At 38.1% G+C, this 72,089-nt stretch overlaps 1 protein-coding gene, 1 long non-coding RNA gene and 1 other non-coding gene across 5 annotated transcripts; 2 read left to right on the top strand and 1 right to left on the bottom strand.

Annotated features, from left to right (window-relative positions):
* The first annotated feature begins 9,143 nt into the window (after positions 1-9,143).
* On the top strand, positions 9,144-12,467 carry LOC145162918 (uncharacterized). Of its 3 annotated transcripts, none has more exons than XR_013739433.1 (8): positions 9,144-9,588; positions 9,690-9,940; positions 10,107-10,163; positions 10,854-10,972; positions 11,176-11,317; positions 11,411-11,516; positions 11,631-11,874; positions 12,030-12,467. It is a non-coding gene; the product is annotated as an uncharacterized LOC145162918 (long non-coding RNA). The 3 variants fall into 3 exon arrangements; XR_013739432.1 differs by having other exon boundaries at positions 9,663-9,940; XR_013739434.1 differs by lacking the exons at positions 9,144-9,588; positions 9,690-9,940; positions 10,107-10,163 and adding an exon at positions 10,320-10,770 and having other exon boundaries at positions 12,030-12,465.
* Positions 12,468-40,288: 27,821 nt separating this feature from the next.
* On the bottom strand, positions 40,289-40,777 carry LOC145164541 (uncharacterized). Its single transcript, XM_079083253.1, has one exon. It carries the CDS (start codon positions 40,775-40,777, stop codon positions 40,289-40,291), a length of 489 nt encoding a protein of 162 aa, XP_078939379.1.
* Positions 40,778-41,897: 1,120 nt separating this feature from the next.
* On the top strand, positions 41,898-42,003 carry LOC145168086 (small nucleolar RNA R71). Its single transcript, XR_013741676.1, has one exon. It is a non-coding gene; the product is annotated as a small nucleolar RNA R71 (small nucleolar RNA).
* The last annotated feature ends 30,086 nt before the right edge of the window (positions 42,004-72,089 follow it).

The raw sequence follows: 72,089 nt of genomic DNA, 5'->3' as shown, positions 1-72,089 counted from the left end.
GTGGCCTAACATGAAGGCAGAAATTGCCACTTACATTAGCAAGTGCCTCACTTGCGCTAAAGTGAAGGTAGAATATCAAAAGCCCTCGGGTCTATTGCAACAGCCTGAAATACCCGAGTGGAAATGGGAAAGGATTACCATGGATTTTGTGACTAAATTACCCAAGACAGCGGACGGGCTAGATGCTATATGGGTAATCATCGATAGATTGACAAAATCCGCCCATTTCCTGCCAATAAAGGAATCTTACAAGATGGAGAAATTGACCATAACCTACATCAAGGAGATCGTGAGACTCCATGGAGTGCCAATATCTATCATATCAGATCGAGATAGTAGATTCACTTCACGTTTTTGGCAATCACTTCAAAAAGCTATGGGAACACAACTCGACATGAGCACTGCTTACCACCCACAGACGGATGGTCAAAGTGAGCGAACCATTCAAACGCTTGAAGATATGCTTCGAGCATGTGTGATAGACTTCGGAAGGTCATGGGATACCCACTTGCCTTTGATTGAATTCTCCTACAACAACAGCTATCACACGAGCATCAAGGTTGCTCCCTTCGAAGCGTTATACGGTCGTAAATGTAGATCACGTTGTGCTGGGTTGAGGTGGATGATACTCAGCTAGCAAAAGGGCAAGCTCCGAACAGTGCTTTAACAGGGCCAGAAATCAAACGCGAAACGATAGAGAAGATAGTTCAAATCATAGCTCGACTTCAAGCATCACGAGACCGACATAAGAGCTATGCTGATAAACGACGAAAGCCCTTGGAATTCCAAGTCGGGGATCGGGTGTTATTAAAAGTCTCTCCCTGGAAGGGGGTGATTCGTTTCGGGAAACGGGGGAAACTAAACCCACGTTACATTGGGCCATTCGAGATTCTTGCCCGAATCGGTCCAGTGGCCTATAGGCTGCAGCTACCTGTTGAGCTCAGCAGCGTACACCCCGTGTTCCATGTTTCCAATCTGAAAAAGTGCTTGTCCGACGAAACTCTTGTCATCCCATTGGAAGAAATCGAAATGAACGAGAATCTCCTGTTCGTGGAAGAACCAGTTGAAATCATGGACAGGGAAGTGAAGCGTACTAAGCAAAGTCGCATCCCGATTGTGAAGGTTCGATGGAACGCAAAGCGTGGACCGGAATTCGCATAGGAACGCGAAGACCAAATGAAACAAAAGTACCCTCACTTATTCTCGCCTTCTCAAATCTAGTTTCAAAAAGAAATTTGGGACGAAATTCCCTCTAACGGGGGGATGATGTCACAACTAGGAAATTCCATGCTTTTGTAACAACAATGAGGATAACACTTGTAAACAAATTTGGAAAGCATGCATGATGTTTATTCAATGACAACAAAATTCCATCAAACTCTATATAAACACTTTAAATGGTCAACTAAAGATTGGAAACCCTAAAAATCCCGGTTTAAGTCGAATATGGACTAGGATTTCCTTATTGGGCCTAATAGACCAATAAGCTTCCAATTTGACTATTTTGGGCTTAGAACTCTTAAATGGGCTCTAATTGGACCCCCCTTTCATGAAACTTAACATTTTGGGCCATAATGGATCTAAAATGAATTAGTTTATCTTTAATGGGCCTTGTTGGGCCATAACAAATCTAATTAACCCTAATGGCCATAAACCCATTCTTTTATACCATAATGGGTCGTGAACCACCTTAGGAGCCCAATGGCCCGGAAATACTAAGCTGGGCCTTTTAAACTTCGAACTAAGACAACTAATGGCCCAACACTATGCAACTTTTTCTCCTAGCCCAAGCTTTCGGCCCAACAACAAAAAAAAAGAGATTAATGAGGATTATTAAGCCATGACACATCATTTTTGTTTAATGGATAATTAGACAATTACTCACCATGTAACCAAGTATTCTCATGTTCCCATGCATCTATTACCTCAGGACTCTCTTCTCTTTCTTTCCCTTTAACTCTCGGCCGAGAGCATCAACACACCCACACACAAATCATTTTTCAAACACTTCCAAATTCTCTCAAGAACACCTTCTTTCTTTCATCAAAATCTCGAAATTTGCTTGTTCTCAAGGATCTTCACAAGTTTTTCCAACCTTTGGTAAGTTGTTATTAAACACAAACATCTATTTTCCATCTTAATGTTAAGAACTCCTTCTTACATGGCTTTACTTCATGATCTAACTCTTAGAAACCTTGTAAGTCCGAAAATCACCCAAGAAAGCTTGCTAGGACCAAGATCTCTTCATCTCTTCTCCAAAACTGAAACCACAAACCCAAGGTGAGTTCATACCCCCTTGTTTTTGGTTTTTACTTGCTTTGGGGGGAGAATGCAAGTGCTATGTGTTGATCTATGTGTGTATGCTTGTTATATGTGATTTCTTTGGTTTTGTGTTGTGAAAATATGATATTATTTGCTATATCTCGAAATCTATGGCTAAAGTGTGAAAGATACTGTAACAACGTAAATTTTCAAAACAATTTTTCATTTTCAAATCATACTTTCAACCACATGCCAATCACAAAATCACAATGTATCACTGTATCATAACAAAAACATGTCCCAAGATCTCATGTACATAAATCCTCTCAGTGTGTACGAATCATGCCGGCGCCTTCCCGCGATCCTCACTAGTACCTGAAACACATCACACAACAACTGTAAGCATAAAAGCTTAGTGAGTTCCCCAAAATACCACATGCAACACATATGCCACTCGAGGCTACAATACGACCCTCTGGTCTGATGTGTCTCAGCGGGACCCTCTAGTCCCGTAGCTCGTTGGACCCTCTGGTCCTGTCATAGCTCGTTGGACCCTTCGGTCCGGTCTGTATCGTTGGACCCTTCGGTCCGGTCTATATCGTTGGACACTCCGGTCCGGTCTATACAACACATAGCATACATATAACACAATGCACATAATCTCATACATACACATAGCATACAAGACCCTCTGGTCTACACATAAATACCACTCTAGGTAATGTATAGTGAGAAGACTCACCTCGGGTATCTCGGATGATCTCGCACACGAATCTACTGATCTAGCCTCCGCCTAATCACATACACAATATCCTCAAATAAATAACGGCTCTCAAAGGCTAGATTAAATCCCCTTCTACGATCCCTCTGAAGGGTAAAAGACCATTTTACCCCTCCTTGACTCAAAAGTCCAACTGTTGACCGAAACCCTAAAAGTCAACGAAAGTCAACGGCCACAGCTGACCCTACTCGCCGAGTGCACTAGGGTGACTCGGCGAGTACACGCCTGCCCTCTCCACCCCTGGTCCTCTCTTGACTCACTGAGTCAACCCTATGCTCCATGGGTCGTCACAGATCGCGAGTCGCGGGGCAACCCGACTCAACTCGTCGAGTCCACTTATGGACTCGGCGAGTTGCCTCCATGATCATACTCAAATGACCTTCTAAGGTCAGATCTGCTTCACCAAACAGTAGATCCATCCTTCTAACACTCATAAGTCACGTAAAGGTGCAACCTTTACGTGCATGCAACCCATATCAAGCCTCAAATGGAGAAATATCCCTAAAAATGGCAACCTAGTCTCCAATCCTCCATGAACAAGCATAAAGCAGAAAGGGAAAGGTCCTCTGGACCTCTATGGGTCCAGATCTGATGTCATAATCTCAAAGTGGACCTCATACTCCCTAGATCTTCCATAACATGAGGGTAAAAACCCTAAAAGCAAGGAATCCATCAAAGTAACACGAAATGGGAAAGGTTTATACCTCCAAAGATGATACCACAAGATGATTAGCTCAGATCCAGCCCCCTTCACGTTCTAGATGTGTGCTCCTATCTTCCTTCAAGCCAAATCACACAAAAAGATGAAGAAATAGCCTCCTTTTGCTCTCAACTCTCTTACTCTCTCTCTAGGGTTCCTCTAGGGTGCAATGGCCGCAAATGGAGGCCATAAAGGCCTTTAAATAGGGCTCAGGCCCCGAGGATTAGGGTTTCATTAAACAGCATGGACTCGCCGAGTCCACAAATGGAATCACCGAGTCCGCCACTAAATCAGTCCAACCATGCGCGATCCTACTCGGCGAGTCTGTGCGCCTACTCGCCGAGTCCCTCTCCAAAACTCAATATAATTACATAAAATAAGATACCTGGGAATCCGGGTGTTACAGATACACAAACAAAAAAACCTAATAAACAACATACTTCAAAGATCCAAAAGTTTTTATGTTTAAGAAGTAAAAACAAAGACAAAAATCCTTAAAAGTGTCATTTTTGCAAAAATAACAAAGATTTGGGTAAAATATGCTATTTTCGGTTTTTCAAGGATAAAATAGTATATTTACATAAAAAAATCTGACTTTTATGAAAATAACACTTTTCTAGGGGTCAAAAACATAAATTATAGTTTATTGGGCCTACATTTAGGCCTCACGGTTTTTGGGCCCAAAGTTGCGAAAATAGAGATTTTCGAGGACTGAAGTTGTAAATTCATCAAAATATGGGTCTAAAACATAAATAAACTATTTCAGGGGCTGAAAACGATTTTTGTGCAAATTTGGACTAAAAATGCAAACTTTTTGGAAATTGGGCCAAAAATGTAAAACTTACGGAATTTGAGCCAAAAATGTAAACTTTTTACAATTAAAGGCTGAAAATGTTCAATATTACATTTTTGGGCTGAAATCACAATTTATATAATGTTTTGGGCCGAAAATGCCAAGAAAAATAAGAAGGACCAAAAATGCCAATTTTCATCAAAAGGGACCAAAAATGTCATTTTTATTAAGAAAGGGGTTGAAGATGTAATTTATATGAAAATGGGCTGAAATGGTCAAATAAATATTTTGGGGTCAAATATGTTAATATTAAAACAATTGGGCCAAAGATATTAAGTTTATAGCGTATGGGTTTAAGTATATATATATATATATATATATATATATATATATATATATATATATATATATATATATATATATATATATATATATATATGAAGGTATATGTTTATAATCAAAGTGTCGTTATAAATCCAACGTCAAGTGTTTTACCATTGAAAGTAAATACTAAGCGTAAACGAATTCTATACTACAAACATATCGAAGAACGGAGAAACGATACAATGATTGGGCCCCAATGTTTCCTATTCGTGCATATTGGGCCCTCGTGGCCCAATCACACGATTATTGGACCCAATCTAATCAATACATGTTTATTGGGCTTCTGGTGATCCAATTACATGCCTATTGGACCCTCACTAGCTTTTACATGCTATTGGGCCTTAGTGGCCCATTTGCATTGCTAGTATGGTCCAAATCCATCATATGCTTGATGGGCTAACGAGTCCGTAAGTATACTCGACGGCCTAGAAATAACATGCATGATTAGTGGGCCACAGTTGTCCTTTTTCGTGTTTGTTAGGCTTTATTCATATTCATGTGAACATCAAACAGGTTGTAAACAATGTTATTCAAATTCATGGAGTAATAATTGGGATTTAGTGAGAATTATCGGTTGGCACCAACGAGTGTCGGTCGTAGCCTGTAGTTATAATCAGAGTCTCCTGGAGGGAGAGCGAGAGTTTGTGTATAGATCTATACGGGGGTGACTCCCCCACACCTGAACTGTTCGCTACAGTTGGACTCGGCCAGTCTAGGGTGACAAAATCTTGATCAAAACCGACGTTTGGAAAAATGCCAAGACAGACGAAATAGTCATTATTATGCATGGTTATAACGACTCACATAGAGATCCATTACCATATCATCATTCATAAGTAATCATATTCATACACTGTGACGATGCAAAGTGATTCATACAATAATACGATACTATCATACTATTTGAATTGGAAAACATCGGGTTTTCCGGGGAACGACATTATTCACTTTTTACATACAACAACTACAATACAAAGAACAATTATGGTGAACATTCACTTTTACATGTTTTGAAATCACATACATATATACTTATGGGATCATCACATCTTTTTCGTAAACAGTTTTTGTTTCAGAAAATATCGGATTTTCTGGGTTTTACAAACGATACAAAACATCTTTACATCAAACTTGCTTATGAACTCACCAACATTATATATGTTGACCGTTTTCAAAATAACTTGTGTTCTCAGGTAATCGTTAGAATGAAGAATTACCAAGCGTGTTTCTGAACGTCTTTTGTGTGATGTTAATCGATAAACAATTTATGTTTTGGATTATGTAATGTAAACAATGTACTTGATGTGAACAATGACGGTTGTAATGTATTAATGCATGGTGATGTTTATGTTATGTTTCATGTATATTCATTGTGATGATATTTCAATTTAAGTCACACGAGCCCTCGGACGGTTCTGCCGTCTGGTTCGGGGGTGTGACAAAAGGAAGAACCTAATTCCTAATCCATGTATGCGAAACCTATGGTAGGGTAAGCCAACATCCATTTTGGGCTTGAAACTTTAGTCATGTTTCTGGATAAATCAACATCCATTTTCACCATCATAACTGAGGTAATACAATATTAAGAGTATGTTTTTCCCTTTAATAGGAATCCAAAACTTAATAATACTCTCTGATTATCAGATTAACAGAAGTATTCTTTCCTTTTGTTAGAGTTTTGATGCATTAAATTAATGTGTTTCTTGCTACATTATCATGTTGTGTTTTGTTTCATATGCTCTTATTTATTGGAAATGAAGCGACAATCCGGTAGCTTATCTTGTATTTTCTTATGGAGATAAAGAAGAAAAAAAATCTTTGTCGAGAAATTGCCATAAGATTTTAATAACAGGTCAACACCTTCATGGAGTAATGTATTTTTTTCTGGTTATTGGTAGTGGTACTTGTAGTTTTACTAAAAGTCAAAAATTTCCAGGACTTGTAGTTTTACTAAAAGGTTAGCATCTTCATCGAGTAATATATATGTTAATGTGATACTTACACGGTTTTCAATATTTATTATGTATTTATGATGGTACAAAATATATTTTACATGAATTCTGTAACAAGGTGAACCGTGTAAAACGCAAAAGAGTTTCATTAAGGATTAAATGATATTTGGTGGTTATTGGCAGTGAGTGCTCTAGGGTTTTTGGTACTCTTGATGATTAATATACATTGGCCAATATATTTAAGTAGAAGTGATGTTACTTTATGGGAAGTGATATTTCCACTTGTACATCTCCAGGTACCATAGTGGAAAGCATTGCACCTGAAATTATGATTTATGATTTCTACATATGTTCTCTAAACTGGATTGATTGTGATCAGGTTTACATCTGCTTAACTGAAACAAAAATAATAACAGTTTCATTACATTTTACTTGCATTGATTTTGATCAAGATTGTGATTTATTTAGTACATTTTACTTGATGATAGTAGGTTGCTATTTTTTGAATTTAGCGCAATGAAAAGTAATAAAATATAATATTGTAACTACCGAGTTATACAATTACGTGTTCTCTTGGAGCTTGAACTAAGGGTTAGTGTAGGAATTCTTACAAACTACCTATTAGATCATATTTGCATATTTTTAATGTCCAGGTAACCAAGTATATCATTGCACTTTCAAATTTTTTTATTTTTTATTTTTTGAAAAAGTAACAATTATAGCATTACACTTACATTTTTTTTTTGAAAAACCATCCATTTATAGCACCAGACTTTCTGTTGGACTTGGAATGAAAGAACAATGTACCAAAGCATATAAAACAATCCAATTATATTATGTAACACTTCTTTTTTATAATCTGAGAATTTATTTATAAAAGATAATTTGTTGTAAAAATGTCAATTTATATCGGAATTGGGCCAAATACAAGACTGCTTCAACTAATTTTCAGAGGTGAAGCATTCAACCCAATATGGTTCCATACGCTTGGGCTAATTAAGGGTAATGGAAATTGATGGTTCAAAATTTGATAATTTGTTTATGAAAAGGTTTTATGTTAATCTTTAATTCTTTTGATAAAAATTATGTCATTGTTTCTTTTTAATAATGTCCAGGTTCACACAAAAGAACAATGGATATATTGGTATTTTTTTCACAATGAAATTGGAAAAAATAGTTCAGCTGGACTGCTGGAGTGGTGCTACTAAATATGTGGAGTTGAAGCTTGTGTCCGAGAAGATCCTCAATAGCATATTGGTAGATTTGTAGAGTTGAAGTAGGAGGCAATTTTGTAGTTATTATTATTTTTTTTCAAAAGTGTTTGATGTTTAAACTCATTATACGGTTGTTTTGAAAGTTGTTTTTTTATAGTTTTATGTAGCAATTGTGATTTACCAAAACACATAATAATAGGAATCTAGAAAGACAGATGGATGTACTATGTACTAAAACAATAGGCTATACACAATGTGGCAAACCTAATAATTAACTATTTATTTCCGTTTGTTGTTAAAAACCCATAGAAATAAAATTAAATAATAAAAAAAACAGAAATAATGAGAAGACAATCATTAAAATAAAGACACAAATGAAAATGAAGCCCGAATTCGATCCGGACACTTATGATCCTATCCACATAAAAAATGTGAATATGAGCACTAAACCTGTTGTATGTGTTTTTAAAGTATTAACTATGAAGGTCTATTAGAATTCACCAAACATTTTCATAATACTAATTTAATTATTTTATTCAATGTATAATCAACTAATTTTGGTGTTTGCACTGAAATGATATTTTTAACATTTAATAATTATTTATGATAAATTTATAAACAACATAAGTATATGTCATTATAAAAGTTGGACATAAGAATAAATTTATACTAATTGGTTGTACTTTGATCGATGATATACTTCATATATATTTATTGTGAGTTATCAGATTTGATGTCGGCATATTTTAACCGAAAATACACTAATTTAGTATAAAAGAAAAAAATAATAAATTATAAAAACGTAAATAGTGTAAAAAACCATCATATACAAAAACGTTTATTTTTTAGAGAGAAAAACAATCTCATACTATTATCTATTAACCAATTTTCAACATATTATATATACATACTAATTCTAAAGTGCCACTTGAACAGTACTTGCCTGTCATTGGCTGGAATTTTCTTTTTGGATTTTCATGTTCTCTTCCTTTGTTGTCTTCTTTGGCTTAATAAATATTTTATATTAGAAGTGAAAGTGGATTACACACCTCTTCATTTCTCAAACTCTGGATTACACATGTCTTCGTTTCTCAAACTCCTTTCTACGTGTTTGTTTTCCTGCTCCTTCTTTTTTGCCATATCTAATTTTTCCACCGCTTACCTTCTACGTCTCTGTTCTCTTTTGCTCTTCCAGTTTCCTCTACCCTCCATACGCTCCTTCCAAACCACCGCCCTACACTTCCCTCTTCCACCGTACGTCTTCAACCACTGCACCCCCATGGTAAATGGTAATGTTGTTCGACCTAAGGAGTATTTGGACTATGATCTCACCGACGACGACAACGACGTCGGCCAGACCTCCACCGTCAGGGCGCATCCACTACCTCTCCCTGACTTTGCGGTTCTGCTCAAACGCGATTCCTTCACTGTCTTCTACTTTCGTTCCGGTTTTGCATCGGCTGGACGGGTTGGAGCCGACCTCAACTGCTCCACAAACCCAGGTAAATCCAACCCACAATTATTCATTAGCTTTTAAAACAAACAAAACTCAGTTTTTCTTTCAATTTGGAATCAGATCCAATTGTGTGCTCTGCGATTTCAGTTTTGGGGTTAATTGATTCAAAGCAAAGTTTGAGTCGGATACACCGATTCCGGCGACAGCAGACGTTGGCGAGTCTGCCTCCGTTCACGGAGGAACCACCATGACGAACCTAAACTCATGACTTCATCTCGCATTCCCCACTGCTCTTAGAGGAAATACACCACCGGTACACCATCGATTCTTCCTTATGGCCATAGCGACGCCGGCGACACCGATTCCGCCGACCTTCCACCGTCGTCTTCAACACCGAGGTAAAAAACACATAATGTATGCTTTTAATTTGAAGTGTATATGTAATTCCAGTTTTCCTGCCTATGAGTTAGTTTATTCTGATGAATTTTGTTTATATTGATATACGGTTACTGCTCTATGTAAGAATTATTTACCTGTCAAGCTAAATTTTGATTTTTTTTTCAGAGTACATCGACTATATCTACAATTCTAAACATCAGTATGGGGATATGCTTCTCTTCGGTTAGTTTGCTTTAGTCATTGCCAACTAACCTAATAACGAATCAAAGCACTTCACGTGTTTTTCAACAAAAAGGATATATTCATGTGTCATGAATTATGATGCCCTGCTTTTACCCTAACTTTATGATATCTCTGGATCACAATAGATGAGATGGATGTTGCCATGAAGAATATAATTCAATTTTGTTATATTATATATTGTTAACCTGAATCTGCTGCTTTGAGTTGTGATAGAAAAGGTTAGATTTTGGGGTATGTTCATGAATAAAGATAAAGTGACCCCTGAAAATCATAGAAGATTCTGTGTTTTCCGTTGTGTTTTCCATTTTTGATAATAACCAAAACCTCAAATGATTCTTCTTGAACTATTTCTGATTTTCTAATTTGCAATTTAGAGATGGGGTTTGTTTTCGTTCATTTATTAATTGACAGGGTTCTTTTATATGTTCTTTTTCATCTTTTAGCATCCATACAAGTCAATTTAGTCATGTATAGTTCTAAATAAACTATGGATTTTAGTTTTACATAAAAGTGTATTGGCTATGTCTCTCTTCTACTTGAGCACATGAATGATCCAATAAAGACATCGCCAAAAGCAAGGCATAAGGTGTTGGATTTTGAAAATGGCATTCTTTCTTATGTTTTCTAATTGAAGCCCACTAAATCTGCCTTGAATACCATGTCCACCAGGTGCTCGATGTAATGTCACTCTCAAGAATCACTCTACAAATGTTTTTTCTGAAGTTTCATGATACATGAAAGGAAATAACTGGTGTCTTTTGGTCTTTGCAAGAAAACCAAGCAAAAAGGTAAACATAATAGCGTATGTTATCTTTAAATTGATCAGATTGTGAATGTTCATGAGATGAATAATACTTGGGAAGGACCTGTAGCTACCCTTACAGGCTGTCCTTTTTATCATAAGATCTAATGAGGTTCTGAATATTGATATATGGATGTGTTAGGCAGAAATGAATCAAAGACCAGTATAAATGTACATATTCTTTTGTAGGTATTTGCCATTAAGTCCCTTGGCCTGGTTGTGGAGAAAACCAGAACCAGAAGTCAAACTTGTAGGACCTTGCAGCTTTGAAAAGGAATGGCTATGAACAAGAGTGTTAATCTTAGCCTTCGTGAAGAAAGAGAAAATGCAGGTTCTTTTGTGTTTCATGCATCATCTTTTGTTTTGTCATTTGTGTTAACATGTTAACCCTTAAAATGTTTTTTGTTATGTGCATATGCTGCAGATGAGCTATGCATGGCAATAAAATAGGTGTTATGTGATAATGAGAAAGAAAGACATAAGTATGAAGAAGCATTGATTGCTATCACTGTTGAAGAAACCTTAAAACGGTTAGAGATTTCAACCTTTTACTAGACATAGGGTGATTCTGATTAGTTTTTTTTTAATAACTAAATTCACGTTTTGTAATTTGTTAATAATTTAATTTAGTTTATGCTTTGTAGTTACTGTCAACGCATTGGACGACCAGATTTTTGGGGAGGGGAGTCGGAAATTTTGTTTAGTTTGTAGGAAGAAAAACAAGATTCTGAAAATTGAAATTAATAATGGTTGTGATGAAAACAGGTGGAAGTGAAGGTGAAAGAGAATTGGAGACAAGATGAAGGGCTTTTCAGGTATTATGGGTATTTAGAAAAAATACAGCTGCTGTTGAAGATGTTGAAAGGCACTGGGGTACCACTTTACCTGGTAAAGTATATATGGGTGTTTTTTTTTTTTTTTTTTTTTACAGTAAAAAGTTGGGTAATATTATGATAATAGTCATTTCAAATAATTGTTTTTTTTTGGCTAAATCGATAAAATAATGGAAGTATTTCTTTATTTTTGCCCTTTTTCAATACCAGGTAATTAGAGCCATCCGGTCAGCCTACTGCAATGGGGCAAAAGAAGTTGTTCCTGAGCTTATTTGCCCGGAAAATAGAAAGTTTTTGGGCAAAGGGTATAAAGGTCAAAACAAGGGATTGTTTGATTATATAATTATGATAGTTTTGTGTGTATAGCGAAAGGTGCAAGTGAGGAATCGTATACAACGACTTTTGAAGTTCCTGATGTTAAAATGCGCTAGCATGTGTAATGTATGATCAGTTACATTTTTTTAACTTCTTTTTGGTTAGTCAAGGAATTTGTGAGTGTAATTTATAGGTTGGATTTCTTGCTGGTCAATTGTGGTCAATGTAAGGTAAAAAACATTTCGATTTTGATCTATTTGTGTAGTATCGTGAGTTTTTGAATGGTTGTATACATATGAAACTCAAAGGAATGGTTGGTAGCTTAATTTTCAATAAATGACAATTTTACCCCTGTGTTGGGAACTTTAATTCTGATTCATAGAATTGAAATCTAAGCACAATCATATTAATTTCGATGAATTACATAAGCGGTGAACATGAGTGCGTTTGTGCTACAGCAATACCTTCCAACCCCCGCAACTCCAACATCCGCAACGCGGGATTCTTCCCTAGTTATTTGCTCAAAATCAATGAATCGGTAAATATTCATTTACACTAATTCAGAAAAGTTATTTGGTCCAAAAAATAAACGGTCATTGCATATGGTAAAATCTAAACCTTGGACCCGATACCCTAAAGGAAACAATTTGTTACATAATATCCACCTTGAACACACAACCTACCCTACGACCACAATACTAACACTTATGCTCTGAATCCACTTTAGGGTGTTGTGTGCATTTATATAGTTAATATGACTTAAAATAAATATTAACTATCCATTTGAGGATGACATGTTCTTATTCAAGTTGAAAAGAAAATAAATTTCTATTCGACTATGTTTTGCGATGACAACCAATTAAGCTCATAGACAAACAATTTCAAATATAGGTATATATCTACCCGGGTATTCTTGCATTATCAATTTTTCGTTGCATTGTCGAGAGGGACATCACATGACAATACGAATATATTAGTGAAGCCTAAAAAAAGTTCAATGATGATGAAGCCTATATTTCAAAGAGTCAAATGTGGTGTATAAAGAAGTGTTGGCGATTAATATTGTACATATAACATTAGTAAATACATATACATTATTTAAAGTTTTTTTTTAGTTATTATAATTTGATGATTAAAATTTCACAAACTTGTTATGGAAAATCTTAATAAGTTTTGGACAAAATTACATAAATGGTCCCCATGGTTTCCCAAATTTTTGGTTTTCGTCCCGAACTTTTTTTTTGTTAAATAGATGGTTCAGGTGGTTTTTGTCCCGAAAAGAAACTAATTACCGAAAAAAAGTATTCGCCGCCCGCCGCTTTGCGCGGGTATACTACTAGTATATATATATATATATATATATATATATATATATATATATATATATATATATATATATATATATATATATATATATATATATATATATATATATATATATATATATATATATATGGTGAGGTTCAATAGAGAACCATAATTAATCAAGGAACCAAAGAACCAATTTTTTTTTCAACTTTAAAAACTTATTTTTTATCAAAAAAAAAAAAACTAAAAATACAGAAATTCATAATTTTTTATCCTTTTTCCAATAATGTCAAATTCGATAAAAAATTTTTTTTTTCGTCAAATTCACAATGTGAATATTTGAATAGTCACAATGTGAATCTAAATTCACACGGTGAATCCGAAAAATATATTTAACATTCACAATGTTAAGTTATGAATTTAGAAATTTTTAATTTTTTTTCGATAAAGAATAAACTCTAGAACTTGAAAAAAAAAATTTGGTTCCTTGGAGAACCAATAATTATGGTTCTCTATTGATCTTTTGCCTATATATATATATATATATATATATATATATATATATATATATATATATATATATATATATATATATATATATATATATATATATATATATATATATAGGGTCAGGATTTTGTGTGAATTCATATTTTCCCGTGAATTCCGTAAATTTTTTTGTGTGAAATGTTTTAGAAATAAGTGACTTAAGGCATTAAGTCGGTCATATAGAAGTGCTTTCCTAAAATAATTTGGAAAAAAATATGCACATATGAAAGTTACTTTTGACAAACATAAGCACTTCTGAAGTTAATGCTTATATACACTTTTCATGTGTGCATATTTTTTTTGAGATTTATTTTTGCGAATGCACTTCTATACGACCGACTTAATGTCTTAAGTCATTTTAAAAAAAAATTCACGTGAAAAAGTTCGTGGAGTGTGTGGGAGAATATGGGTTCGTAAAAGATCCATACCCCATATATATATATATATATATATATATATATATATATATATATATATATATATATATATATATATATATATATATATATATATGGTTTACTTTTTGTCTTTTGTTCCTTGTAATTTAGAACAGCGGCCCAACAATCAATCACACTGTGGTATATAACATGTGCAAATCGTATGCTCACAAAATTCTGTGTGTGCATAATCTCTCCCGTAGTTGTTTCAAAAAGTACCTCCCTTAATATTAAACATGATTAAAAAATATTTCATCAACATTAGAAGAAATATCCATATGTATTATACTTAAACAATAATCCAAAAAAATAATGCATTTTTGATTGAAATAACAAGAGTGATATGTAATTTATATCATAGTTTACACCAAGTAATTTAACTAACTATTACGTCTAAGTTAATGTACCCAATCGAAAATAGAATAACACAAATAGTTAGATATTTAACACATGGAACGAATTCAGTATACTAAAATAATTACTAAAAATTAATCTAAATCAAACAGTAATTAAAAGGGGGATTTTATCTAATTTTGCAAGTTCAAATTAACTTAAAACTAACAAACAGCTAACTAAAAACGAATGTTATCAAGATATTAAAAACGCTTTCACTTATTTCGAATCCACCTTTTTCCTATGGCTAGTTCTTATTTATGGATTAATGAAGTTGGTTACCAATTTATATGTAAATAGCAATCTTGATCCGGTCTACTAATATTTTCACCTATTTATGAACAACTATGTACTGATCTTACAAAAGCAAACACATAATTGTTTATTAATGATGATTGTGCTATGTAAGATATGTCTAAAATAATCATCTATGATCAAGACAAATAATTAAACACAATTAAGATCAATTTATGTTCTCCAACACAGCTAAAGTTATTACATTTATCACTTAATCTAAAATGTGGTTAATCCTAGCTCTCGCAATTGAATGGTCATAAACTACTTGGTAAACAAGTTCATGCAATTCAAATGGTCAATAATCTACACTTAACTTGAATCAAAGCAACAAAGATGAAAACTTTAACATGCTAGGTAATGATAATCAAACACATGCATAAACCAAATTCATATAATCCCTAAATGTCACACCCCCGAACCAAGGATGGCGGAAACATCCAGGGGTGGAGAACTTCATGTATAGTATCACAACAACGAGTATAATAGTGCTCATAGTAAATAGAACCATCATAAATATAATTGAAAAAAGTTACACCATAGTATGAGTTTACATGTTTGAAAATCAATTACATTATGATGACAAAAATGTATAATTTGACGTCTTGCGTCCCATCCTCAAAAGCAGTTGGTTACCTGTTTCACTGGTTTCCTAAGAATACAAGTAGTTTTGAAAGAGTGTCAACAATTAAGTTGGTGAGTTCATAATCTTTTGGATGAAATGTTGGAAAAACCTTTGTTTGTAAATGTAAATGAATACTCAAGAAAACTCCAATATTTTCCTTATACAAAGTCGTGTAGTCTTAAATCCCAAGACTGAGAGTATGCAGTTTTAGATAGATAAAACCCCTTTTTGCTTAAGTAGAATTTCCCGTAAACTTTAAGTGATGTTAACTCCCTATGTGAGTCGCTATAACCATACTACAACCGGATGACCTGTTACAACGTTTTTTTTCAGACGTTAAAATTTGTTATGACTTTTGTCACCCATAGACCTACAGGTCCTGCTGTAGCTAGCAACAAGGTGTGGGGTGTCAATCCCAATATAGATCTATACACAATTATCACGCTCCCCCTACAAGAGATTCTGGTTATAACTTACAGGAATTTTTAACTCATACTCTAAGAGTACAAGTGAAGAATTGTCTCACAACTTACGTTAACGAGTTTACGTGTAGTGTTCGAGTAAAACCTTTTCTGTGGTGGAAGTGATATCTCCATTCGTGTACTAAATTAGTGATGTGAAATTCATGAACTATACCTATTATAGTCTATCATGTAGTAATTAAAAGACCATTTGTACCATGATAAGACCCTTCATGCGTATGTAATAGTTTAACAAATACATAACTATACTTATTATGTTTCATCTTGCAATATTTGTAATTACAAATGATTCTTATATTTCAGAGGTTATTTTCTGTTATATAAATATATCACAACAGAGGACACATGCAAAATATGAAGTCATCAAAGATTACACTTTGCTCAACATGTTACAAAGTGTCACGAACATTATAAGCTGTTAGCTCGTTTTTCACTTTTCTACACTGTTTTAGAGAAATCATAGAAAAATCATACGAAGTCGAAAACTGAATCCGTAAACTCTGAGAGTTTAGAAAACGTATCTAGTTTATTCATAAATTTTATTATGATTTTTAGAAGTCTCTAACGTGTGTGAAAATGTTCATATTCACAGGCTGGTCCGAATTCGTTTCATAAATGATAGGCAGTTTTGTAAAAATCACCATAAATTGTAGAAAAATCGTATGGAGATGTGCAAGTAGGCATTTTAAAGGTATGAACCTGAACTATTTGTATATTAAACTCAACTTTTCTGATGAGAGCTTTTGTTTGAATCTAGTTAAGTTTTTGGTGTATTAACTTGTATTCCCACCTAAAACTTGAAGAAAACATGAAAATGTAGGGGTATGAACTCACCTCGAGTGATTTCCTTAGATGTATGCTGAAGAGAAAGGGTTTCCCAGTCAAGAACACTTGATAGGAGCTTGGAGAGTCGAAGATCTAAGAACAATTATGGTGACATTTGTTATGAGAGATTCATAATCTGAGTGAAGGAGTGAAGAATGTTCAATGTAGGATGAGAATACTTACTGAATGAGGGTGAGAAGCTCAAAGGTAGCCTTGGAGTCTCAAGTTCTTTGAGAGGGAAATGAGAGAGAAGTGTTTGTTTCTTAGTGAGAGAGTGAGTAAAGTGGAAGGAGAGATGGGGGTTTCCAACTTTTGATCAAGATACCAGCTGGAGGAGAGGTGTGAGAGGACAAATAGTTGACTATGTATGCATGAATAGTGACTGAGGGTTGTCCTATGTGGGTATAGGGGTTAACTTGAGTCATAGTTCATGGAAATATCAACACTCTATCTCAATATCTCACCCACTAGATATTGTCCTTAAGTTGAGATTTCCCCCAAAATGTGATTAAAATATGAATATATATGGTCTTATATGTCAAAATATAAGTTTGGGTGAAAATCCCACGCGAGAATCATAAAAAACGAGCTTAAAACGCAAAAGTGGTCGAAAACCGGGAGAAGGATGCGAACCGACAAGGGTTCCGGAGTGAGTACAAGGGGGTTCCGGAGGTACTAGGTGAGTTCCGAAGTCAAATCCTAACTTCCGGAGTGGTTTCAAGAGATTCCGGAGCAGGTACTTGTCCGGAGCCACTCCTTCCGAAGACGCGAAGGTTCCATGGCGCCAAGGCTTCCGGTCTTGGAGGCGCGACGCTGTTCGGTTCAGCTTGGAGCTTCGAATCACCCCCCATAATCCAGAGTCAGGAGATAGTTCCAAAGCAGGAGGGAAGTCCGGACTAAGGAAGATCCAAAGCGAGATTGTCCGGAGCATGTTAAAATCCGAAGTGAGAACCTTCTTGGTTCCTTAGAAGGTATCCGGACCAAGAGGTTTAGGGTTCCTTATCAAGAGGTTCAGGGTTCCTCATAAGGCATTCCGGACTAAGAAGGTTTCCGGACAAGAGGTTCAGGGTTCCTTATCAAGAGGTTCATGGTTCCTCATAAGGCATTCCGAACTAAGAAGGTTTCCGGACAAGCGGTTCAGGGTTCCTTATCAAGAGGTTCAGGGTTCCTTATCAAGAGGTTCAGGGTTCCTCATAAGGCATTCTGGACTAAGAAGGTTTCCGGAGAGATTTGGGAGAGATTTCACATACTTGGAGAGATTTGGGAGAGATTTCACATACTTGGAGAGATTTGGGAGAGATTTCATATACTTGGAGAGATTTGGGAGAGATTTCACATACTTACTTCTTTTAGAAATTTAGGTTTTTTGAATATTGTAAAACTCAAAGTGATACTTTATATTAAGATAGCGAGTTGTACAAAGTAAGCATAATGTAAATCCTAACGTACGAAAGGTTAATTGAGTTGACCGGTTTGGCTTGTTGACTTTCTTTGACTCTGACTCGACTAGAAAGTGACGGTTGTCACATCATCCCCCCGTTAGAAGGAATTTCGTCCCGAAATTAGCATTTTGACTGGGACTTCAGGCGGTGGGGAAGAGGTGCATGTATTTTTGTTTCATCTGATCTTCGCGTTCCCAGGTGAACTCGGGTCCTCGTTTAGCGTTCCAACGGACCTTTACTATATGGATGAGACTCTATTTTGTTCTCTTGATCTCTCGATCCATGATTTCTACCGGTTCTTCTACGAAGTGGAGACTCTCGTTGACCTCGATTTCCTCGAGTGGGATCACAAGAGTCTCGTCAGACAGACACTTCTTTAAATTTGACACGTGGAAGGTCGGGTGTACTTTGTTAAGTTCTTAGGGTAGCCGAAGTTTGTATGCCACCGGGCCAATCCTGGCAAGGATTTCAAATTGCCAGATATACCTTGGCTTTAGCTTACCACGTTTACCAAAACGTATCGTTCCTTTCCAGGGTGAGACCTTTAGTAGCACCCGGTCCCCAACCTGGAATTCCAAGGGTCTACGTCGCTTATCGGCGTAGCTCTTCTGTCGATCTCGAGATGCTTTCAGTCTTTCTCGAATTTGAACTATCTTTTCCGTAGTTTCCCTTATGATTTCAGGGCCAGTGAGGGTGCTGTTAGGGACTCGCTCTTTTGCTAACTGTGTATCTCCCACTTCAGCCCAACACAGTGGTGATCTGCACTTGCGGCCATAAAGATCTTCAAATGGCGCGACCTTGATGCTAGTATGATAGTTGTTGTTGTATGAGAATTCAATAAGTGGTAAATGGGTATCCCAAGCTTTACCGAAGTCTATCACACACGCTCTTTGCATATCTTCCAGGGTTTGGATATTTCTTTCGCTCTGCCCGTCAGTTTAAGGATGGTAGGCCGTACTCATGTCAAGCCTGGTCCCTAGGGCTCTCTGTAAGGACTGCTAGAACCGTGAAGTGAATCTAATATCTCTGTCAGAGATAATGGATATCGTCACACCATGTAGTCGTACAACCTCTTTGATGTACGTCCTAGTCAACTTTTCCATCTTGTCGGTCTCCTTTATTGGCAGGAAGTGCGCGGATTTGGTCAATCTATCGACGATTACCCAAATGGTATCAAGACCACCCGTTGTCTTAGGCAGTTTGGTTATGAAATCCATGGTTATTCATTTCCACTTCCATTCAGGTATCGCAGGTTGTTGTAGTAAGCCCGAAGGCTTTTGGTACTCTACCTTAACCTTGGCGCAAGTCAGACACTTGCTCACGAAGGTAGCGATCTCAGCTTTCATGTTCGGCCACCAGTAGAGTTTCTTTAGGTCCAGGTTCATCTTGTCTGAACCGGGATGTACGGAGTATCGAGTTTTGTGTGCTTCATTCAGGACGACGTCTCTGAACCCGCCGAATTTCGGTGTCCAAATTCGGTTCATGAGATAACGAGCTCCGTCGTCCTTGACTTCTAGATTCTTATCCATTCCTCTTAATGCCTCACTCGTCACATTCTCAGGCTTCAAAGCTTCCAGGTGGGCCTCTTTGATTTGCATGGACAGGTGCTAATGGATTGTCATGGTTAATGATTTTACTCGGCGACCCGAGTATTCTTTTCGACTTAAGGCGTCAGCTACCACGTTGGCCTTACCTGGGTGATAACAAATCTCACACTCGTAATCATTCAGTAATTCTACCCATCGTCTCTGCCTCATGTTGAGCTCTTTTTGATTGAGGATGTGCTGAAGGCTTTTGTGATTGGTAAATATGGTACACTTTGTTCCGTAAAGGTAGTGCCTCCAGATCTTTAAGGTGAATACTACTGCTCCCAATTCGAGGTCATGCGTGGCATAGTTGACCTCGTGCGTTTTTAATTGCCTCGATGCATAGGCAATGACCTTTCCTCGTTGCATTAACACACACCCCAGACCCTGGTTTGATGCGTCGCAGTAGACCACAAAGTCTTCGGTTCCCTCGGGTAGGGACAAAATCGGGGTGCTGCACAGGGCCTGCTTTAATGTTTGGAAAGCGGTTTCTTGTTTCTCTCCCCAGCTGAAAGTCACACTCTTTTGGGTTAGGGTGGTAAGTGGTTTGGCAATCTTGGAGAAGTTTTGGATGAACCTCCGGTAGTAGTCGGCTAGGCCTAAGAATTGGCGGATTTCTGTAGGCGTCCTTAGTGCTGGCCAGTTCTCAATCGCCTTGATTTTGGAGGGATCCACATGTATCCCTTTCTCGCTAACCACATGACCGAGGAAGTCCACTTCTCGGATCCAAACTTCACACTTCGAAAATTTTGCATACAATTTTTCCGCCCTTAGAGTCTCTAATACCTGTCGTAGATGTTGGCTATGCTCTTCCTTACTCCTGGAGTAGACGAGGATGTCGTCTATGAAGACAATCACGAACTTGTCTAGGTAAGGCCGGCACACCCGATTCATTAGATCCATGAACACTGCGGGTGCGTTTGTTAATCCGAAGGGCATTACTACAAACTCGTAGTGACCGTACCGAGTTCTGAACGCCGTCTTGGGAACCTCCTCCTCCTGCACCCGTAGCTGGTGGTAGCCCGATCTCAGATCGATATTTGAGAAGTAAGATGCTCCTTGGAGTTGGTCAAATAGGTCGTCGATTCGGGGTAAAGGGTATCGGTTTTTGATGGTAAGCTTAATTAACTCGCAATAGTCGATGCATATGCGAAACAATCCATCCTTCTTTTTCACAAACAGAACTGGTGCTCCCCAAGGCGAGAAGCTGGGTCTAATGAACCCTTTGCTCAGCAGTTCGTTTAGCTAGCTGGATAATTCTTGCATCTCAGCTGGCGCTAGACGGTAGGGCGCTTTAGCCACGGGGTAGCTCCGGGGATTAGGTCGATTGGAATTCGACTTGACGTACGGGTGGAACTCCAGGAAGGTCTTCTGGGAATACGTCAGGGAATTTACAGACCTCCGGAATGTCCTTGATGTTTTTCACCTCTTGTTTCTTATCCACTGCGTAGGCTAAGAAGGCATGGTATTCCATGCGGAAATACTTTTGGGCCTTGGCGCAAGAGATGATTTACAGGTTTGCAATAGGTTTGTCGCCATAGACAACTAGAGTTTCACCACTCGGCAGATTAAGGCGAACGGCCCTTTTCTAGCACAGAATGTCAGCACGATTTGAACTTAACCAATCCATGCAAATGATGATGTCGAAGCTTTTTATTGAAACCGGCAATAGATTGATTTTGAATGAGTGATTGTCTAGAGTGAGGGTACACCCTGAGTATATGTCATTAGTGGTTTCTGTTTTTTCATTAGCCATTTCTACGACGTATGTATCTTTTAGTGATTGGGGATTTTGTTTTAATAAGTGTTTGAATTTGTGGCTAACGAAACTCCTCTCCGCTCCACTATTGAATAATATGCATGCATATGAGTTATTGAGGAGAAACGTACCGGTAACCACCGTGGGATCATCCCTCGCTTCCCCCTGCCCTAAGGCCAAGATCCTTCCGACACCGCCGATGTTTGCGTTTTTAGCTTTTGGGCAGCGCTTCTTGTAGTGCCCAGTCTCCCCGCAACCGTAACAGGCTCGGCTTGCTCCGGCGTTGGCGGCCGTGTTGGCTTGTTGGGTAGACGCCCTACAAAAACGGGCGGTATGCCCCTTCTTGTTACAGCGGTTGCAATGCATTTCACGACAAGGACCATTGTGGTGAAAGTTGCACTTGGGGAGGGTTCCAGCATATTGTCTCAGTGGTGCTGGAGTGGAAGGAGTAGTGGCAGCATGGATGGCAACAGTTTGCTGCTTCTTTGCGGGGGCCTGCTCCGGTTGCTTCTTTTTATTATCCCAGAACTTCCTCTTGTTGTTCCCTCCCCGTGCTTGATTGGAGGTGTTTGTCACATTGACATGGCTGGCCCGATGATCGATGAGTTGTTGAGCCAACTCCTTGGCACTGTCAAAGGTGGTTGGCTTTGAGGCCAACACGCTATCTTGAATCTGGGATGATAGTCCCCAGAGATATCGTTCCACCTTCTTGTTTTCCGGAGTGACCATCGTCGGACAGAGGAGTGCTAGATCATTGAATCGAGCAGTGTAGGTTGCAAGGTCAGAGCCCGTCATCTTGAGGCTCCACAGTTCTTGTTCTAATTTTTGCACTTCACCCCTTGGGCAATACTCCTTTAGCATCATGGTTTTCAAATCTTCCCAGCTTATCGAATTAGCCACGACGAGAGTTAGAGATTTCACGTGGCCGTTCCACCAAGTGAGGGCCCTACTGGTGAAAGTGCGAGCTGCGAATTTGACTTTGTTCGCTTCGGGGCACATACAGATCTCGAAGACAGATTCGGTCTTCTCGAACCACTGCATCAAATCGATGACTCCCCCGCTACCATTGAATGAATCGGGTTTGCCATTTGTGAAGTCCTTAAAGGAACATTCTCTCGAACGCCCTTGGCTATCTCCTTGAGTGGAGTTATTAGTACCGCTCCCTGTCCTCCTGGCACCATCAGTGCTGATGTGGGACATAGCAGCTGCCACTGCGGCCGTGACCGCAGCATGGAACATAACAGGGTCATACTGGGGAGGCGGCGGTGGTGGATTTTTTTGTGTTCCGCCAGTGCGCCTAGCTGATCTACGAGGCGGCATCTTTCTGTTATAGAATTTCAAAGACGAAATGAGTATAAGTCTTTTAGTAATTGTTATTAGTTTTTAAATATAGTATCCCCCGTCTTCCAAATGTTTGCAAACAATTCATAGTAGGAGTCTATTCAAATAAACCTATGAATTTAGTAGAAATGACTTCAAATGAAATCTTGTAATCTTTGTTCCATGCCTGATCCACTCATGAGACTACATGATGTATACTAGTTGTGTGTAACTAAAGTTCAATAGACCGTCGAACTTAATGAGTCTGCCCTGAGCCCATAACCAAACAAGGAATAGGATCCAAGGCGGACTCACCATTTCTAAGTCGATTGCCTCTTAATTATATATAACCTCGAGGTATATATTTAATAATCTTAGAGTTACCATAAGGAAATAAGCAAATCAGTTGTAATGTTATGTTTTGCAATCCGAGATGAACTCCCAAGAAAATAAAATGCATGACAATTTTCATTGATACAATTTAGTACATGTTCTTAGGAAAATTTGACCTTATAGAAGGTCTACATTGCATCAACATAACGGAAAATTTTGACAACACATAGACCCTTCGGCTAGTGTAATCACTTAGACGCAGCGTCAAAACTATTTGCATGAAGGAGTAGTCCCAACACATACTCGAAAACCTAATTTATAACAAAACGTGAGTAGTAGCAAGCACTACTCAAGGCGGGTGGTATCAGGTGGTCCTTTGCGGCCTTGAGACGAGGTCGAGGCTCCCTGCAGCTCCGCAATTCGGCGTTCGGCCGCGATCACTCTCTCCTCGAGAGCCGCATGCCTTATCTGGTACTCCCTTACCTCCGCCTGAGCGGTGGTAAGGTCCTCGATGAATTGGTCCATTGGATAAAAGTCTCTTTCCAAGTCTATGGTACGAGCATCTGAGGCTTCTACAACAGCGTTGAGATCCCGAACTTGATTTGCATTTCCCGATTCTGGTCCCCAAGGTTTGTGATCTGCTGGATTACGACTGGGAGGGCTCTGTCGGCCAGTCCCCCATGACTGAGGTCGTAGTAACCCCGTTGATCGCCAAATGGTGATCGTTGTGGTTGTTGACGGCTCCATCTCTCGATAACTGTTGCCCAACGGGGCTCAGGCCTGTTGTAGCCAAAACGGTTCGCAGGCATCCTGGCGATGTAAGGAGGGTTGATGACTTCCTCCTCCGACTCCTCTTCTTCTTCGTCCTCTTCGGGGTCCTCTTCGGGCTCCTATTCGAATACTTCCTCGGGATCCTCTTCCGGTTCTGCTTCTAACCAACCACCGTTCCCCTAGTTCGGAAAGTAGGGGTCTCCGGGTAAATGAAATCCTGCCATGTCGTCTGTACGAGAATAGGGGTGTAAGAGGCACATAATGAATCGAGAATTATTGTGCTTAAGCATCAGAACATACTCCTATAGTATTTTAACGGTTGGGTTTGATTCTTAACGTGTTTCTTGCGTGGGTGTTGGTAAGTTGATAGACTTGTTGTCCACTATGACTATCCCCCGACATATACTAGTCACTTCTCGGACGAATATAGTTGATCAGGCTATATTCCTCACAGACTTGATTGCATATCCCAAGGCATATTCACAGTGCACAACTCCTCTATTTTTAACTTTTGCGTTTTCCTTAGACGTGACACTATACTGGTATGCATGTATGTACTTATACTTTTTCATAAAAATAACGATTTTATTATTTTTAAAAGTATATCTGTAGGGAAAACCTTTAGATCAGAGAATCCTAGTCCCTTTGTGTTTATAGTTTGTATATCTTATGTGGTTGGATATACTATGTTCACTATAAACAATGCTCTGATACCAATTTGTCACACCCCCGAACCAAGGATGGCAGAAACATCGGGGGGTGGAGGACTTCATGTATAGTATCACAACAACGAGTATAATAGTGCTCACAGTAAATACAACCATCATAAATATAATTGAAAATGTTACACCATAGTATGAGTTTACATGTTTCAAAATCAATTACATTATGATGACAAAAATGTATAATTTGATGTCTTGCGTCCCATCCTCAAAAGCAGTTGGTTACCTGTTTCACTGGTTTCCTGAGAATACAAGTAGTTTTGAAAGAGTGTCAACAATTAAGTTGGTGAGTTCATAAGCTTTTGGATGAAATGTTGGAAAACCTTTGTTTGTAAATGTAAATGAATACTCAAGAAAAATCCAATATTTTCCTTATACAAAGTCATGTAGTCTTAAATCCCAAGACTGAGAATATGTAGTTTTAGATAGATAAAACCCCTTTTTTCTTAAGTAGAATTTTCCGTAAACTTTAAGTGATGTTAACTCCCTATGTGAGTCGCTATAACCATACTACAATCAGATGACCTGTTACAACGTTTTTCAGACGTTAAAATTTGTTATGACTTTTGTCACCCATAGACCTGCAGGTCCTGCTGTAGCTAGCAGCAAGGTGTGGGGTGTCAATCCCAATATAGATCTATACACAATTATCACGCTCCCCCTAAAAGAGATTCTGGTTATAACTTACATGAATTTTTAACCCGTACTCTAAGAGTACAAATGAAGAATTGTCTCACAACTTACGTTAACGTGTTTACGTGTAGTGTTCGAGTAAAACCTAGTCTGTGGTGGAAGTGATATCTCCATTCGTGTACTAAATTAGTGATGTGAAATTCATGAACTATAACTATTATAGTTTATCATGTAGTAATTAAAAGACCATTTGTACCATGATAAGACCCTTCATGTGTATGTAATAGTTTAACAAATACATAACTATACTTATTATGTTTCATATTGCAATATTTGTAATTACAAAGGAATATAATATTTCAAAGGTTATTTTCTGTTATATAAATATATCACAACAGAGGACACATGCAAAATATGAAGTCGTCAAAGATTCCACTTTGCTCAACATGTTACAAAGTGTCACGAACATTATAAGCTGTTAGCTCGTTTTTCACTTTTCTACACTGTTTTAGAGAAATCATAGAAAAATCATACGAAGTCAAAAACTGAATCCGTAAACTCTAAGAGTTTAGAAAACGTGTCTAGTTTATTCATAAATTTTATTATGATTTTTAGAAGTCTCTAACTTGTGTGAAAATGTTCATATTCATAGGATGGTCCGAATTCGTTTCTTAAATGATAGGCAGTTTTGTAAAAATCACTATAAATTATAGAAAACTCGTATGGAGATGTGCAAGTAGTCATTTTAAAGGTATGAACCTGAAATATTTGAATATTAAACAGTTTTGAAAAATATTAAGTTTAAGATAGTCAAAACAGTCCGTGAATAGGACTCAACTTTTCTTATGAAAGCTGTTGTTTGAATCTAGTTAAGTTTTTGGTGTATTAACTTGTACTATCCCCCTAAAACTTGAAGAAAACATGAAAATGTGGGGGTATGAACTCACATCGAGTGATTTATTTAGATGTATGCTGAAGAGAAAGGGTTTCCAAGTCAAGAACACTTGATAGGAGCTTGGAGAGTCGAAGATCTAAGAACAATTATGGTGACATTTGTTATGAGAGATTCATAATCTGAGTGAAGGAGTGAAGAATGTTCAATGTAGGATGAGAATACTTACTGAATGAGGGTGAGAATCTCAAAGGTAGCCTTGGAGTCTCGAGTTCTTTGAGAGGGAAATGAGACATAAGTGTTTGTTTCTTGGTGAGAGAGTGAGTAAAGTGGAAGGAGAGATGGGGGTTTCCAACTTTTGATCAAGATACCAGCTGGAGGAGAGGTGTGAGAGGACAAATAGTTGACTAGGTATGGATGAATAGTGACTGGGGGTTATCCTATGTGGGAATAGGGGTTAACTTGAGTCATACTTCATGGAAAGATCAACACTCTATCTCAATATCTCACCCACTAGATATTGTCCTTAAGTTGAGATTTCCCCCAAAATGTGTTTAAAATATGAATATATATGGACTTACATGTCAAAATATAAGTTTGGGTGAAAATCCCACGCGAGAATCATAAAAAACGAGCTTAAAATGCAAAAGTGGTCGAAAACCGGGAGAAGGATGCGAACCGGCAAGGGTTCCGAAGTGAGTACAAGGGGGTTCCGGAGGTACTAGGTGAGTTCCGAAGTCAAATCCTAACTTCCAGAGTGGTTTCAAGAGATTCCGGAGCAGGTACTTGTCCGAAGCCACTCCTTCCGAAGACGCGAAGGTTCCATGGCGCCAAGGCTTCCGGTCTCGGAGGCGCGACGCTGTTCGGTTCAGCTTGGAGCTTCGGATCACCCCCCACATTCCGGAGTCAGGAGATAGTTCCAAAGCAGGAGGGAAGTCCGGACTAAGGAAGATCCAAAGCGAGATTGTCCGGAGCATGTTAAAATCCGAAGTGAGAACCTTCTTGGTTCCTTAGAAGGTATCCGGACCAAGAGGTTTCTGGAAAAGAGGTTTAGGGTTCCTTATCAAGAGGTTCAGGGTTCCTCATAAGGCATTCCAGACTAAGAAGGTTTCCGGACAAGAGGTTCAGGGTTCCTTATCAAGAGGTTCAGGGTTCCTCATAAGGCATTCCGGACTAAGAAGGTTTCCGGACAAGAGGTTCAGGGTTCCTTATCAAGAGGTTCAGGGTTCCTCATAAGGCAATCCGGATTAAGAAGGTTTCCGGAGAGATTTGGGAGAGATTTCACATACTTGGAGAGATTTGGGAGAGATTTCACATACTTACTTCTTTTAGAATTTTAGGTTTTCTGAATATTGTAAAACTCAAAGTGATACTTTATATTAAGATAGCGAGTTGTACAAAGTAAGCATAATGTAAATCCTAACGTACGAAAGGTTAATTGAGTTGACCGGTTTGGCATGTTGACTTTCTTTGACTCTGACTCGACTAGAAAGTGACGGTTGTCACACTAAATTAAGAAACTAACTAATAGTATTAGGTTTCATCTAACTAAACGAAAGTCTACTAAATTAGATACTCATGGCAGAAATTAAACACACTAAATCAATAGAATTCGACATGAATGAATTAATGCCAACCGAATGTGATTTTTGATCTTCTTATGTTTAATCTCGAATCGTTCTCTCTCCCAAAGGTTGTTTTTTTTGCTCTCCTATGACTTTTGAACTCGACTATAACTCCAGGAAATCAGATCCAACCTCTCAAACTCAAATGTGTAAAGGAGTATTTATAATTTCCCTAAATCGTTTCTCACGTCGTGAGAGTTAAGGTCTCACATCGTGAGCTAGTATCAATCTGTATTTGTCAAGGAAACCTGGCTTCCACATAATGATCTTCTAGAACGTTTTACCCTCACATATTGATAATTATAAGGCTCACATCGTGAGTTCTGTTTTTGGCACAAACATCGTGATTTTTCTTATAAACACTACGTGGTGCTCATTTGCCTAAATATTAAAATAATGCCTAAATATTATTGGATTAGGTGTCTAAGCCCTTAACTATAATTGATATGTATTTGATTTGATAGTAGCGTGATCCTTTTGGGCTGCCTTCAATCTAGCCACTTGACATGATGACTTTTGGAGAGAGATGTTAATAAATTGATTTATTAATGTATTATGAGAATAATATATTAATTAGAAATCAAGTTATTTAATTAGTATTTAATCTGAAATTAATTTCGAATTAATTTTGGGATTAAAGGAACTGATTAAAGGAACAGGGGTTGTTTTGCAATTTATTGATAGTTGTGAAACTGGGCTATTGGACTCCTTAGAATGGAGTGGACGAAAATTATAGGGAGGCCCTATAAGTTTTCGTCCAAGGCTTCTAGAAGAGGAGTCCATGGGCTGCTTAATCCTTAAGCAGGAAATTAGGGTTTCCTCCAGCAAACCCTAGCAACCATTAGCTATATAAAGACCCCACCTCCTAGAAGTTTCGGACTATGCTTGCTATTGCTAACCCTAGCCGAAATTCTGGTATATTCCTTCCCCTCTCCTCTCATCCTCTTGCTTTAAGTGTTTGTAAGCCATTAGAGCTGTCACATTTGAGGCACTTGTTTTCAAGAGTCAAGATCTGCAAGGTTTTCTTGTTATTACTACATAACAAGTAAGGTAAACATCTAAACCCTATTTATATATAGATTTTGAATTATATACTAGTTCCTAGGGTTTTTCTTTGGTTTTCAAGTTTGCATGTTCAACTAGTGAAACACCTAGATCCAAAGCAATTAAGGTTGCATGATCACATAGGATGTAGTATGCTCAAAACCCATCAGTGGTATCAGAGCCTAGGATATTTTTCACTTGAATTTGATGTAATTGTGAATTGTCTAAAGGAGAAGGGAACAAAAACATCATTCTGTTCATAGAACTCGATGAGTTTATATTGGAACTCGTCGAGTTGGCTCAACTTGACGAGTTGACTTGTCAGATCCCTGATTTTTCGATTTTGATATCTTGGTTTGATAAGGATAATTACCTAAATTCGTTTTTACTGCTTAAAATTGAATTTTCTGAGAAGGTAATTGTATATCCTTATCAAAATAAATTATTTGGTCAATTTTTTAGATAAAGACAAAATTAATTTATTAATATTATTTAAAATTTGATCTAGTATTTTTTGAAAAGTTTTAAAAATACACCCTTTGGTTTTATAATTTAAAATTTGATTAATAGTTTAATTTTGAAATCTTAAATTTTAGAACCCTAGTATTTTAAAAGTTTAAAATACACCCTTATACTATTATAAAATTAAAAGTTTAATTTATATATATATATATATATATATATATATATATATATATATATATATATATATATATATATATATATATATATATATATATATATATATATATAAGAAAAGTCAGTCTTACTGTTAGTAGGCCTCATTCACGAAGCTGGTCTATAAGGGGTGTTTAAGGAAGCGGCCTGTAAAATGACTGCCATTGGGTATCCATTCTTACCCACCGCATTCTTGACTAGTGGAGGCTCATTAGCCGAACGGGTTTGATAGGACATTAAACTCTCATTAATAAGTATAATGATATATATAAAGTAACTAAATGTTTTTATAAAATTCCCAATCTTAGTTACTTTAAGAAAATGTGAATTTGACGCTAATCCATGAAATTGCGCATTGCACCTTGTAAAAGTCGTTAGTGGAGCGTGTGTGGTTAACCGGCACACTAACTTGGACTAACAAAGGGTGGAAATGGGTAGCTCGTAAATTATCATTGACTGATGGAGCGTGTGTGGCTAACCGCCACATCAAGTAGGTGGTAAATGACATCGAGGGTACCAAGCTAATTTTCATGGTTATTCACACCTTATTTGTGATCATCGGTATCCCAGTCACAAATGAAAAGGGCATAATCGAGATTAAACATGCCATTGAATAGTTCAATATATCTCAAATGATCTAGGAATTCCATCTAAAACCTAATTCATTTAAATTTTGTTTTTTCGTGGTGGAATTGGTAAATCGTCATTTACCTACCTTCAAATAATTTACAATTGGATTACGACATCCCTGTTTTGAATTGTGAATTATTGTGTTGGTTCCTAGCCTTAATATTTCATATGTGTGTTATATTAAGGATTTCTTATCTAATCAAAAACTTGTTCTTCTTTTTCAAGATGTCTACCTCAAACAACGCTTCTGGCTCAAACTCCAACAACAACAACAACTCCTCGAACACCTTCTCCCTCTTGAACATTTGTGCGAGGGTCACATTCGATGGTTCTAATTTCAATGATTGGATTCGTATCATCAGAATGGCCTTGCGATTCGAGGACAATGAATATGTCCTCGATAAAGAGCTGAACGAGATAGATGAAACTAAAGCTACTCCTGAAGAAATAGCTGAGTATAGGGATCACTACAAAGATGCTGCCAAAGTGTCATGCATTATGGTGGCCACTATGAATCCTGAGCTGCATCGGTTTTATGAGGACTATTGGCCTTATGAGATGTGTAAGGATTTGATGGAAAAGTACCATCAAAGAGCACGTCAAGAAAGGTATGAGATAGTCAGGTCACTCATAACCGCCAAGATGAAGGACGGAGAGTCTGTCACGAGCCACCTGCAACGCATGCATCACTATGTGGATCGTTCGCTTAAACTTAATGTAAACTTCAATGACGAGCTGGATATTGACATAGTCTTGCACTTATTTCCTTCTTGTTATGATCAGTTCAAAATGACTTATCATTTGAACAAGGAGGAACTCACATTGAGTCAACTTCAAGGTTTGCTAAGAACCACTGAAAGTGGATTAAAGGGAAAAGGTGATGAATCTACAACTATTGCTGCTACTCTAGTCCTGGCTATTGGGCATGGGAAGGGAAAAAAAGGAAAGCTCCCTCAAAGAAAAACTGGAAGGGAAATTCTCATGAAGGGTCTTATAGTAGAGGATCCAAACGAAAATCCAGTACTGCTCCCCCTCCTGCTTCAGATCCAAAAGAGACAAAGTGCTTCTACTGCCAAGACAAGGTGAATTGGAAGAGAATTTGTCCCAAATACTTACAGGATATTAAGGATGGGAAGATCAAGCCTACCTCGACAAGCCTACCTCGACAGGTATTTACACTATTTTGTCTAAAAACTCATCGCATTCTAATTATTGGGTCCTTGATAGATGATGTGGTTTTCACATTTGCTCTGACTTGCAGGGACTAAAAGAAAGTAGGAATGTGGAGCTTGGGAATATAAACCTGGTAATAGGCAGTAGGAGATCGCCACCTCTTACCAAGATCGCCATTTATTCTTTAATGCTTAGTAGTGGGTTGTGTTTAGACTTAAATAATTGTTGCTACTCATCAGAAATGACGAGGCATGTTACTTCTTTTCATGGTTTGTACAGACAATGTTTTAGATATTCTTTCAATAATGAGAATGGTTCTATTAATGCTTATTATAATGGTGTATTTTATTTTGAGTCATTTCCTTGTGATGGTGTATATGAAACTGTGATGATTGTAGACAATTTAGGAAATAGTTTGTTACAAATTGATGTATCTAATGGTTTAGATAAAGCATGCTTGTGGCATTGTCATCTTGGAGATGTCAACAAGAAGCGCATTTCCCAACTCCAAAAGGATGGAGTATTGAAATCATTTAACCTAAAGTCGGATGATACATGCGAGTCATGTTTACTTGGAAAGATGACTAAATCATGTTTCACTAGTTCTTGTGAAAGAGGTGAAGGATTGTTGGATCTCATACGCACAGATGTGTGTGGGCCCTTTAGATCCACCACATGGGATGGAAATCAATTTTATGTGACCTTTACAGATGATTATAGCAGATATGGATATATCTACTTAATCAAGCACAAGTTAGAAACCTTTGAAAAGTTCAAGGAGTTTAAACATGAAGTCAAAAATCAATTGGGAAGGAAGATCAAGATGCTCAGATCTGGTAGAGGTGGTGAGTATCTTAGTATCGAGTTCCACGACTACCTCAAGGAATGTGGAATTGTTTCACAATTGACACCTCCTAGGACACAACAACTTAATGGTGTGGATGAGAGGCATAATCGAACCTCGTTGGACATGGTTCGTTCCATGATGAGTCGAGCTTCGCTACCAATCTCATTATGGGGGTATGCCTTAGACACTGCTGCCCATATTGTTAATCTGCTCCCAACAAAGAAGGTTGCCAAAACACCTCATAAGATATGGAAAGGGAAGGTTCCCTCGTTGGCACATATCAAGGTTTGGGGCTGTGAAGCTTTCGTTAGACGGGAGAATCACGACAAGCTTGAACCTCAAAGTGAGCGATGTATTTTCATCGACTACCCACATAAATCCTTTGGATACTTGTTCTACAGACCAAGTGACAACGTGGTCTTCATAGCACGAAGAGGAGTTTTCCGCGATAGGGAACTCATATGCAAAATGATAGTGGGAATAGAGTTGATCTTGAAGAAATTCAAGAGTCAAACGATGAAGGAACCTCTAACACTAGCGCTCAACCCGAGGAAGAAATTTCTGTTGAATCGATTGACAAGTCATTACCTCTTAGACGTTCCAACCGAGTTAGAATGACACCAGAGTTTTATGGTTTCCATATAATTACAGATGGTGATATGTTTATCAACGATAGTACACTGATAAGTTTGGATGAGCCTTCTAACTACGAGGAAGCCATGGCGGGCCCTGGGTCTGCTAAATGGAAAGAGGCAATGGACAGCGAGATCCAGTCCATGTATGACAATCAAGTTTGGAACTTGGTTGACAATGTACCAGGTCGTAAGACAGTTGGGTACAAATGGATCTTCAAGAAGAAGACTAACATGGATGGAAAGGTACACACGTTTAAGTCACGACTGGTTGCGAAGGGCTTTACTCAAACCCCGGGGGTTGACTATGATGAGACCTTCTCAGCAGTAGCTAAGATCAAATCTATTAGGGTTATGCTAGCCATAGCTGTGTTTCATGATTATGAAATACGGCAGATGGATGTCAAAACCGCATTCCTTAATGGAAATTTGGTTGAGGATGTATACATGAATCAACCAGAGGGTTTTGTGGATGCTAAGTACCCTAATAGAGTGTGTAAGCTTGAGAAATCAATCTATGGATTGAAACAAGCTTCTTGAAGATGGAATCTCTGCTTCGATGAGAAAGTCAAAGAGTTTGGTTTCTCTAGGTTATGATGATGAGTCCTGTGTATATGCTAAAGCTAATGGGAGTATAGTTAGATTTCTAGTATTGTATGTTGATGACATACTACTCATAGGAAACGACGTTCCAACCTTGAAGGAGGTTAAGTCTTGGCTTGGAAAGTGTTTCGCTATGAAAGATCTAGGAGAAGTTGCTTATATTCTAGGAATAAAGATCTTAAGAAATATGAGTAGAAGACTAATTGGACTTAGTCAAAGTACTTACTTGGATAAAGTGCTAAAGCGTTGTAGTATGGAGAATTCCAAGAAAGGGGAGTTACCTATCCAAAGCAATACCAAACTGAGTAAAACTCAGAGTCCGAGTACTGATGATGAGATAGCAGAAATGAGTCGAGTTTCATATGCTTCCGTCGTTGGATTGATCATGTAATCTATGACATGTACTCGTCCTGATGTGGCTTTTTCTTTAAGCATGGTTAGTCGATATCAAGGAAACCCGGGTAAAGCTCACTAGATAGCGGTTAAAAATATACTTAAGTATCTACGAAGGACTAAGGACTAGGTCCTTGTACTTGGTGGTAGTGATGACTTAAGAGTGACTGGGTATAGTGACGCCAGCTTTCAGACAGACAGAGACAACGTCCATTCTCAGTCAAGTTGGGTGTTTACCCTTAATGGAAGATTTGTGACTTGGAAAATTTCCAAGCAGGAGACCGTAGCTGATTCTACATGAGAATCAGAGTATATAGCGGCGAGCAAAGCGTCAAAGGAGGCTATATGGTTGAAAAACTTCATTGGAGAGCTTGGAGTTGTGCCAGCCATAAAGGAGCACATGGAGATTTTCTATGATAATGAAGGAGCGGTTGCCTTGACCAAGGAACCAAGAGATCATGGAAGATCTAGATATATCACCAGAAAGTACCACTTCATCAGACATTGGGTAGAAGAAGGTCCCCTCACAAAGGGTCTGAGTAGGATCAAGCACGTTCAACATGCGAGGAGCATTGGTCTGAAAGATGATATTAGTTTTAGTGATTAGATAAATATTTAGAGAATGGTAACAAATAAATGTAATTGACATTTGATGATTAAGTAATGAAGATTTACTTATGAGTATTGCTTATTATCTTTTGTCAATTTATTATCATTGTGTTTCTCTTTTGCATTTTTACTTCCCGAATAATTGGATTATTCAAAACATCCACAGTCGATCATACTTTGGTAGTAAGTAATGAATTAAGACTGTCATGAATTGGTTTGTAGATTGTCCAGGTGTTTAGACATGGCAAAGGTTTGCTGCAACATTCATGAGTACTCTTGAAATGAGGATTTTAGTATTGGACTAAACCCACGCTCATAGAATTACTTCATGGAATTTATCACGAGTAATTATGAGATGATAATATCGTATAATCTTTAAACCGAGATATTTGACTTGTTGTTTACGAGTTGGTTGTGTATTGATAATGCGTAAACACATTAGTAACTTGATGTTATAAAACATATTGTTGTGTAAGATTTAATGAGTAGGTAGTACAAGCATATAAGTCAATGTTTATCTGTTCCATTTATCCCAAGGGGTAAAAGCGATATCTTGGGCCCCTCGATGATTTGGTATTGACTTATGTGCCGGGCCCGGTCAGGATTGAATTGATGTGTTCAATTAAGTTCTTTGTCATTTCAGATCACAAATCGAGAAACAAAATGTTGGACATTGAGAATGATTCTATTCCATGTCATTTGTCCACATGATATCTTGCAGAACGGAGGATTATATGATTACTTATCTTAGGACACGTAACTGACTAGGTCATAGTTCGACAGTGGCTGTTGAAAGCTACAATTGCTAGTCAAATTTTTGAGGTCATACTTGCACTCATAGTTATTAGACTTATCCAAGTTGGAGACTGTTGGATTATGTGTCTAAGCCCATAACTATAATTGGTATGTACTTGATTTGATAGTAACATGGTCCTTTTGGGTTGCCTTCACTCTAGCAACTTGATAGAATGAATTTTGGAGAGAGAGGTTGATAAATTTATTTATTAATGTATTATGAGAATAATATATTAATTAAAAATCATGTTATTTAATTAGTATTTAATCAGAAATTACTTTGGAATTAATTTTGGGATTAAAGGAACTGACTAAAGGAACAGGGGCGGTTTTGCAATTTATTGATAGTTGTGAAACTGGGCTGTTGGACTCCTTAGAATGGAGTGGAAGAAAATTATAGGTAGGCCCTATAAGTTTTCGTCCAAGGGTTCTAGAAGAGGAGTCCATGGGCTGCTTAACCCTTAAGCAGGAATTAGGGTTTCCTCTAGCAAACCCTAGCAGCCATCAGCTATATACAAACCCCACCTCCTAGAAGTTTCGGCCTATGCTTTCTATTGCTAACCCGAGCCGAAATTCTGGTGTATTCCTTCCTCTCTCCTCTCATCCTCTTGATAGAAGTGTTTGCAAGCCATTAGAGGTCTCACATTTGAGGCACTTGCTTTCAAGAGTCAAGATCTATAAGGTTTTCTTGTTGTTACTACATAACAAGTAAGGTAAACATCTACACCCTATTTATATATAGATTTTGATTTATATACTGGTTCCTAGGGTTTTGCTTTGGTGTTCAAGTTTTCATGTTCAACTAGTGAAAAACCTAGATCCAAAGCAATTAGGGTTGCATGATCACATAGGATGTAGTTATGCTCAAAACCCATCAAATATGTGTATATATGTGGCAATAACAAAATATCCTACGCTTATCTTTCGCTTGCCCCAAGCAAAACTAAATTCTAACTTACCAATATTGCATAAAACAATTCATTTAGAACTCAACCATTATCCCAAGACCGCAATGCATGTATTTGTGTCTAGAATTCCTAAAAAAATTCCAATCCAAAATATTCACAATCCTTATAGATCTATAAAATTTTTAAACTACCAGATTTCCTTTCATATCTTTTTATATCATTCACTAGGAAAGGGAAACCACAAATACACTATAACATATATTGGCTCAAGTAAATATTTGGACTCGCATCGGATCATACCACACAATATTAGCAAAATTTTAAATTATCACTAGATTTAATTTTTTTAGATTATTATTTCAAGTCTAGAAAACTTATAAATTTTAAAATTTCCTAACCTAGCAATTTTACTTTCCAATTTAAACTTAAGTTCCTTTTTTGACCCCCTACCCCACGCTTGTTTCATACATTGCCCTCATTGTATGCATAAAACAATAAAAACAAATAAAAATAGCAAAAAGGGAGAAAAATGAACTGACTCCTCTTGGTAGTAGTGGCGAGATCGATTTCTGATAGTGTGTGGAAAACTCGACCACCTTGAATATGTAACTAGAACTTGGGTCTTGCTGGTACACTTGAATTTGCCGACAAAATGTAAACCAAAAACTCACATTTTCGAAAAGTGTGGTGCATAAAATCTTCAAAGTAAGACTTGTTCCTTACCCAAAATGTGGGAAAGCATACGACACGTTTTATGATCGAAATAAAGAACAAAAACACGATTTTTATTTCCCACATCGTGAGTATAGATAGCCACGACGTGAGTCTAGATTAAATTTTTTTTGAATCGTGATTATGTCAAGCTCACGATGTGAGGTAAAGAGATCACATCGTGAGAACTTGGCATGACAAATTATACATCTTCTTTAAAATCTTCACATCGTGCAAATGCTATTGCACTCTTAAGTCGTTAAGACATAGTTAAGACCATATTTTCCCTTTATTCTCTAAAATTGCACATGATTGTCACCCCACACTTATCAAAAAGTGTGGTCTTCGATTCTTATCTCTAACTCTCACAACTTTCTTTTCTATTATCTTTCTCTCTCGACATGAAATGGTTATGTGAACAAACAAACCAATGGTTGCAAAAAGAAAAGCAACATCTACCATTCGGTTACATGTCTTCAAAACAAAACAAATAAAAGTAAAAATACACAAATTAAAAACACCAAAAATAAACTAAGAAAATAAAATGGAACTCAAATAAAAAGGATAAATAAGTAATTCATCATCTCCATCTCCTCCTGATCCACTAGGTCCTGAACAATCGTTTTGTCATGACCAAAGCTCTTCCCATGTCAGTATATAAGGATAGTGAGATGGCATGGTGGGTGAACTCTCGATGTGAAAGTGTGAAAACAAAACGTCTATGGCTTCGTTATGATAGTTCACTCCTCCACGTAATTTGTCTAGAAAAGTGTCAACCCAACTTTGAAACTAGTCGGTTGGGACACCTTCCCCAAATTGTTGTTGTTGTCGACCCTGCTCTCCTCTATCCCTCATGTTACTTAGTGCTCGTGGCTGTGGTTGTTCCTCGGGATGCTCTAATGGTACTTCTTCATCTTCCAGGGGTATGCCATATCCCCCACCCAAATTTTCTACAACACGCCTAAGACCTAAAAATTGAGTCGTTAGATCAGAATCCTTAAAGCGAGTCAAATTTCAAACAAAATTTGGACTCAATATCCCATAAGAACATGCTTATCGTGTAACTAAACGGACTCCCGTGATTAGACTACCGGCCCGAGAATTTACCGCCTTAGTTCCCAAGAATCTTGCTAACATATAAGGCAGATCACAAAGTACTCTCGGCATGATAATGCTCCAAAGGTAGAAGAGATTTTGTGATGGCACCTTATCACCATGGTGCTTGTGATTGATGGTGAATGTGATCAAACAATGCAAGAATCTATAAATGGGTGATCGAATATTCCCTTCATGAGAATCCTGAGAACTATGTTCATGAATTGCAATATTCCTCCAAAACTGCACATCAATCCTCTCGGTAGTGAAATCCCGAACATAATTCTATAAAATTAAAATGAAATTCGGTGATTGTGTTTCATCTTCCATGTATAATCCCATTCGCCAAGAAAAACTAAGTAAGCTACATTCTCTATAGATGTGTCCCAGTTGAAATGCAAGAGTCCGATTGAATGTTGGATCACTTGTCCGTTCTTCAAAATTAACCGTAGAAAAGAACTCCACAGACAATTCCCTAAAACTGGCTCTTGAATTGAGAAAATATTACACCGCCGATTACATCTAAACGTAAACCCATCTCCTACATATTGCCTTTTCCAATTGCTTTCAAGTTATACCACCATTACAACCCCATTAAGCCAAGACCAATCAATACCAGGTGCTAGAGCAAACTCATTATTATATAGCCAACCTAATCAGTTCAAGTAGTTGTTCAACATCGATTGTGGAACATTTCGTGGGAATCGATAAAGAGGGTGTAGGCTAGAAATATCAACATATTATTTCTCTTAGGGAATGTATCTTCTTGGTCCCAAGATACCTGTTAAAAAAATAACAAACAAACCCAACACAAAAACAAAGCAAAACCATCAGCGACAGACGACAGATTAGTTGTAATACGAGGCTCACGTTGTGAGGGTCAATCTTCACACCGTGAGTTTCGTTTGAAAGGAAGTTCGAAATCGGTTACTAATCAAACAAAATGGAGTCCAAAAATCAGTAAGGGTATTCTCTAATGGTAGTTTATTGCACGATAATCTAACATGCAAGTCCTAATTCATACCAAATCGGGGGAATTTTCGACCAAATCAAACTTTAAACATAAACCCTAAGTTGTAAATTCTTAAAATGGTGGAATTAAGTATGAAAAAACATAGAAACTATACCTTTGAAGATGATAACGTAAGAAATAAGGAGAAAACTTGGATTCTTAGCCGAAATTGAGTTGGGGGGACCAAGTCAGAAGTCACGTTGTAAGTGAAAAGGATAAAAAATTGGTCAAATGGCATCTGTTTTGTTTAAGTAATGGTCCCATGTTTTTTATGTCTCACATCGTGAGATTCAGTCCTGACATTGTGAATCTTATTTCACTAGTTTCATCGGGTTTTTATAAAAGGGCCATGACACGGTACAATTTGGCCATGACGTGGACTTTATTAAGTATCATAAATTAAAAAAAAAATCTTCTTAAAATAGTATAACAAATAAAAGGGACCCCACACTTGATTTCGGAAATGGAAGATGACTAATACAACTAACCTAAAATGCAAAAATAAAAGCAAAAAGAAAAGAAAATGAAAATCGAGCTTAGGTTGCCTCCTGAGAAGCGCTTCTTTTTAATGGAGCCGTGAGCCAAACTCCTTCCTCACTCTAAGTTGTTGCGGGTGGAAGTGGGATCTCCCTTTTCTCTTTTTTCTCCTTCCACTTCCTTTTGTAGGCTTGAACCCTTCTTATATATGCCTTCTTGGAATTTGCTTTCTTTGTTTGAACGTTGCATATCTCGTGCTTTCTTTTAACTCCTTTGGATTTTTAATTATTTAAGCTCTTTACTTGATTTTCAGTGAGTCCCTTATTGTCTATATGCAATCTGGAAACATTTACCTCCTTTCCTTCTTGATTACCCTCTTCATCACTTGAGCTTAGATCTTCATTTTCACAAACCTCTTCTTCTTGTATTTTTAGTGTACTAAAGGCAAAGACTTCAAAGATCATTGGTATTGAGGCTCTCGGCTTAATGGGATTTACTACTTCCTTAGACTTGTCTCTTGTTTGGACCTCTTCTTCCATTAGTTTTTCCAATTATTCAAGCTCATTGCCTTCATCTACAAAGAACAATTCATTTTGAATATTAGACTTCTGAAATCCGTCCTCAACTCCGAATGTCATCTCTTCTTTTCCCACTCGTAAGGTGAGCTTAGATTCAGGAATATTTGCCAAGGCTCGTGCGGTATTAAGTAATGGGCGTCCATGGATAATAGGTACATCTTCATCCTCTTTCATTCCTATTACATCAAAGTTGAGTGGAAAGAAAAATTTCCCAATTTTAACTAAGATGTCTTCAATTATGCCTCTAGGACGAGTCATCGAACGATTGGACATATGAATTGTAATCCTTGTAGTCTTTAATTCTGGAAGGTTAAGCTTCTGATAAAATGAATATGGCATTAAATATATACTAGCTCCAGAACCGGCTAAAGTAAATGTCTTCATGTTATTTCCAAACTCACATGGTAGAGTAAGGCATCCGAGATCTCCCATTGTCTTTGGTATTTCTTCCATAAATACCATTGAACATTGTTAACTAAGAACCACCTTGTATGTCTTTTCTAATTTTTGACGAGTTTCGAGGAGATCTTGCAAAAATTTAGCGTATTCCGGAATTTTAGCTAAGGCTTCAATAAATGGGGTATTGATTGGAATACCTTTGACTTGTTGGATAAATCTCTTGTGCTTTTTTTTCGAATGGATGTGCCCATACTCAAGAAAGAAACGATAACAGAGGTTGATATGGCTTGAAAAAGAGGAGTTTTTCTGATTAGACTGGTCCCACACCGTGAAGGTTTGTTTCTCACAACGTGAGAACTGGGTATCAACATCATTTTTTATTTGATTATCTTTTGCTTTAGTTGTGGATTGGCTTGCTTTGGGTCTTCATCTAACACCTCTAAAAACTCAGAGATGGTGTATTCGTTAGTGGATATGGCCATGACATGAGGTTGCGGTTTATTATTGGGAATTTTAGGTGCTAACCGTTCATTAACTAGTGTAGTTAATTGGCTGAGTTGAGTGTCAATGTTTTTTATGGAAGATTGATGGTTTCTCATGGTGGCATCTGCTGCATTGTGTCGTTTTTCAGAAGCCTCCATGAACGTATTAAGCATTGACTCTAAGTCCACCTTCTTTTTGGGTTGTGGTTGTTCTTTTTGGTAGAAGCCCCGTCCGGTTTGCCTATATTTTTCGTCTTTTTACTTCTTGTACTCTTCATATAGAAACCATTATTTCTTTGGATTTCTCTAATCTTCATCAAATCGGTCTCCACTAGAGTAACAAACTTGAGCTTTTCTATTCCGATTTTCATCTAAATATTAATCTTTATTTAAATGTGACCCATTGCAATTTTCACAACCCATACATATTGCGTGTATGGATTGATCCATCTTCGTCATTCTTGGATCCATGTTATTTAACATTGCCAAAACTGCCGCCATGTCCTCCAAAGCACCATTTTCAATTCCCCTTGGTCCGTCTTGTCGAGGGTTGTGGTATTCTCTTGAATGCTTGGATTTTTTTAACTAGCTCCTTAATTTCAACGAGATTCTTCTTTGCTAATGGTCCTTGAGATTCAAGGAGTTGCCTTGTCGTCACCTTTACCCCATCGTAGAAGGTCGAGACTTCTTGTTACACATTAAGATTATTTTGGGGACATTTTCTTAGTAATCCCTTGTATCTCTCCCGCGCTTAATACAATGATTCCCCTGATTGTTGCTCAAAATTGGCTATGACCCTCTTATTTTAGAAACCTTCGATGGTGGGAACAATTGTTGGATGAATTCTTCAAGTATTTATGCCCATGTTGTGATTGCACCGGGTGGGAGTGCCTTCAACCAATCTTTACCTACTCCTTTGAAGGTGATCGGAAGCATTCTTAGCAACACCATTTCCCATGGTACATTCGAAATATTAAAATAATTAGCGATGTCATTGACTTCATCGAGGTGTTTGTATACATCTTCATGATCTTTTTTGTAGAACAATATACCCTATAGCGTAAAAAGTATCTGTCCTTTGAGATCAAAGTTGGCGGTGACGGTAATTTCAGGTTGCACAAGGCCCGAACCAGTGTCCTCACAAATTCGCTTCTTGTATACCTCCATAGACATGTCCGCAATGTTCGCCATCTCGTTGTTGCTTTCTAGTTTGCTTTCTTCTTTTTATGATTCTGCTTCGGGATCGTAACTAGATTCCTTTTTGGTAGGAGTATTCTCAAAGCTTTCGAACTTGATTTTGTTTTTTGGCTTGTTGCTTGATTCTCCAAAGTGTCTGTTCTTCTTATTATGAAATGCTAACTTCGGATCTTCCGTAGTGTCAATGGTGTCATTAATCCGTGGGTTATATACTACTGAAACAAAATGAAAGTAAAACGTAAAACCGAACAAAAGCATAATAAAAACTTAACCGTTCAATTACCATGAGGTGGTAAATATTGCAACGACGTGGTAAATTATACAGAAGAGGAAAAGATAAATTAAACTAAATATAAATCTGAGATGTAGTTCCCACGTCGTGAGCGTGAATGCACATGTCGTGAGTTTTGAATTTCAGAAAATGTTAATTAATGCTGAAAAATAACTCTTTGCGGGTTTTACCCCGAAAAAAGGATCTATTAACCTAAAGCAGTTAAACTAATACTTGATATAGTCGTTCCTCGGCAACGACGTCGAAAACTTGATATGTAATTTATATCCTAGTTAAAACCAACTAATTTAACTAACTATTACATCTAAGGTAGTGTACCTAATTGAAAATAGAATAACACATAGTCGGGTATCGAACACAGGGAACAAATTCAGTATACTCCAATAATTACTAAAAATTAATCTAAATCAAACAATAACTAAAAGGGGGATTTTATATGATTTTGCAAGTTCTGATTAACTTAAAACTAACAAACAACTAACTAAAAACGACTGTTATCAAGACACAAAGACGAATCACGAACATCAAAACACAATGAAGAATCACCAAATCAAATATATCATCATGGATCAATTCTTGATCAAATCAAGAACACCCGCTCTAATACCAATTGTAGTGGTGTAAATCATGATGACATATGCAGAGTTGATTAGATCTAGTGAATCATTGTAAAAATCATGAACATAACGAGTAAATAAATCTAGTTTAAGCTCTCATTAGATCTAGAAAGAAAATACAAAGTGGGTCTTATACAATTCTCTACCTAGTCTAACTCTCCAAATTAACATTACATAAATGAGTGTCACTCATTTCGTATTTATAGGAAAGATAACTCATTACACAATACAATAGGGTAAGCACAAATAACATCCAAGCATGACTTTGCACCCTAACATTCTCCCCCTCAAAGTTAGGATTTGATGTCCCGACTTCTATATGCAACGAGATCGCGCGATCAATACTAACTCCCCCTCGAAGTAATACCGGTCTTCAAATCCGCAAATGAATACCCGAGAAGCTTCGAATACCCACTCTTCATTCTCCCTTTTTATAATAAAAAATGATTATAAAACCCATTAAGGGTGAGAAGCGCCTGAGGAATAATCATCACAAAACTCCCCCTTGATGTGTGCCAAAAATGAATCCGCAAAAAACTTGCATGGAAAAACAATCATAAAAAATTTCCAAATTTATGAAAATTTTCGACTTTTTGTGTGAGAGTTGCAAGGATTTCGAAAAAATCGGGTAAAAACTGCCACTTTCAGAATTCTGCAGGGACCGTTGCGCCAGAAACAGTCTCAGATGCTAAACACTCCTCCAATTGCGAAATTGGGTATAAAGCGTTAATTCGCATAAACTACAGGGGCTGAACTATAAATTTCTCCATTTCTCAGAATTGTTAGTCCTATTTCGAAGTTGGATAGTTTCTGCCAACATGTCTAAACTGCAGGGACTAAATGAGAACTTCTTCGTTCTTCACAAATTGTTTTCATCAATTCGTATGTGGATCATTTCTGCCAAATCGTTAAATGACCAGATACCCAAATCGAAACTGTTTGTTTTCTTCTTCCCTTCATTACCCAGAAAGCGAATGGGATATTTGACTAAGAAAAGTCAAAATCAAACACACATCCTTCACTTTAGTAACTTGCCATCAACATCATGTATTCTCTACTCGACTTCGACCTCTTGCTTCAACCCTTCTCTTTTCAACTCAACCCTTCGTTAATGAAGCATTTATGATTCTCAACAACGAATCAAAACAACCCTTCGAAAACAAAAATCAATCCTTCGTTTTACAGTAAGTAGCCATCGACATCAAACTATCGACTCCAACCCTTCGTTAACGAAGCACAAATGGTCATCGATAGCGAATCACTCACGTCTCACAAGTCCTTCTCTGTCGAACCATAACCCTTCGAAAATGAACCTATCGACTGTCACTTCGATTTCTTGACCTTCAATGTCATTGATCTGTAACATTCGAAATCAAAATTGCTACCATCGACATTGGCCCTTCATTCTCAATACTCAATCTTTAATTTCAGTCAACCCAAAACATCAATATTGATGGGTTTTAGGTACAACAAATAAACTAGAAAACAATTCCTAAGTTCACATGCAACCTACTTTGGATCTATGTTTTAACTATTGAACATACAACTTTGAATTGCAAAACAAGAACCCTAGAGGAGAGAGGCTAATTTCGAAATTAACAAACTAGGGTTTAGGGTTTACATACCTTTCAATTGTTATAGCAAACAATTGATATTCCCTTGATCTTGATCTTGATCTTCTTGGAAGCTTTAGCACCACAAGTGTAATGCCTCTAATGGAATCACACCCAAACTAGCAAGAAGGAAAGTAGAAGAGAGAGGGGAGAGGGAGTATGCAAAATCTCGGCCTTAGGGTTTCTTCAAAAGAAAGAGTCACCAAAAACATGAACCAGGAGACTCCTTATATAGCTGAGGGATCTAGGGTTTAAGGGAAACCCTAGTTATCCTTTGCTTAGGGCCTCAGCAAACCCAAGGGCCTTATCCAAGCCCCTATGGACGAAATTATTAGGGTTTCCCCTAAAGATTTCGTCCACCCTCTTCCAAGGGGGTTCTAGAGCCTTCCACTCAACTATTAGATAATTGCAAACTAGTCCCTGCACCTTATAATTAATTCTTTTAACCCCAAAATCAATTCTGATTAATTTCTGGCTAACAATTAATTAAACATAATGATTTCTAATTAATATATTAATCCATTAACATATTAATAAATCATTTATATATATATTAATTAATCTTATAAATTAATATCTCTCCTTTCATAATTTCCTTGTCCAGTTGCTAGGTTGAGGGCAACCCAAAAGGACTGTGCTGCTATCAATTCAAGTACATACCAATTATAGTTAAGGGCTTAGACACCTAATCCAACAAATATCGATCCCCAAGGCTTTGATTATTGACTCCAAAATCATCAATCAACAACCCCAATCGACTCCAACAAACTCATTCTTCATTTTTCAGTCGATGTCCAAAATTCCAATATTGATAACCATAACAGTTCGTTGAGTATACAATGTGTCTTCGCTTTCAATCAACAACATTTACATCGAAATAAACTCCGTTTAACTTCAAGATTTCATTGGTCAAAATCAATATTATCCGCAAAGCGTTCGATATCCAGACAATTTCAACTCCAAAACTGATTTAGATCATAAAGTCGATGTCGACTACACCACTTAGCAACCAATTACGAATCGAAAGTTACTGAATCAAAAATCAAATAATCAATTTTGACTTTTGGATTGACTATTCGATTTGAATAGTCGACATGTGTTCTTCAATCATTGACATTATGAATCGACTCCAAGAGAAATTCAAAACATCCATTTCGACTCAAGACTCAACAATCAATACCAATCAAAATCGATTTGAGTCCTACTAAAATTGATTTCTAAATCGATATCTTACAAGCCGAAAATAATCCAAGCAAAGACATGCGACTTAGAATCACAAATTAACAAGATCAGTCAATATAGATTTTGACTCCAAAGGAGTTTCGAAATAAAGGTTTCGTATACTTTGATTGAGAATGTTAAACTCCACAGATGCAAGATAGACGATATCAATTTGATTTACTGATCGATATACAATCGAAATGTGGGCTCAAACAAAGAACGAACAGTAACAATTAAAGATTGTTGGATTGGGCTTAAAGTTGGATTTGATTGGGCTTCGAAAACAAATTTGAATGAATAGTGGCAAATCAAAAAATAAAATTTGATTTTAATTTTTATGTTTGATCTAAAAAAAATTAATTGGATCATTCAATGGGGGTAGAAACGGATTTGATCCAATGAGACAAATCGATCAAAAATGAAAAACGCAAAACACGAATTGAAATCATGGACGTTTTAGAAGCCATTTGAGAATTTGAGATACCTTTTTGACGATCCGAGTTCCATTTGCAACGAATGAATCAAATTTTGAAGATCTTGTTTCTTTTGTTGGAACGAGAAAATCTCCAATTTGAACATTGTACCACCCACAATGCGTGTTGTACAACTTGTTTTTCGTGTTCTTCAACGATCTAGCACCATCTTCACAAGAACCATCCACACTTTTGGGTTTTGATTTCAGATTCATTGCAACTCTTAAAGATTGTTGCTTTGGAACCCAAATTTGATTCATGAATTTCAGATTCACAACAACATTTGATGATTTTTCTAAATAAGCCCACTTGTTTTTAGGTTTGATCTTCTTCTTCTTTTTCTTTCTCATATTTTTGCATCTTGAAGATTTGAATTCAAGAACAACTTCATTCTTGACAACTTTAACTTTACAAGTTTGAATCAAATCTTTTGGAGTTTGATGCTTGTGAATTTCTTGGATTGATGGCTTTCGATAAGGAATCATTCCTTCAAACGAATCACAAGAACACAAAATATCATCGGTTTGAACTCCAATCGACCAAAAAACTTTTTCATCTTCATGAGAATCAACATGAATCTTCTTGTCATGAACTTCAAGAACATCAAGAACATCACATTGAGCTCCATAGTCTTGAACTTCAAAAACTTAAGAGCAAGAAGATCATTTGGGTGTTCAATTAGAGAACTGCATTCCTTATCAAACAAATCTCTTTCTTTTCCTTCCTTTAAATTATCTCTCCAAGATATCATGTTCTTGCAAATTTTAGCCAAGAATTCAATCTCCGAAAGTGGTTAAAAAATCAATCCTCCATGATCATCCTTCAAACCTCCATAAGAAACCAAAGTATTACATGAAATCAACTCGCCTTTCACTATTAATCCATAGAATTGTTGTTCAATGACTTTGTATTTGACATCTTTAATGATCACAATCCAAGAATCATGCTGCACGTCCACCATCTTTGATCAATCGACAAGATATTACGTTTTTCAAGAGAGAGAAATTGATTTTGAATGGGTTTTCTAGAGAGAGAGAAAGCAAAAATCACTTGAATTCTAGTGAAGGAAATCGAATTATGAATAGAATCAATAAACAATTCGATTTCTAGAATCCAAAACTCTGTAAAACACGAAGATCAAAACACAATGAAGAATCACCAAATCAAAAATATCATCATGGATCAATTCATGATCAAATCAAGAACACCCGCTCTTAATACCAATTGTAGTGGCATAAATTGTGATGACATATGCGGAATTGATTAGATCTAGTGAGTCATTCTAAGAATCATGAAGATAAGGACTAAATAAATCTGGTTTAAGCTCTCATTAGATCTAGAAAAAAAAAATACAAAGTGGGTCTTGTACAATTCTCTCTCTAGTCTAAGTCTCCAAATGAACATTACATAAAAGAGTGTCACTCACATCCTATTTATAAGAAACACAACTCATTACACAATATAAGAGAGTAAGCAGAAATAACATCCAATAAAAACACTTTCATTTAGTTTTGAATCCACCTTTTTCCTATGGTTAGTTCATATTTATGGATTAACGAAGTTGGTTACCAATTTATATGTAATTAGCTATCTTGATCCGATCTACTAATATTTTCACTAATTCATGAACAACAATGTACTGATCATACACAAGCAAACCCATAATTGATTATTAATGATGATTGGGCTATGTAAGACATATATAAAATAATTATCTATGATCAAGACAGTTAGTTAAACACAACTATGAACAAATTATGTTCTCCAACATAGCTAAAGTTATTACCTTTATCACTTAATCTAAGATATGGCTAATCATATCTCTAGTAATTTAATGGTCATAAACTACTCGGTAAACAAGTTCATGCAATTCAAATGGTGAATAAACTACACTTAACTTGAAGCAAAGCAACAAAGATGCAAACTTTAACATGCTAGGTAATGATAATCAAACACATGCATAAACCAAATTCATATAATCCATAAAATAAGAAACTAAATAATAGTATTAGGTTCCATCTAACTAAATGAAAGTATGCTAAATTAGCTACTCATGGCAAAAAGTAAAGACACTAAATCAATATAATTCGACACGATTGAATTAATGCAAATCGAATGTAACTTATGATATTCTAATCTTTAATCTCGAATTGTTCTCTCTCCCAAGGGTTGTTTTCGCTCTCTTTTGACTTCTAAATTCGACAATAACTCCAGGTTATCAGATCCAACCTCTCAAACTCGAATTTGCAAAGGTATATTTATAATTTCCTTAAATCGTTCCACACATCGTCAGAGTTAAGGTCTCAAATTGTGAGCTAGTATCAACTTGTATCTGTCAAGGAAACCTGGCTTTTGCGTAATGATCTTCTAAAACGTTTCGCCCTCACGACATGAGAATTATAAGGCTCACGTCATGAGTTCTGTTTTTGCACAAACATCATGATTTTTCTTATAAACATGACGTGGTCTTCATTTTCCACGCCGTGGGGGGCATTTTTGCTTGATTTATCTTCCTTTTTAAGCTCTATTAAGCTCCCGTTTAAGCTTCACTCTTTCCAAGTTCTAGTATTCATCACTTCTTGTCCTTTTTCTTCAATAATGTCCTTTTTAGCTAGAAAATAGAATTTAAAGATTATAAGTACCAAATATCTTCATTATTAACTAAAATTTAGCATAAATCTATTAAAATAGTGCCTAAATATATGTATGGATATGGCAATATCAAAGAATTAGTGACTTGCATTCTATTTCTATCCTGTGCACGTCTTATTAGAACCTGAAGCAAAAGAACATTCTACAAATTGAATCTCTCAAATAAATTCACAACTTTATCTTAAGAACTTATATCGTTCTTCCCTATGTCACCATTTTCAGATTCAACCCTTTCATGTGATCCTTTTTTCTAGGTTTCATTTTTTTATTGGCACTTGAAAAAATAGTATTTGAAAATAACTTAATGAACTTCTTTTTCAATTAATTTGTTATACCGTCATCTGGAAACTTTGATATACAATCAGATACAATTTCATGCATGTTCTCCTTTCGGGATGAAACTTTTTTGAACATCTTCTCAAAATTCCCTTCACATTCCTGAAAAATAATAATAGACTTGAATTATAAGCATGTAATAATTTATCATCTCGAAATAACTAGAATATTTACTATGAACCTTAAGCATGTAATACAAGGATATCTAGAACTTTTTATAACAACGTCATACTTTAATTTTTCTACTTACAGAAACTATGTACATCTACTTTTACCCATTATATCAACATACTTTCATTTATTTAACCTAATACAAAGAAATTATATTCTATATTTTAGTTAAAGTTACCTCAATAGTGTCATAGTGCCTTTCACATGGGATGGCCCCATTATGATCTCTCGTCATTTGTGTCTGTGTGTTAACAACTTCTCTAACTCCAACCCACCATCTTCAATCTCAAAAAACTATATTTTACACAAATCCTATGTTGACCACATTATAGGTGTTGGAAATTTTGACTTTATGATTAAACGCTCATATTCAAGACTGGCACAGTAATGTAGCTTCATGATTTTAGTTTGTAAATTATATTAGTTATTCATAAATAAAAATAATTAAAATAATTAAACAAAAATCGTACCATCAATAACAGCATTGGGCCATGATAATATCATTTTTTATCTTGATGTCATAGTGATCTTGTACTCTTTAAATAGTACCTTAAGTACCCACACCCATCAACGCATGGGATGTCTTCAACTCGAACTAGTCTTCTAATATGATATGTGATGCACGTTCCATAAGATTTTGATTCAGTAAACATATTCACTAACAAAGAAAGAAAATTTAGCTTGAAGATATCATTATCTCTTTTGGATTTTAGAATGGCTTCTTTGAACCCACAGACATTCATGATTTTTTCTAAACTGCCTTTCCCATCTAGCATACATTTCATTCTTAGTGTCAACAAAATGAAAATCAAACAAGCTTCAATGGTATACCAAACACTTTATGAATCTTTTCTTTTGTGATCTTAATTTTTTTTTACCAAGCACAATATTGTTCCGTTGATGATCATAATGTTGAACTACAAAATGTGCAAGATTCAGTGGAATACTCTTAATGTGCAACTCCAAAAGGGTTCCAAAACCCATATTCTTTACACATTTCTTTTGAGACAAATTTAAACTTCTTATAACTTTAAGCATACCTCTGAGATTTATTCGAGTATTGATTGATGGAAACTCTTTTATTATATCTTCCGTTGTTTTTTTGTTTCTTTTTCTCAATGGTCTCATTTGTACTCTTCATATTCTTTTTTTTTGTTTCATCTTCCAAAATCACCTTTTGTTTCCCTTTTTTTAAATTCTTCCTTTATATTTTCATCTGTAATCTTCATGTTTTGTTTTCCTACGGTTCAATGGATTTTCAGAATAAATAATATCAGAAAAAAGATAATAAAAAAAATAGAATACAAGATTAACACTTCGAAATATTCTATTTCAATAACATCTATATGAATATGTCTACTATGTTTCAGAAGCCAATGAATGTTGAGACATCTATATGAACTATAAGCAAACACCAAACTGCCATAAATGACAACCAACTTTGACAACTTCAGAAAAATCAGCAACATTCTATAATTAATGGCAACAGTCAAAAGTCAAACACCAAACTGTAATTATTTTATTGGCAAGAAAATTTGAGAAACCAACTACAAAGATTTAAAACTATCAGATCCTAACAAAGTCTGAACTTTTAAGAATATCAGAACCTATCCAGTTAATGCATGTCATATAAAATAAATCTTATATGGTTGAATACTATCCGATTGAAACTAATGCCCCCTAACTAAAATATAAACAAATACCAAGTTAGATAGTTATGACTTATGTGTAGTTGAGAGGTCCCTGACAAACTATCTATTAAATAACAACACCTAATAAAGACAAAGACAATCCTATCTGTTCAAGAAAAATCAATAACAACAAATAACATTAAATTGTAACATTTTAGAATATTCTATTATAATAACATTAATACATAACACATTATTCTAACAAAAATAAATGAGAATAACACTTTAGAATATTATATTAGAATATTGGTGGGTATATCTGTTGCGTCTTGGGCTGTTTTAAGTCCACTTTTGTAACCCGGTATGGGCATGTCCATCCGGTTTTTATTATTAGGGTTAGACTATTTAAGGTGCATGCATGCATCTTGTTTAGTAATCTTTTGGAAATACTTTTGTAACCCTACACGTCTCTACAGTAGCAATTCTTAATCGAGTTCTTCTGAGGCTATGGCTTTTTAATCATTCGACACATTCTTGATTCATATTCTGTGTTTGATTTACTTTTCCTATTTGAATCTATTCGATCTATCAAGGATTATATCCCAACAATTGGTATCAGAGGAGGAGACTGTGTAATCTATACATATCTCTTCTGTTTAAAGAGCTATTAGGATTTCCGTTAATATTGGATCTTGTTTAGCCGTCATCACTGTGTTTTTGACGCTGTTTTGTGATCTCAATATTACCCTAAACTATTTCAGTTTTACACGTCTGATTCTTAACAGGTTTCAAAGATCTTATCATCGTGCAGCACGACGATTCTCACATCAACTCCATTAATCTATCTAGCGGCATTAGATCAACCACCAGGATCCCTATCCTGTTTCCCAACGAATATGAAGTGTGGGCACTTCATTTTGAAGATTATGTCCTTGGTTTGGAGGACAATGCCTATTTAATCTGGGAAGCTATTACTCTAGGGGCTTTTGTTCATACTGCAACCAGAAGAGTCATTAAAACTCAATCTGACTACAACAAACTTCTACTTGAGGTGAAGGATATTCCTCAAGATGAGAAGAACAAACTGATCAGTAATGTCAAGGCAATGAGAATCATTCAATTCGCTTTGCCTCCCAAAACATTTTGGTTGGTTAGTTCCTGCGACACTGCCAAAGCCATCTGAGATAGGCTTAAGGAATTATACTCCATGGATGCTGAGCTTGAACTTTCTATTCAAGCACTCTTACTTTCTGAGTTTGGAGCCTTTTTACAAAAGCCAGAAGAAAATCTGAGCCAATCCTTCAACCGTTACAATCATCTTCTCAGCAAGATGATGAAGCATGGTATTGGACGTGAAGTAATTGAACAGAAAGTCACGTTTATGAACGGACTCAGATCTGAGTGGAAGGCAGTGGTGTCTACAGTAAAGGCAGACGAGTAGTTTAAGAACTATTCATTGGCCAAGCTTATTGGCATCTTGAAGTCACATGAAGATGAGGTGACAAAAGAATCAAAAGTAGTTTCTGGGATGGGATCTTTGGCCCTTATTGCAAAGGGAAAGAAGGTTGCTGAAGAGGATGATTCAGACTTTGAGTTCTCTGACTGTGAACTCTCCAAAGAAGTGTTTGCAATGATGGTGTCGAATCCAAAATGGTTTACAAAGAAAAATTTCAACCGTAACAAGAATCGAAACTGGCAGGGCAGTTACAGCTCTGAGAAAGTGAAAGAAGAAAATGCGAACGGTTCGCATAAAGATGAAGACAAGAAAGAGAAGAAGCTCTTGGGCGACTCCGGCTATGATTGCAACTATTGTCATGGCAAAAATCACTTAGCCAAGGAGTGCATGCTGCGTAGACTGACTGAGAAGAAGGAAGGAGAAGATGATGAGGCTTTCCATCTTCGAAAGCTGGAGGAAATCAAAAAGAAAAAGAATGCTGATAACTCTATGCCTGCTTTAATTGTGCAGGAAAATAAAGCTGATGATGAGTTTGGTCCATAGATTCGGAAGATGAGGAGGTTCGCAAGCCTACTCATGGTAAGAGTTTCGTTGCGAAAGGTAAGGATTCACACTATGAAGGAAGGTGCTTGATGGTGAAAAACGATGTGTCACAGATGAGAGGTTATGCTACTGACAGTGAACGTGGAGATGATAGTTGTTTCGCTGCGAAACTCGTCCTTGAGCAGATCAATGAATGCGAACAGTTGATCAGTAAGGTAAATTCTATTCTCGAATCTCTTAATATTCCAGTATCCAGATATGAAAATGAATAAGATGACTTAAAATTTACATTTTCCAGTATTAGTGATAGTTTAAAACGAACTCGTCTAACAAATTCTGATTCAACCGATCAACTTAGCAGGGTTTCGTCAAAGAGTGAGGAACGAAGAATATGGATAGAGAATATTGAGTCAGAGCTGTCTAAGTCTAGGGATGAGTCAATTTATTTGCAACGAGACAATTTAATGCTTTTAAAACAACGTAATATTTTTTTGTTTGATTGAAAAAAGGTTATATTTTAGCATTATTCAGTTGCACCTTGATTGTGAGATTAGTAAGAAAATTCACAAAATGATTTTGCCATTTATTGAATTAAAGGAAGATGAAATTAACATTGATTGTTATAAATGCGAATCTATCGTCTCATCAAACAAAACTTCATATGCCTACAGGGTTGGACTGGACAAAATTGAATCCGATATTAAGTCCAAGGAACATAAGAACATGTTAAAATAGATTTTGGATGAAAATGATAAATTGAAAATCAAAAACGAAACTGTGCAGAAGTTTGACTCATTAAGTTCAAAGTGAAGTTCAGATAATAAACTAAATGTTGATATTGTATCTGAATTTGATGATGATGGTGATATGAGTGAAATTTCAGTAGAAGATGAGGTTGACTGTTCAGCGTTTGTAAATCAAGTCTTTGCAACTACGAGACTAGATAAAAATCAAACAGCTGAATTAACGTCCCTCGTCGTTGAAGATAACAAAGGTGGATGTGACGAGTACTTCTGGTCTGCTCCAATCGATAATGCAGACGAAACTGTTGGTTTATCAGAAAAGACTTCCTGGCGAGTGAAAGGAAGATATGTAACTGAACCACTTAACAATCCACCAGGCTACGAAAGGGGATGTCCTAGTCGAACAAAAGATGTTCCAAGAGAAACTACATCCTCAGATGACGAGACTCCTGTTAGAAAGCCGAAACCCAAGGCTAACATTCACAAATCTTTTGAGCCATTCGCACCTCAGAATCGCCAAAGGAACGTGAGATACAATAAGAATCTAAAGGAACGTAAGCAATTCTGGCAATCGAGAAATCCCCACTATGTTCAAAAGGAAAAATCCACACGTTCCATTAAAACTGTGAAAGTTGTTCCAAAGGCGAAACCTGCGAGTTTTTCAAAGAGCCAGTCTCAGATTCCACATGCTTCAAAACAACAAGTTTTTCAAAAGCCTAAGTATAAAAGAAAGCCTATGGAGAAATCCAAATTCAGCGAGCACGTTTCAAACTCCGCTAAAGCATCGAAAGATGTAAAGGGCAAAGGGAAGCAGGTTTCGGAGCCCTAATTCAATAACCAGAAATCCGAAACCAGGTCCAAAAGAGAAGAGAAATATTTAGTTAAACTAAAAATTCAACGAGAGAAAATATCCTCAAACTTGTTGGGTAAATTAGAAAAGAAAGTTATAAAATAAGGGGGAGATTGTTGGGTCAAAATATTGGTTTTTACTTTGCTTTTCTAGGAAAATGTATTTTTATGTCTAGGACCGTAAACAACTTGATGTTTATAGCTGTATGTGTGTTTACGGCCAGGTGGGTGTTTACGGCCGTATACAGGTTTACGACCGTAAACCCATTTACGGCCCATGTTCCCCATGTATATATATAGGTGTTAGGGGTGAGGATTGGATCATGAAAAAGAGAGGGAATGGTTGTCACACCCCAAAACCAGGAACGTCGGAAACGTTCTGGGGCGGAGGACGTCATGTACAGTATCACAACAATGAATAGTAGTAAACAAGCAACAACATCATCCATTGCATTAATAATATAATTTCATACATGTGTGTTCTGTCAAGTTATATAGACACCCAAAAATATACATCAAAATAAAAGATGAATCTTGAACGAACTCCATCTTCTCTAAACTCTGCATCGGTACCTGTCTACTGGTGACCTGAAGATACAAGTTATTTTGAAAGAGAGTATCAGCTTTAAAGCTGGTGAGATCATAAGTATTTTAATGTCTGTATTTGTATGAAAGTGCTTGTAAGTATGTGCTGTGTAAGTATGTAAAAGTTTGTGAATGTTTGAAAAGGTTTGAATCTCCTAGAAAACCATATGTTTCCTACTAAAGTAGCCTTCTACCAAGGCATCTAGTGACTGTGTGTGTGTCTCTTGTAAGAGCATGTATTTTCCCAAATCTGACTATCCTTTACCAAAAATATAGTTTTTACATTACTGTATATTGTGTGAAGATCACAAAGTGAATGCAATGGGAAAATGAAATAGTACTATAGTGTTGCAACTACTGCTGTACTAACTACCTTAAACAAATTATAATTTAAAGTACCATGTGATCGGCCTGTATCCTGCTACCGACTATAGTACGCGACAATGTAAGATGTCGGAGAAAAATGACGTTTGGCACCCGTAGACTAGCAAGTCCCACTATAGCGAGCAGCAAGGTGTAGGATAGTCAATCCAATATAGATCTATACGCAAACGCATACGCTCCCCAATTAAGGAGATTCTGGATACATGAACGGTCATGACAGGTAGTGCCATGCCCCGTTACGTGGCTCACATAACTGAAGAAAAGTATATGCAATGTGTGTGCTAGCTGTATTGTATGTTCTCCCTTTGTCTAGCCTGTATTGTAATGTACTGTGTGTACTAGCTGTATTGTGTGTTCTCTCTCTATCTAGCATGTATTGTAATGTACTGTGTGTACTAGCTGTATTGTGTGTTCTCTCTCTATCTAGCAAGTATTGACTCATGTATGAAATGACTCATTGTATGATTCATTGTTCTAGTAATAGTATTAGTAAATCCCTAAACTACCCCTATAGTAGCTTACTAGTAATATGATTTTAATGTATAAACATGTATGTATGCCTTTGCTACCCAAAGGTTTTGAACTGAATGAAGAAAAGGAACTTTTATATCTATATACATATACATAATATATAACTAGGATTCAAACGATCTTCGGACAAATAACCGGTACCCTAAGTCCACAACCAAACGAGGAACAGGAGGTAAGGTGAGTTATCAGTTCTAAGTCCTTTCAATCCTACTTATATAACTATATCTATAAAGATATACATTTAACAGAATATAAGTGTAAAAGCGTTTAAGTAAAAGTAATTGACATGTAAAAGAGTTTGATAAAAGCATTTGAGTTAAAACAGTTTGAAAAGTAAGAAATCCACTAGTGTGGTAGTTATTAATCACATGTGATTGATATAATAACTATAAGAATTCAACTTGTATCCCCCCCATAAAAGCATTTAAAACATTTAAAAGATTGATTAAGGGGTATGAACTCACCTGTAGTGAGTGGTTTGGATGAACGGAATGTATAGGATGCTAAGTGTCAAGTGAAGACTTGAACACACACAAGGATCCTAGTTAACATATAATAACACATATATGTATCCATTTAGTCATTAAACAACTAATTAACCAAGTTTAAGACATCCTAAGACATGTAAAACACTTGATTTAAGTGTTATAAGTGCTAAGGATTGCATCTAAGGGTGGTAGGACATTGCTATTGAGTTTAGGGTTCAAGGGTAAACTCCCTTGGAGTTTACGGTTTTGTGACCATAACTCATTGAGTTTACGGTCATAAACCCATGAGTTTACAGCCGTAAACTCATGGTACTTTTACCATGTCTAGTTTTGAAGCTTTACAAGTCCTAAGAAGCATTCCTACTTCATGTTTAAGCCTTTGGAAGAGATTAGGGCACCATTTCACTCCTTTGTGGAGTTTACGGTCCTTGGACCATTTTTCTTTGGGTTTACGGCTGTAAACCCAAATGATTTATGGTCTTTTTGTTGTTTCAAGTCCTAAGCACATTAAGGAAGGGGTCTAGACTAGTTTCCAAGGCTTGTAAGGGACTAGGGCACACTTTGGCACCCTTATTAGGGTTTACGGTCCAAGGTGTTCTTGGACCGTAAACACCTTTGATCCTTTGATTCTTGGTGTTTTCTAGTTGATTAAGAAGTATAACAAGCTCTATAACACACTAGGGTAAGAGTACTTACAATAGAGAAGCTTGAAAGGTGCTAAAAGTCCGAGAACACTAGTGTGTGTTCTTGGTGAAACTTGAAGATCTACACTTTTGGAATGATTTCACGGATGGAATCATGTAAGATCACTAGATTAAGTAATATATCAACTTAATAGGGCTAGAAACACTTACAAAGTTGAAGATCAAGAAGAAAAGTTGGATGATACTTAAGAGAGAATTGGTTCTAGACTTGGAAGTGTGAAAAAAACTTAAAATAAACTAAGTGTCACTTATATAGTCATTAGGGTTTACGGCCCTAATACCATTTTGGGCCGTAAAATCCAAACTCTTGGAGTTTTGGGAACTTATTGCTACATAATAAACCCTAGGGTATCCTCTCTCCTGATATCTCTTGAAGTACTATCTTTAAAATACTCAAACTGACTCCAAAAAGTTGGAAAGTTAGCAGAAACAGTTCTGACTTTCATTGAAGTGAATGGTTGTACAGAATAGAAATTTCGGGTTGTCACATCATCCCCCCGTTAGAAGGAATTTCGTCCCGAAATTAGAGTTCAAGCAAATAAGTAGTTACAAATAACTAAGTAAAAAGACAAGGATATTTCAGTTTCATCTGATCCTCTCGCTCCCAAGTGAATTCAGGTCCTCGCTTGGCGTTCCAGCGAACCTTCACTATCGGGATACGGCTTTGTTTCGTTTGCTTGATCTCCCGGTCCATGATCTCTACAGGTTCTTCCACGAAGTTGAGGCTCTCGTTGATCTCGATCTTGTCGAGTGGGATTGCAAGAGTCTCGTCGGACAGAAACTTTTTCAAGTTCGAGACGTGGAAAGTAGAATGTACGTTACTGAGCTCGCGGGGTAAGTAAAGTTTGTAAGCTACAGGGCCGATTCTGGCAAGAATCTCGAAAGGCCCTATGTACCTTGGATTTAGCTTTCCACGCTTTCCGAAGCGTATCAAGCCCTTCTAGGGTGAGACCTTCAATAGAACACGGTCGCCCACGTGGAATTCCAACGGTTTCCTTCGTTTATCAGCATAGCTTTCTGTTGGTCTCTAGAGGCTTTTAATCGTTCATGAATCTGAACGATCTTCTCTGTCGTTTCCCGAATGATTTCCGGACCCGTGAGAGTGCTTTCAGGAACTCGTCCTTTAGCTAACTGGGTATCACCCACCTCAGCCCAACACAGAGGGGATATGCACTTTCGGCCATAGAGGGCCTCGAATGGAGCAGCCTTTAAGCTCGTGTGATAACTGTTGTTGTAGGAAAATTCTACAAGGGGTAAGTGAGTATCCCATGCCTTCCCAAAGTCGATCACACAGGCTCGCAACATATCTTCCAAGGTTTGGATAGTCCTCTCACTTTGTCCGTCGGTCTGTGGATGGTAGGCTGTACTCATGTCCAGCCTAGTTCCTAGGGAACTTTGTAGCGACTGCTTGAAACCTCGAAGTGAACCTACTATCTCTGTCTGAGATAATGGATATGGGAACACCGTGCAGTCGTACAATCTCCCTAAGGTAAGTTCTTGTAAGCTTCTCCATCTTGTCTGTTTCTTTGATAGGCAGGAAGTGTGCGGATTTGGTCAATCTATCGACGATGACCCATATGGTATCAAGTCCACCCGTCGTCTTGGGCAACTTGGTTATGAAGTCCATAGTGATCCAATCCCACTTCCATTCCGGTATTTCTGGCTGTTGAAGTTGACCGGAGGGTTTCTGGTATTCGACCTTGACCTTGGCGCAAGTAAGGCATTTACTCACGAAGGTAGCAATCTCTGCTTTCATGTTAGGCCACCAATATAGCTTTTTAAGATCCATATACATCTTATCTGAACCTGGGTGGACGGAATAACGAGTGTTGTGCACCTCGCTCATGACCAAGTCTCTGAAACCTCCAAGTTTCGGGGTCCAGATCCGATCCATGAGATAATAAGCTACGCCACCCTTAGCCTCCAAGTTCTTATCCATCCCTCTCAAGGATTCACCCGCCACATTTTCAGGTTTCAAAGCGTCGAGCTGAGCCTCCTTAATTTGTGTGGACAAGTGTGAATGGATAGTCAAAGTCAATGATTTGACTCTACGACCAGAATATTCTTTCCGACTTAGGGCGTCAGCTACTACGTTGGCTTTACTCGGATGATAACGAATTTCTCATTCCTAATCACTGAGTAGCTCGACCCACCGTCGTTGTCTCATGTTGAGCTCCTTCTGGTCGAATATATGTTGTAGGCTTTTGTGGTCTGTAAAGATAGTGTTTTTTGTTCCGTACAGGTAGTGTCTCCAGATCTTTAGAGCAAACACAACTGCTCCTAGTTCAAGATCATGGGTAGTGTAGTTGACCTCGTGTGTCTTCAGCTGTCTCGAGGCATAGGCGATGACCTTACCTCGCTGCATCAGAACACAACCGAGTCCTTGATTCGACGCATCGCAATAGACAACGAAGTCTTCTATCCCTTCGGGGAGGGATAGTATTGGTGCGGTGCACAGGGCTCGCTTGAGCGTTTGGAACGCTCTCTCCTGCTTCTCTTCCTAGTCAAAGGCCACACCTTTCTGGGTCAGTGTTGTAAGAGGTTTCGCAATGCGGGAGAAGTTCTGAATGAACCTGCGGTAGTAGCCAGCGAGGCCTAGAAATTGACGAATTTTTGTAGGCGTCTTCGGTGCTGACCAGTTCTCAATGGCCTTGATTTTGGAAGGGTCCACGTGTATTCCCTCTTCGCTAACCATGTGCCCTAAAAATTCTACTCTTCGGATCCAAAATTCGCATTTCAAGAACTTCGCATAGAGCTTCTCCGAACGCAGTGTTTCTAAGACTTGTCGCAGATGTTGACTATGCTCCTCCTCACTACGAGAGTAGATAAGTATGTCATCGATGAAGACGATGACGAACTGATCTAAGTAAGGACGACACACCCTATTCATTAAATCCATGAATACTGCGGGCGCGTTAGTTAATCCAAACGGCATCACTACGAATTCGTAGTGCCCATAACGAGTTCGGAAGGCTGTCTTCGGAACATCCTCCCCTAGCACTCGTAGCTGGTGATATCCGGATCTTAAGTCGATTTTTGAAAAGAAGATCGCCCCTTGAAGTTGGTCAAATAAATCGTCAATCCGAGGCAAAGGATAACGATTTTTGACGGTCAGTTTGTTAAGCTCCCTGTAGTCGATGCACATACGAAACAATCCGTATTTCTTCTTGACGAACAAGACTGGAGCTCCCCAGGGTGAGAAGCTTGGTCTTATAAAGCCCTTGCTGAGCAGTTCGTTAAGTTGACATGACAGTTCTTGCATCTCTGCAGGTGCTAGACGATAGGGCGATTTGGCTACGGGGGTAGCCCCTAGAACTAAGTCGATTCTGAACTCAACCTGACGTTGCGGAGGTAATCCTGGGAGTTCTTCTGGAAAGATGTCGGGAAAATCGCGTACTACTGGAATGTTCTAAATGTCTTTAGTTTCTTGGCTCACATCGACTACATGAGCAAGGAATGCGCGACATTCCTTTCGCAAGAACTTCTGAGCTTGAATGCTCGAGATGATACGAAGGTTTGTGCCGGGTTTGTCGCCATAAACTACTAGAGTTTCGTCAGACGGCAGATTAAGGCGAACAGCCTTTTCATAACACATGATGTCGGCACGGTGCAGACTCAACCAATCCATGCCGATAATGATGTCAAAACTTTTAATAGAGACCGACATGAGGTCGATCGAAAATGAATGGCTATCTAGTGTTAAGGTACATCCTATGTATACACTGCTAGTGCTCTCTGTCTTTCCATTAGCCATTTCTACAGTGAACGGTTCTTTAAGTGCTCGTGATTTTTGCTTAAGTAAATGAGCAAATTTTTGGTTCACGAAGCTCCTCTCCGCTCCACTATCAAACAGAATGCATGCATAAGAGTTATCGAGGAGAAACGTACCCGTGACTACTGTGGGGTTGGCAACCGCTTCCTCGTGGCCTATGGCCAGAACTCTTCCTACTCCATCGACATTCCCTGCCTTCGGGCAGTTCCTCTTGTAGTGGCCCACCTCGCCACAATTGTAGCAAGCTTGGCCCACACCAGCGCCGGGGACTTAGGTGATTGGCCTAGCTGGAGCTTTGAAGAAACGGGCAGTGTGCCCCTTTCTGCTGCAGTTAGAGCATTGCATTTCACGACAGGCTCCAACGTGGTGGAAATTGCACTGGTTGCACTTAGGCGAGCTTCCAACGTACTGCTTTACCGGAGCAGCAGCAGTGGCAGGTGCTATCGCAGCATGAACTGCCACGACCCGCTGCTTTTTGGCAGCCTTCTTCTTTTTCTTGTCATCCCAGAGCTTCCGCTTGGAATCAGCGGTTTTGGCGGGTTCTGAGATGTCCAGGGTCGCTGTTGCGGCCGGGGTACGAACCCCATGGTCTATGAGCCGCTGTGCCAATCGCTTGGCACTGTCAAATGTAGTGGGGTTTGAAGCCAAAACATTTCCCTGGAATGGAGGCACCAGCCCCCATATGAATCTCTATATCTTCTTCCCCTCTGTAGGAACCATGTTGGGACAAAGGGCCACCAGTTCACAGAACCTGGCGGTGTAAGAGACTATATCGGAGCCCTTCATGGTTGGGCTCCACAGTTCCTCCTCTAGCTTTTGGATCTTGCCCCTCGGGCAGTACTCTTCGATCATCAGATCTCTCAGGGTTTCCCAGCCCATAGCATTAGCCACTACGAGAGATAGTGACTTGGCATGGCTATTCCACCATGTCAGGGCTTTTTCCTCAAAGGTGCAAGCAGCGAACTTGACCTTGCTCCCTTCTGGGCAGGAGCAGATTTCGAAAACCGATTCGGTTTTCTCGAACCATTGCGAAAGGGCAATGACTCCGCCAGTCCCTCTAAAGGACTTGGGCTTGCAGTTGATGAAGTCCTTATAGGAGCACTCTCTCAAGCGCACAGGGATTTCACCATGAGTAGATAGGACAGGAGTTCCTCCCCCAATGGAACCTGAAGAATGATATTGGGCCATGGCTGTAGCCACAGCCACAGCTACAGCAACATTCAGTGCTGCTGTATCGATTTGAGGAGCGGGTGGTGTTGGTGCGGGAGTATCGCGTCTTGTTGATCAGCGTGGAGGCATCTTTCAACTATAAGTTTAGAAAGATGAAGATATTGATAAGAATTTGATAGGAAAATTGATGAGAATGACTCATGGACTAACTCTCCATAGCCCAACAGCACAATTGAATAGCACGATTTGAAAGATGATCTAGTACTAGCAGATGATAGCAATTGGATATTGATTTCCATTAGATTAGATATCTGTCAATAATACTGGAATTACAGATGTAACAAGTTCGGGAAAAATGACCTAGAAGCAGGTCTTACATCAACCAAGATGGGAAAAGTTTGACAGAACTATGACCTAATCAAGACCTAACAGTTCTAAGATTTACAAAGATAGGAAATTAGACTAGAGTTTTTACACAAACTAGGTTATATCGAAAAGAGAATTCGATGAGACTCTATCGGCGACGAGAAATACTAGAGTGAGTTCTTAAATCCGACAGAAGACGTTCTATGTCCCTCACGCGCCTATTAGATCTTACTTGCTGAGCTCGAAGTTCTCTGACTTGAGCTTGGGTTTCAGCAAGTTCCATCTGTAGAGCTGCATTGCGGACCTGAGTCCTCTCATGAGCAGACTCTAGCTGGCGAATGCGGATTGTGTTAACGCCAGAGTTGGCGTCAATCTCCACGACTCAATCGATAGTTGCTCGACCTTGCTCGGTGTTCCGAGCAATCCTACGAACCATGATGGGTAGGACTCTGTCAGCTGAACCTCCCTCGGTGAGGTTGTAGAAGCTTCTGTCTCCGTTGTAGGGAAAGGGTTGACCCTGCTCCTGACTCCATCGGTTCAAGTTTGTGGCCCACAGAGGTGTGGGTCCTTGAAATGCGGGACTAGGATTCAGGTTTGGGTCTTGAGCAGCTGGGGGTAGGTTGTTGACTTCTGGCTCTGAGTCAGAATCATCAGAAAAGCCTTCAGCTTCGTGATCATCCAATGGGATTGGGTGATCATCTTCTGGCTCTTCTCCAAGCCATCCAGCATTGCCTTCGTTGGGATAGTACGGGTCTCCGGGAAGATGGAATCCAGCCATTAAATCTACGCAAGAAAAGGGATATATAAGAATCTAGCACATAAGTAGTTTACAGTAACACAAAATACCTCTATAGTATTTTAAGTTTATGTTCTATTGTTCTCATTGTGGTCTTTTGGGTAAGTTTTTGACTCTATGTCTCTAAGTCTCTAAGTCTACTTGTTGCAACCTCACAACCACACTTAGGCACATGCTAGTCACTCCTTGGATAATATAGTTTATCAGGCTATATCTTCCCAGTTTTGACTCTATGTCTCTAAGTCTACTTGTGCTGCCCAACAATCGTACTACTTTTGTTCTGTCCTAGTGACACTGATTTTAGTATGAATGCAGGCATGTATACTTACTTAAACATTTTATTATTTAAAAGTATAAACTCTTTATTAGAGTATCTTAATCCCTATTGTATTTATAGTTTGTATATCTGTTATGGTTTGATATACTCAATTCACTATAAACAATGCTCTGATACCAATCTGTCACACCCCAAAACCAGGAACGGCGGAAACGTTCTGGGGCGGAGGATGTCATGTACAGTATCACAACAATGAATAGTAGTAAACAAGCAACAACATCATCCATTGCATTAATAATATAATTTCATACATATAGTTATATAGACACCTAAAAATATACATCAAAATAAAAGATGAGTCTTGAACGAACTCCATCTTCTCTAAACCCTGCATCGGTACCTGTCTACTGGTGACCTGAAGATACAAGTTATTTTGAAAGAGAGTATCAGCTTTAAAGCTGGTGAGATCATAAGTATTTTAATATCTGTATTTGTATGAAAGTGCTTGTAAGTATGTGCTGTGTAAGTATGTAAAAGTTTGTGAATGTTTGAAAAGGTTTGAATCTCCTAGAAAACCATATGTTTCCTACTAAAGTAGCCTTCTACCAAGGCATCTAGTGACTGTGTGTGTGTCTCTTTTAAGAGCATGTATTTTCCCAAATCTGACTATCATTTACCAAAAATATAGTTTTTACATTACTGTATATTGTGTGAAGATCACAAAGTGAATGCAATGGGAAAATGAAATAGTACTGTAGTGTTGCAACTACTGCTGTACTAACTACCTTAAACAAATTATAATTTAAAGTACCATGTGATCGGCCTGTATCCTGCTACCGACTATAGTACGCGACAATGTAAGATGTCGGAGAAAAATGACGTTTGGCACCCGTAGACTTGCAAGTCCCACTGTAGCGAGCAGCAAGGTGTAGGATAGTCAATGCAGTATAGATCTATACGCAAACGCATACGCTCCCCAATTAAGGAGATTCTGGATACATGAACGGTCATGACAGGTAGTGCCATGCCCCGTTACGTGGCTCACATAACTGAAGAAAAGTATATGCAATGTGTGTGCTAGCTGTATTGTATGTTCTCCCTTTGTCTAGCCTGTATTGTAATGTACTGTGTGTACTAGCTGTATTGTGTGTTCTCTCTCTATCTAGCATGTATTGTAATGTACTGTGTGTATATTAGCTGTATTATGTGTTCTCTCTCTATCTAGCAAGTATTGACTCATGTATGAACTGACTCATTGTATGATTCATTGTTCTAGTAATAGTATTAGTAAATCCCTAAACTACCCCTATAGTAGCTTACTAGTAATATGATTTTAATGTATAAACATGTATGTATGCCTTTGCTACCCAAAGGTTTTGAACTGAATGAAGAAAAGGAACTTTTATATCTATATACATATACATAATATATAACTAGGATTCAAATGACCTTCAGACAAATAACCGGTACCCTAAGTCCACAACCAAACGAGGAACAGGAGGTAAGGTGAGTTATCAGTTCTAAGTCCTTTCAATCCTACTTATATAACTATATCTATAAAGATATACATTTAACAGGATATAAGTGTAAAAGCGTTTAAGTAAAAGTATTTGACATGTAAAAGAGTTTGATAAAAGCATTTGAGTTAAAACAGTTTGAAGCAAAACAGTTTGAAAAGTAAGAAATCCACTGGTGCGGTAGTTATTAATCACATGTTATTGATATAATAACTATAAGAATTCAACTTGTATCCCCCCCATAAAAGCATTTAAAACATTTAAAAGATTGATTAAGGGGTATGAAATCACCTGTAGTGAGTGGTTTGGATGAACGGAATGTATAGGATGCTAAGTGTCAAGTGAAGACTTGAACACACATAAGGATCCTAGTTAACATATAATAACACATATATGTATCCAATTAGTCATTAAACAACTAATTAACCAAGTTTAAGACATCCTAAGACATGTAAAACACTTGATTTAAGTGTTATATGTGCTAAGGATTGCATCTAAGGGTGGTAGTACATTGCTATTGAGTTTAGGGTTAAAGGGTAAACTCCCTTGGAGTTTACGGTTTTGTGACCATAACTCATTGAGTTTACGATCGTAAACCCATGAGTTTACGACCGTAAACTCATGGTACTTTTACCATGTCTAGTTTTGAAGCTTTACAAGTCCTAAGAAGCATTCCTACTTCATGTTTAAGCCTTTGGAAGAGATTAGGGCACCATTTCACTCCTTTGTGGAGTTTACGGTCCTTGGACCATTTTTCTTTGGGTTTACGGCCGTAAACCTAAATGATTTATGGTCCTCTTGTTGTTTCAAGTCCTAAGCACATTAAGGAAGGGGTCTATACTAGTTTCCAAGGCTTGTAAGGGACTAGGGCACACTTTGGCACCCTTATTAGGGTTTACGGTCCAAGGTGTTCTTGGACCGTAAACACCTTTGATCCTTTGATTCTTGGTGTTTTCTAGTTGATTAAGAAGTATAACAAGCTCTATAACACACTAGGGTAAGAGTACTTACAATAGAGAAGCTTGAAAGGTGCTAAAAGTCCGAGAACACTAGTGTGTGTTCTTGGTGAAACTTGAAGATCTACACTTTTGGAATGATTTCACGGATGGAATCATGTAAGATCACTAGATTAAGTAATATATCAACTTAATAGGGCTAGAAACACTTACAAAGTTGAAGATCAAGAAGAAAAGTTGGATGATACTTGAGAGAGAATTGGTTCTAGACTTGGAAGTGTGAAAAAAACTTAAAATAAACTAAGTGTCACTTATATAGTCATTAGGGTTTATGGCCCTAATACCATTTTGGGCCGTAAACTCCAAACTCTTGGAGTTTTGGGAACTTATTGCTACATAATAAACCCTAGGGTATCCTCTCTCCTGATATCTCTTGAAGTACTATCTTTAAAATACTCAAACTGACTCCAAAAAGTTGGAAAGTTAGCAGAAACAGTTCTGACTTTCATTGAAGTGAATGGTTGTACAGAATAAAAATTTCGGGTTGTCACATCATCCCCCCGTTAGAAGGAATTTCGTCCCGAAATTAGAGTTCAAGCAAATAAGTAGTTACAAATAACTAAGTAAAAAGACAAGGATATTTCAGTTTCATCTGATCCTCTCGCTCCCAAGTGAATTCAGGTCCTCGCTTGGCGTTCCAGCAAACCTTCACTATCGGGATACGGCTTTGTTTCATTTGCTTGATCTCCCGGTCCATGATCTCTACAGGTTCTTCCACGAAGTTGAGGCTCTCGTTGATCTCGATCTCGTCGAGTGGGATTGCAAGAGTCTCGTCGGACATACACTTTTTCAAGTTCGAGACGTGGAAAGTAGAATGTACGTTACTGAGCTTGAGGGGTAAGTTAAGTTTGTAAGCTACAGGGCCGATTCTAGCAAGAATCTCGAAAGGCCCTATGTACCTTGGATTTAGCTTTCCACGCTTTCTGAAGCGTATCAAGCCCTTCCAGGGTGAGACCTTCAATAGAACACGGTCGCCCACGTGGAATTCCAACGGTTTCCTTCGTTTATCAGCATAGATTTTTTGTCGGTCTCTAGAGGCTTTTAATCGTTCACAAATCTGAACGATCTTCTCTGTCGTTTCCCGAATGATTTTCGGACCCGTGAGAGTGCTTTCAGGAACTCGTCCTTTAGCTAACTGGGTATCACCCACCTCAGCCCAACACAGAGGGGATATGCACTTTCGGCCATAGAGGGCCTCGAATGGAGCAGCCTTTAAGCTCGTGTGATAACTGTTGTTGTAGGAAAATTCTACAAGGGGTAAGTAAGTATCCCATGCCTTCCCAAAGTCGATCACACAGGCTCGCAACATATCTTCCAAGGTTTGGATAGTCCTCTCACTTTGTCCGTCGGTCTGTGGATGGTAGGCTGTACTCATGTCCAGCCTAGTTCCTAGGGAACTTTGTAGCGACTGCTTGAAACCTCGAAGTGAACCTACTATCTCTGTCCGAGATAATGGATATGGGAACACCATGCAGTCGTACAATCTCCCTAAGGTAAGTTCTTGTAAGCTTCTCCATCTTGTCTGTTTCTTTGATAGGCAGGAAGTGTGCGGATTTGGTCAATCTATCGACGATGACCCATATGGTATCAAGTCCACCCGTCGTCTTGGGCAACTTGGTTATGAAGTCCATAGTGATCCGATCCCACTTCCATTCCGGTATTTCTGGCTGTTGAAGTTGACCGGAGGGTTTCTGGTATTCGACCTTGACCTTGGCGCAAGTAAGGCATTTACTCACGAAGGTAGCAATCTCTGCTTTCATGTTAGGCCACCAGTATAGCTTTTTAAGATCCAGATACATCTTATCTGAACCTGGGTGGACGGAATAACGAGTGTTGTGCTTCTCGCTCATGACCAAGTCTCTGAAACCTCTAAGTTTCGGGGTCCAGATCCGATCCATGAGATAATAAGCTATGCCACCCTTAGCCTCCAAGTTCTTATCCATCCGTCTCAAGGATTCACCCGCCACATTTTTAGGTTTCAAAGCGTCGAGCTGAGCCTCCTTAATTTGTGTGGACAAGTGTGAATGGATAGTCAAAGTCAATGATTTGACTCTACGACCAGAATATTCTTTCCGACTTAGGGCGTCAGCTACTACGTTGGCTTTAACCGGATGATAACGAATTTCGCATTCATAATCACTGAGTAGCTTGACCCACCGTCGTTGTCTCATGTTGAGCTCCTTCTGGTCGAATATATGTTGTAGGCTTTTGTGGTCTGTAAAGATAGTGCTTTTTGTTCCGTACAGGTAGTGTCTCCAGATCTTCGGAGCAAACAGAACTGCTCCTAGTTCAAGATCATGGGTAGTGTAGTTGACCTCGTGTGTCTTCAGCTGTCTCGAGGCATAGGCGATGACCTTACCTCGCTGCATCAGAACACAACCGAGTCCTTGATTCGACGCATCACAATAGACAACGAAGTCTTCTATCCTTTCGGGGAGGGATAGTATTGGTGCAGTGCACAGGGCTTGCTTGAGCGTTTGGAAGGCTCTCTCCTGCTTCTCTTCCCAGTCAAAGGCCACACCTTTCTGGGTCAGTGTTGTAAGAGGTTTCACAATGCGGGAGAAGTTCTGAATGAACCTGCGGTAGTAGCCAGCGAGGCCTAGAAATTGACGAATTTCTGTAGGCGTCTTCGGTGCTGACCAGTTCTCAATGGCCTTGATTTTGGAAGGGTCCACGTGTATTCCCTCTTCGCTAACCACGTGCCCTAAAAATTCGACTCTTCGGATCCAAAATTCGCATTTCGAGAACTTCGCATAGAGCTTCTCCGAACGCAGTGTTTCTAAGACTTGTCGCAGATGTTGACTATGCTCCTCCTCACTACGAGAGTAGATAAGTATGTCATCGATGAAGACGATGACGAACTGATCTAAGTAAGGACGACACACCCTATTCATTAAATCCATGAATACTGCGGGCGCGTTAGTTAATCCAAACGACATCACTACGAATTCGTAGTGCCCATAACGAGTTCGGAAGGCTGTCTTCGGAACATCCTCCCCTAGCACTCGTAGCTGGTGATATCCGGATCTTAAGTCGATTTTTGAAAAGAAGCTCGCCCCTTGAAGTTGGTCAAATAAATCGTCAATCCGAGGCAAAGGATAACGATTTTTGACGGTCAGTTTGTTAAGCTCCCTGTTGTCGATGCACATACGAAACGATCCGTATTTCTTCTTGACGAACAAGACTGGAGCTCCCCAGGGTGAGAAGCTTGGTCTTATAAAGCCCTTGCTGAGCAGTTCGTTAAGTTGACAAGACAGTTCTTGCATCTCTGCAGGTGCTAGACGATAGGGCGATTTGGCTACGGGGGTAGCCCCTAGAACTAAGTCGATTCTGAACTCAACCTGACGTTGCGGAGGTAATCTTGGGAGTTCTTCTGGAAAGATGTCGGGAAAATCGCGTACTACTGGAATGTTCTAAATGTCTTTAGTTTCTTGGCTCACATCGACCACATGAGCAAGGAATGCGCGACATTCCTTTCGTAAGAACTTCTGAGCTTGAATGCTCGAGATGATACGAAGGTTTGTGCCGGGTTTGTCGCCATAAACTACTAGAGTTTCGTCAGACAGCAGATTAAGGCGAACAGCCTTTTCATAACACATGATGTCGGCACGGTGCAGACTCAACCAATCCATGCCGATAATGATGTCAAAACTTTTAATAGAGACCGACATGAGGTCGATCGAAAATGAATGGCTATCTAGTGTTAAGGTAGACCCTATGTATACACTGCTAGTGCTCTCTGTCTTTCCATTAGCCATTTCTACAGTGAACGGTTCTTTAAGTGCTCGTGATTTTTGCTTAAGTAAATGAGCAAATTTTTGGTTCACGAAGCTCCTCTCCGCTCCACTATCAAACAGAATGCATGCATAAGAGTTATCGAGGAGAAACGTACCCGTGACCACTGTGGGGTCGGCAACCGCTTCCTCGTGGCCTATGGCCAAAACTCTTCCTACTCCACTGGCATTCCCTGCCTTCGGGCAGTTCCTCTTGTAGTGGCCCACATCGCCACAATTGTAGCAAGCTTGGCCCACACCAGCGCCGGGGACTTAGGTGATTGGCCTAGCTGGAGCTTTGTAGAAACGGGCAGTGTGCCCCAATCTGCTGCAGTTAGAGCATTGCATTTCACGACAGGCTCCAACGTGGTGGAAATTGCACTGGTTGCACTTAGGCGAGCTTCCAGCGTACTACTTTACCGGAGCAGCAGCAGTGGCAGGTGCTATCGCAGCATGAACTGCCACGACCCGCTGCTTTTTGGCAGCCTTCTTCTTTTTCTTGTCATCCCAGAGCTTCCGCTTGGAATCAGCGGTTTTGGCGGGTTCTGAGATGGCCAGGGTCGTTGTTGCGTCCGGGGTACGAACCCCATGGTCTATGAGCCGCTGTGCCAATCGCTTGGCACTGTCAAATGTAGTGGGGTTTGAAGCCAAAACATTTCCCTGGAATGGAGGCACCAGCCCCCATATGAATCTCTATATCTTCTTCCCCTCTGTAGGAACCATGTTGGGACAAAGGGCCACCAGTTCACAGAACCTGGCGGTGTAAGAGACTATGTCGGAGCCCTTCATGGTTAGGCTCCACAGTTCCTCCTCTAGCTTTTGGATCTTGCCCCTCGGGCAGTACTCTTCGATCATCAGATCTCTCAGGGTTTCCCAGCCCATAGCATTAGCCACTACGAGAGATAGTGACTTGACATGGCTATTCCACCATGTCAGGGCTTTTTCCTCAAAGGTGCAAGCAGCGAACTTGACCTTGCTCCCTTCTGGGCAGGAGCAGATTTCGAAAACCGATTCGGTTTTCTCGAACCATTGCGAAAGGGCAATGACTCCGCCAGTCCCTCTAAAGGACTTGGGCTTGCAGTTGATGAAGTCCTTATAGGAGCACTCTCTCAAGCGCACAGGGATTTCACCATGAGTAGATAGGACAGGAGTTCCTCCCCCAGTGGAACCTGAAGAAGGATATTGGGCCATGGCTGTAGCCACAGCCGCAGCTACAACAGCATTCAGTGCTGCTGTATCGATTTGAGGAGCGGGTGGTGTTGGTGCGGGAGTATCGCGTCTTGTTGATCGGCGTGGAGGCATCTTTCAACTATAAGTTTAGAAAGATGAAGATATTGATAAGAATTTGATAGGAAAATTGATGAGAATGACTCATGGACTAACTCTCCATAGCCCAACAGCACAATTGAATAGCACGATTTGAAAGATGATCTAGTACTAGCAGATGATAGCAATTGGATATTGATTTCCATTAGATTAGATATCTGTCAATAATACTGGAATTACAGATGTAACAAGTTCGGGAAAAATGACTTAGAAGCAGGTCTTACATCAACCAAGATGGGAAAAGTTTGACAGAACTATGACCTAATCAAGACCTAACAGTTCTAAGATTTACAAAGATAGGAAATTAGACTAGAGTTTTTACACAAACTAGGTTATATCCAAAAGAGAAGTCGATGAGACTCTATCGACGACGAGAACTACTAGAGTGAGTTCT

This window comes from Lactuca virosa, chromosome 3 (assembly GCF_052849685.1).
Source record: "Lactuca virosa cultivar CGN04683 chromosome 3, Lactuca_virosa_CGN04683_v6, whole genome shotgun sequence".
In the NCBI taxonomy this organism is placed as follows: Eukaryota; Viridiplantae; Streptophyta; class Magnoliopsida; order Asterales; family Asteraceae; genus Lactuca; species Lactuca virosa.
Note: the sequence above shows the minus strand (reverse complement) of the source record. Positions and strands in the feature narration are given on the sequence as shown.

Excerpts from the sequence above, each read along its gene's own strand:
- LOC145164541 (XM_079083253.1), bottom strand. The coding sequence starts at position 40,777 with ATGGTATTTATGGAAGAAATACCAAAGACAATGGGAGATCTCGGATGC.